Source organism: Dendropsophus ebraccatus, chromosome 2, assembly GCF_027789765.1.
Source record: "Dendropsophus ebraccatus isolate aDenEbr1 chromosome 2, aDenEbr1.pat, whole genome shotgun sequence".
Taxonomy (NCBI): Eukaryota; Metazoa; Chordata; class Amphibia; order Anura; family Hylidae; genus Dendropsophus; species Dendropsophus ebraccatus.
In genome coordinates, this window is record NC_091455.1 from 147,250,486 (window position 1) to 147,301,828 (window position 51,343).

Here is a 51,343-nt window from a genome sequence, read left to right on the forward strand (position 1 = left end):
TTCCCCCAGTGTCCACCCGATAAACACCTGCTTTGCAGATATTGAAAAATGAGGCTCTTAGCAAACTATTTGATCAGAGTGTACCATGTCACCACATTAAGGCGTCCTCAGAGACATGGTCCCTACTCTAGCATTTTCACACTGGCAATGGCCTCTCCTAGGCTGAACAAGTGGGCTGCAACTTTAACATTTTTTTCTTTTTTTTCAGGTGGTTATTAGTTATGCCATTGATGATGTCAACAGATCGCCAATGTCATCAGTGATGTCATCGATTAGGTCATCATTGATTTAATTGATGTTGACTTAAAGGAGTGCTCCAGCATGGGGGCCTGGGGAGGAGGTGGCTGAAATAAAAGACGTCCACTCACCTCCCTGGTTCCAGTGGTGGGTCACTCATCGCGGCGCTCTGGTCCCCGGCCGCTTCCTGGTGTCTGACGCCGCCCGAGACGCTACGTCTCAGGTCCGCTCAGCCACTCAGTGAAGGAGGCAGGATCCGAGCGGACTTCAAACGGATTCCGCCTCCTTTACTGAGTGGCTGAGCGGCCCTGAGACGTAGCGTCTCGGGCGGCGTCAGTCACCAGGAAGCGGCCGGGAAAAGGAGCGCCGCAATGAGTGACCCGCCGCTGGAACCGGGGAGGTGAGTGGACGTCTTTTATTTCAGTCAAAGGAAAAAAGGATGAAAACGGATGCACACAAATACACCCGTATTTTGCAATCCGTTTTTTGCGAAAAACGGATTGCAAAAACGCAGTGTGAACCGAGCCTTAGTTTTTTATCCACAAGATTTTTTTTTTTTCATATTTTAGCCATTTTCTTACAGAAAATGTTCACTAATTATAACTTCCCCTTTAAAGGGGTTACAAAAACATGGCCACTTTCTTCCAAAGACAGCAGCACTCTTGTCTCCAGCTTGCTGCTCAGTTCCATTGAAGTGAATGGAGCTTAATTGCAAACCGCACCTGAACTGGGGACAAGAGTCGTGTTGTCTCTGAAAGAAAGTGGCCTTGTTTTTGTAGCACTGGATAACCCCTTTAATACAGTGCCCTAAGGGGAATGCAGCTGCACAGGCCAAACATCCCCAGTGGTTGGCATAAAATCTTCAGTGGTTGGCATAAAAATGGACATCAAAATAATTTGTTTTCAAATGACAATTTTTTGTTCCCACTTTGATGCCCACTTTTTTGGCTTTTGTAGCTGCATTCCCCTTAGGGCACTTTATTAAAGTATTCTGTAAGAAAAAGCTAAGGCTAAAAGAATAAAAAAAAATATCTGTAAAGAAACTAGCTTTAGCTTAACATATCACAGTACAGCCCCAGCCCCTGCAGAACATCACATTACAGCCCTTATCCCTGCAGAACATCACATTACAGCAGTCACAGCCCCTATCCCAGCAGAACATCACATTACAGCAGCCACAGCCCCTATCCCTGCAGAACATCACATTACAGCAGCCACAGCCCCTATCCCTGCAGAACATCACATTACAGCAGCCACAGCCCCTATCCCTGCAGAACATCACATTACAGCAGCCACAGCCCCTATCCCTGCAGAACATCACATTACAGCAGTCACAGCCCCTATCCGTGCAGAACATCACATTACAGCAGTCACAGCCCTTATCCCTGCAGAACATCACATTACAGCAGTCACAGCCCCTATCCGTGCAGAACATCACATTACAGCAGTCACAGCCCCTATCCCTGCAGAACATCACATTACAGAAGCCACAGCCCCTATCCCTGCAGAACATCACATTACAGCAGTCACAGCCCCTATCCCAGCAGAACATCACATTACAGCAGTCACAGCCCCTATCCCTGCAGAACATCACATTACAGCAGCCACAGCCCCTATCCCTGCAGAACATCACATTACAGCAGTCACAGCCCCTATCCCAGCAGAACATCACATTACAGCAGTCACAGCCCCTATCCCTGCAGAACATCACATTACAGCAGCCACAGCCCCTATCCCTCACCCCTATCACATTACAGCAGTCGCATCGCTCCTCTATGCTGCTAGGAAAGCCCGGGCACACAATTGAGCATAGCTCCCCCCCACAGGCTGGTCACATGAGCATGACGTCTTCACACAGGTCCTTCCGGTGCATGGAATTTAGCCGTTACCAATTGATTAGCCGAGTCTCCTCTGCGTTCTGCGCCTGCGCCCCTCAGTAGCTCGGCGCTTGATTATACAAACTGTTGTGAACGCGGACAATTACGAAAACACGAGTGTCTGAGCGTGGAGAAGAGCGCCAGCTAAGATGGCGGCTAATGTCACCACCAACCCCTCACAGCTCCTTCCGCTTGGTATGTGTGAAAGATCACCTGTTGGCGGATTATGCTGGGGGTTGTAGTTCGTCAATAGACGCCTAATACATTGATTTCTGATCATTGTTTGTGTTTTCACAGAGCTGGTGGATAAGTGTATAGGATCCCGTATACACATAGTCATGAAGAGCGATAAGGAGATAGTGGGCACCCTGCTGGGCTTCGATGACTTTGTCAGTATCCTTCATAGTGAGGCCAGACTGTGCATGCCGGGGATGATGAGCTGTAGGGGCTGTATGATAATGAGGAGTGGCTATTACTAGGAGGTGGGGGATGATGAGCTGTAGGGGCTGTATGTTGGTGAGGAGTGGCTATTACTAGGAGGTGGGGGATGATGAGCTGTAGGGGCTGTATGATAATGAGGAGAGGCCATTACTAGGAGGTGGGGGATGATGAGCTGTAGGGGCTGTATGTTGGTGAGGAGTGGCTATTACTAGGAGGTGGGGGATGATGAGCTGTAGGGGCTGTATGATAATAAGGAGAGGCTATTACTAGGAGGTGGGGGATGATGAGCTGTAGGGGCTGTATGATAATAAGGAGAGGCTATTACTAGGAGGTGGGGGATGATGAGCTGTATGATAATAAGGAGAGGCCATTACTAGGAGGTGGGGGATGATGAGCTGTATGATGAGGAGGGGCCATTACTAGGAGGTGGGGGATGATGAGCTGTAGGGGCTGTATGATAATGAGGAGAGGCCATTACTAGGAGGTGGGGGATGATGAGCTGTAGGGGCTGTATGATAATAAGGAGAGGCTATTACTAGGAGGTGGGGGATGATGAGCTGTAGGGGCTGTATGATAATAAGGAGAGGCTATTACTAGGAGGTGGGGGATGATGAGCTGTAGGGGCTGTATGATAAGGAGGGGCCATTACTAGGATGCCGGGGATGATGAGCTGTAGGGGCTGTATGATGATAAGGAGAGGCTATTACTAGGAGGTGGGGGATGATAATAAGGAGAGGCTATTACTAGGAGGTGGGGGATGATAATAAGGAGAGGCTATTACTAGGAGGTGGGGGATGATAATAAGGAGAGGCTATTACTAGGAGGTGGGGGATGTTGAGCTGTAGGGGCTGTATAATAATAAGGAGAGGCTATTACTAGAAGGTGGGGGATGATGGGCTGTATGATAATAAGGAGAGGCTATTACTAGGAGGTGGGGGATGATGAGCTGCAGGGGCTGTATGATAATGAGGAGAGGCCATTACTAGGAGGTGGGGGATGATGAGCTTTAGGGACTGTATGTTGGTGAGCAGAGGCAATTACTAGGATGTGTCTGTCAGCAGGAGAATATAGCCTATGAGGGGATGATGAGTCCTAAGGGCTGTCAGTCTGGTGGCCATTAGCTGATGTGTATGTACATGGGGACACCTCTATATACTGATCCCTGTGCAGGGTTTTTCTGTCACCAGTTATGATTCAAGGACACAGATTTTGTTTCCCAAATGCCTGCGACATCTTCTCAGTTTCTTATAAAACAATGGATAGCATTGTTTCTCTTACTAATTAGTGCAGTAAGACAGCCCAAAGTGCAGGGCGGTCACTCGGTTGCCGGGTAACCTGCGGCAGCTCTCAAGCTGCCAATTGGATGCCAGGTGACCGACCAGAGATTAAGAATATATTGCAACAATTGCATGTGGAAAAGAAAACCTGTCGCCTTGAGTCATTACTGTTGACAATGAACAATATAGGGTAAAGCCAACCCTAAAGGACACTACACATAAAGTATATTCATGGCTTTTTTTAAAATTAAATCCTTGTGCAGGGCTGTCAGTGTGGGGCTCATCCCGTCTACACACCACCATATAAGCCACATCTAAAAAAGAAAACCTTGTTTGCACTGCAGCACCTGGTGTCTCCTCGCTGCTTAGAGTGTGTACAGGCCATCTCATTGTATGATTTATACTGCAGCCTTCCAACTATTGCAAAACATACAATTTCCATCATGCCTGTTCAGTCAAAGCTTTAGTTATCCAGCCATAATGGGAATTGTAGTTTTTCAACAAGTGGAGGACCATAGTTTGCCAGCTGTAATTTATAGGGTGTAGGGGGTCCTCCTCCTGTGGACTAGAATGGAAAGCCTCTCTGTAAGGGTAAGTTCTGCCTGCCACATTGACATGTCAATCTTTGGGCAGATTGCACTCGAGATATAACATTGAGTCAATGGGACAGGTGGAACTTTGAGCAGAGTCTGCTGCTTGGCCTGCTCTTGAAATTTCCGCCAGTATTTCGTAGTGTGAGTGTACCCTCAGAGCAGATGTAGCTTTCCATGCATTACATCAGTGTTTCACAACCTGGCTCTTCAGCTATTGCAAAACTACAATTTACAGCATGACCTGACTGGCAAAAGCTGTGGGAGTATGCTTGAAGCTGTAGTTTTGCCACAGGTTTGGGAACACAGTTTACACAGTACTACAATGCAGTAAATCTAGACTTCTCTTAGTAATAGCAGCCGATCCCAGAGGGATACAGAAGCTGTCCCCACAGCTGGTTGTCGTGCCAGCATCTATTTAAAGCGACTCTGTACCCACAATATGACCCCCCAAACCACTTGTTCTTTCGGATAGCTGCTTTTAATCCAAGATCTGTCCTGGGGTCCGTTTGGCAGGTGATGCAGTTATTGTCCTAAAAGGCAACTTTTAAACTTGCAGCATTGTGCCCAACGGGAGTATCTGTGCCCTAACTTTGCACCACCCCTCCGTCCCTCCTCCCCACCCTCTTCATCATTAGGAATGCCACTGGAACATTTTCTCCTGTCTGAACATTGCACAGGTGCCTTAACGATCCAGTCCATGTTCAGTATTCACACAGCTTACAGCTGGTGAATAGGAGAAAATCTGCCTTGAGCATTCCTAATGATGAGGAGGGACAGAGAGGTTGTGCCAGCCTAATACATAGACATTCTAAGCCCTGGCTGTTGGGCATAGGGCTGCCAGTTTAAAAGTTGTTTTTAGGACAATAACTGCATCCCCTGCCGAACGGACCCCAGGACAGATCTTTGATTAACAGCAGCTATCCGAAGGTACAAGTGGTTTGGGGGGGGGCAGATTGTGAGTACAGAGTTGCTTTAAAAATGACAACCCCTTTGAGATGTTCTGTGGTAAAGAGACTCCACATTTCTTATTATAGCTGGGTACATAGTCCCTTCTCAAGGTAACCCACCACCCAGCTTTATGTAGATTAGAGGTAATTTCTGCCTGTCTATCTATTGGGGTCCCACACTGCTGCTGCTCCAGAGACTTTGGTAGAAGTGCTACAGTGATGTCCTATATGTTGTGCACAAGACTTTAGCCAAACTGAATTCAGTTGTCACAGACAGGAAAGAAACAACCTCTGGTATTAAATGCTTTTCTGTATTCACTCTAGTGCTACAACTTTCATTTATAGGGAAAAATCTACAAACAGTGGTGTTGTATATGGGCACAATAAAAGTCAGGTCCTAAAAGGGGGGCCTTCTTTTTCCCCTCTGCCTTTGTGCCTGAGGCATTGGTATTTTTACTCTCTGAAATCTACACCAGATCTGAGTTTGTGCAGATTTTCACCATGATAGTTCTAGAGGCACAGGAGCAGGCAACCTCCTCTGTACACTTGCTGTCGCCCTGCCTGCTCATAAGCCAAATAGGGAATACAGTGACAGAGTTTCAAATTTTGCAACTGTTTGCCAATGTATGCCCCATTTCCTTGCAAAATTTTCATTCATGTATAATTTCTAGCATGAAAGTAAATCCACATGTGACTAAATAGTTCTTAGGTTTTAAAGGGGAACTCCAAGTAGAGGTTAAAAAAATGAACCTTCTGCAGAAGCATATAGCATTACTTACCTGTCTATCCCAGTTTTTAAACTACCAAAAATCCATTTGTTGGGGGGGTTGTTCTGTATTGTGTTTCTGTACTTCCTGGTTGAGAAGGTGCCAGAATGCAGTACTGGTTCTAGTATGCACTGCTTTCCCCTCAGCTGTTCATTAGTCTACAGTCTGGCCGGTTAGAGATGGTGAATCACTCAGGGGATTGGGGGAGCCTCCTGTAACATCACGCCCTGCCCCCTGTCTGCATCATCAGCAAACACACACAATGTGAGAGAGAGGCATGGAAGATTTGTCTCCTAAGGGGGTAGAGCAGGAGACAATGTGAATTGGCACAGAGACCATTTTTTTCCCTTCCTGGATTTCTATTAGCTACCAGTGTGGCAGAACCATACAGATACAGTAATACATTGTATAGACACATCTATATAACTTTTAATGTACTTTGTATAGAAATCAAATTTTCCTTATGTTGAGTTCCCCTTTAAGTACTGCTCCTTATTTTGTCTCTGTTTTCATGTTTCCTTGACCTTACTGTTCAGATATGGTGCTAGAAGATGTCACAGAATTGTAAGTACAATTGTTTTACTCATTTAGTCTGGTGAACTAGCACATAAATTGCTGCACCATTGAATGAATCTAGGACGTACCCTGCCGCAGCCTATGCCCGATCCTACCCTATCTCCTCTCTCCTAGTTCCGGTGATGTCATATCACCGCAGGAACTGCCCACTCAATCAATGACAGAGGTAGGAAACTAGTGCAGCCTATGACTAGCTGAGAGGACAGCTCTTTTGACACTGACACTGTAGGATAGCTGTTAGGTCAATGAGATACATGGTACCTTTCATATATCCAGCAGCTTCCAGGATGTAGAGAAGTGTTTTAATTATTCTGGTACAAGAAGACAAAGAGTCTTTTTCAAGCTCCTGAATAGCTGCAGACTGCAATGTCTCCTATATCCCTCCTCCCTGCTTGATTGACACCTGGGAGCTGAGTCCCAAGCAGGCTCAGGTATAGGAGGGGGGAGTAAGGCTGCATTACGTCCGTAAATTTTGCAGAGCTTACAGATGGTGAAGGCTAATATGGACTGTTTCACTGCCCGGCATAAAGAAGTATCAATATCATGCCGGCAGCAGGGAAACTGTTTGAATCTCCCCGGCACTGTAGTGACAGAGCTGCAGAGATTCAAACAGTTTCCCCGCTATCGGCATGATAACAATCCAGGACAGGCATTAACTGTCTGTAAGCGTTGTAAAATTGTGGATGTGTAAATGCAGCCTTTGATGTAACTGCTTGCTGCGCCTCAGGAGCTAAGAAAAGCCTGTTTGATTCGTCTTACTATACAATAAAAGCTTTTTTTACATTCTGGAATCACAGCTGTGTATATGAAAGGTACCAGGTGTTTCCCTAATCTAACAGCTATCTAACATTGTGGGCAGTTTAAGGGTACAAACACACACAGCAGATACGCAGCAGATTTGATACTGTGTTCAGTTATTTAGATCTAATCTGCTGCGTATCTGCTGCGTATCGCAGCAGTAAATACGCAGCGTATATGCCGTGTGTGTTTGTACCCTAAACGTGAATTACAGCTGATAGATCCCCTTTCAGATTCTGTTTAGCTTAGTGTATCATTATCTTCTGGAAAATTACAACTACAATAGCTTTTTGGTGTTATGTTTATCATTGTAAGTATGGTAATATTATTTTATTTATTTTAACCCCACATTCATATGTGCACAGCACTGCTTCATTCACACACACACACTACCTGATCATTGGAGGGGTTTCAGACATCACATTTTGTGGCAATTTTTTATTTAGTTTTTTGAGTGAAAGCCAGAAGTGGATTTAAAAGAAATTGTCTGTCACTGCCAGTCCCCCATGACATACAGAATAGCCAGTAGACGTCTTTGAGATCCGTGTTGGATTTCACATACGTGATGCCTGTGAAAAAACACGGATCATCAATGGGCAATCTAGTCGTGATTTTATTTTTTTTGCTAGTTCAACTTTATTAACAAGCACTCTACAATTTTAGTTAATGCAAATACACTACGGATGCAATTATGGACCATTTTTTACAGATCACAGCTCTAAATCACTGAACTTGTAAATGAGCCCTTATAGTCAGAAAAATTAAGTACCGTATGTTTTGAATTGTACTGGTTTATGTAGTAATCTTTTTCGTTTTTTTTATTTTTCATAACTTAAGTGAGATTACTCCTGAAGGAAGGCGTATTACAAAGCTAGATCAAATTCTGTTAAATGGAAACAATATAACAATGGTAAGTGACCAAACTTATTATTTTCATATTTGTAGGTTACTTTCACACACCACTGTTAGAATCTGTATTTGTAGATCAGAGCAAGGATTGGAACCTACACAGAAATAATATAATGGAAATATACTATCCATGTTTTGGATAACCACAGGAATCCAGCTCACCTAAATGTTTGGCTGAGTATACACCGAGGTGCAGAAGAGCACTGAAGCTCAGCAGAACAATGATGGAATCCAGTATGAGGGTGCCTTCACACGTACCGTATCGCAGCGGATTTCCCCCCAAAATCTGCATGGTACAAATTAACGCAGATAATACGCTGCTGCGGAAATACATTGCCATTAAGTTACATAGTAATCCTTATCGCAGCGGATTTCATTGCAATAAACTCGCAGCGTGAAATCCGCTGCGATACGGTATGTGTGAGGGCACCGTAACAGTAAATACTCATCTTCAAACACAAAATAGAAGCCACAAAATAACTGTTGGGATGGTATGGGTGATATTGTATCATGTGTTAGAACAGCCCTGTCAAACTCTGGCACGCGGGCCAAATCTGGCCCGTGGTGCCATTATTTTTGTCCCGCTATGCTTTTCCATTGCTGTGTTAAATTTGGCCCACCTGACGTTGCAGCAGATTATAATATGGGTGGTCCATAGAGCTGCTTGGACCACCAATATTATAATCTCCTAGACCGCTGGCAGTTTTTAGCCCGTGGCCTAGAAGTATCTCAGTAGTGCCCCAACGCTGGCAATGTGGTGAAGTCATCGCGCGCATCCTCGACGGGCGGCTCCAGAGGCGAGTCCAAGCTAAGGGGGCAGTCATGAACAACTACAGTAGGGGCTGGCTTCTATTTTATAGACTATTCTTAAGAACTGGCTTCTACATAAGAGACTGTTGGGGAGGGCTAGCTACTATATAATACACTATTGGGAGGGCTGGCTACTATATAAGACACTATTGGGGGCTGGTTACTCTATAGGAAGCTATCGGGAGGGCTGGCTACTAATGGTAGGCCTGGCTAGTATGTAGGGCACTATTTGGGGGGGGGGGCTACTTCATGGGGCACAATTATAGGATTACCTACTGCTTGAGGGATATAATGGGTAACTTTCATGTCGGGAAAATTACTTTAGGATAGACAGTGCCAGGAACACTGCACGCTGCTCTGACAGTGCCAGAAACGCTGCATGCAATCTTCATTATAAATATCATGGTTGGCCCGTGACTTTGTCCAATTTTTTAATTTTGGCCCAGTGTGTATTTGAATTTGACACCCCTGTGTTAGAAGATGAATTTCAACCCCTTTACAACTATTTTTGTTTGCTCTCAGTTTTTCCTCCCAGGCTTTCTAAGCATCAGTCAGAGGCCATACAGATGCAGCACCCAGCATCTAACTGCCTCCAGCACTTACCAGGCATGGACTGGGTGAAACTGGGATGTGGTGAATTGGATACCCATTTTTTTATAATGGGTATAGGTTGTTGTTAAATTTTATCACTCAAAACATGATAAAAAAAATGGTGATGGCAAGTGCCTGCTTCAAATCTAACCGGTCAGTTATGTAGCTGTCTAAGCTTCTAAGCCTGCTATATACTTCCTAAATGCTATACATTTACATCATGTTAATGTTTGATAAAGTTTTTTTTTTTAAATCAAGTGAGAGGGTTTGTTACTTTATAAATTTTGCACTTATAGTGGTACCTTGGATCTCGAACTTAATTGGTTCCGGAAGGCAGTTTGAGAACCGAGCAGTGTCTTCCCATAGGAAATAATGTAAATGTGTTTAATTGGTTCCAGCAGCCACCAATAATTACGTACAGTACCCATATGTTACATTGTATAGTGCCCAGTATAATCACTGCCGTACAGAACAGCACTATACTGTACAGGACATTACAGAACAGCACTATACTGTACAGGACACTATAGACAAGAAACATTCAACAAAACCAGCAATTTTAGTACTGTAGTCACTAACTTCTCACTCATCTTTTACTGTATAGAGCCCCCCCCAATCCCAGCACTGTACAGGATGGAAGATGGTGCACTGACTGTATTACAACTGTACTGTAAATGCACTCCAGCAATCTTGTACAGTACTGTACAGGATGGGAGATGGTGGTGCTCTGACTGTACTACTACTGTGCTGTTTACACTCCAGCAGTCTTATACAGTACTGTACTGTATGAGAAACCTCTCCAGTGCTAAACTCACCAGGTACAACCCAACATCCACGCTCGCAAAAACGTTCAGATACCAAGTACTTCAAGACTGGGTGCCTGAAAAGTGTTTACAAACCAAGCAAGAGTTTGAGAACCAAAGCAAACTTTCCTTGAAAATACAGTTTGAGTTCCAAGCAGTTGGAGAACCGAGGTACCACTGTACTTTAAATAAAACTGCCCCTTACTTTTTTATTGCAAGGGGTGTTCTCATGTTGCTGAAACAGTGGCTAGAGGTATCTAGGAAGCCGAAAATAGTGGGAACAACATGACTGAGAGTTGTGTAAACAGCATAGCCCTGTAAGCTGCACTATTTGCGTAACTTCCATAGTTACATAGATGTTTGCCATGTAATTTATACGAACAGTAAAAATTTGTCTACTTTACACAATGTAGACATATTATTATTCCGTTATTTATATAGAGCTAACATTAATTTTACAATGCTTTACACCCAAACCAGTGCTTGTCCACATTACAAATTCACATATCTGTATGATTTGGGTGTGGGGTGTTCTTAGGAAACCCACGCAAACACAGGTAGAATATACGAACTCCTTGTAGATGTTATAGTAGAATGTGCTTGAATTTTATATTCTTGTGTTCCTTGTTTGTTCTTCGCAGCTTGTACCTGGAGGAGAAGGTCCTGAAGTATAAATGGGTTGTGATGCAGAACAACCAGCTACATCAGCTTTATGTACCTTATTTTGTTAGCCTCCTCATCTGGAAAAAGTTGAAGGCTGAAGTGGAGAAGTTTTTCCATACCTTCCTGATGGTCTTCTTGAAGGAGTTTATGGATTCTTTATTTTGATACAATGGTTGTATTCAGTAACTTGTTTGTAAATTAAAGGTTTATGTTTTGGTATGAAATATATTTCCTTCCATTTATGTAACAGAAAATAACTGTAAAAATATTTATAGATTTACAGAACCTTTTAATTGGGACTTGTCCTCTGATGGACTAAGCTCTTCACGGTACCTGGTGGTTGCTGTGTTTATAGTGATGCCACACTTTAGAAAAATTCAAATGTAATCAGCGGTCCCACCACTCTTTAGGTTGGTGAAACAGCAGCATCATGCAATCATACCGCCAGTGCCCTCTTTCTGCTCACCTAGGCATCAATAACACCCCCAGTGCTTGCTATGTAAGAAGGGCACAGGCATGCATGTCTACCTATGGATTGGTGGGAGTCTCACCCATGTGACTTTAATCAGTCTGGAAAATGGTGGTCGTGAATGAACATACACCCCAAGAACCCCCAGGGGTCCTTGTTAAATTAATGGGATGTCTTCCTCTGAGGGCACAAGCTGGGCACAGCATATGGCATATGTGTGGAAATATTGCCGTTTTCACTTTGCACTCTCTGATGTGCATTAATCTCTGGAAAACTCTTGTGGGTGTGGAGACAAAATGCACACTAAACCCTTTAACCCTTTGAGGACCAGGCCCAAAATGACCCAGTGGACCGCGCAAATTTTGATCTTAGTGTTTCCGTTTTTCCCTCCTCCCCTTCTAAGAGCTCTAGCACTTTCAGTTTTTTATCTACAAGGCCATGTAAGGGCTTATTTGTTACAGGAATAGTTGTACTTTGTAATGGCGTCATTCATTTTACCATAACATGTATGATGGAATTCCAAATATATTATTTATGAAGATATAAATTGGTGAAATCGCAAAAAAGAATGCAATATGGTAACGTTTGGGGGGTTCCTGTGTCTACGTAATGCACTATATGGTAAAAGCGACATGACACTATTATTCTATAGGTCAGTCCGAACACAACCATATGCAGGTTTACACAGATTCTCTAATGTTATATATTTTTTTTAAATGAAATCCTTTTTTTTGGCAATTAATTATAAATAAAATGGGACTATTGTGACGCTTCTAACGGTTTTATTTTTTCACCTACGGGGCTGTATGGGGTGTCATTTTTTCCGCCATGATCTCTAGTTTTTATTAATACCATATTTGTGAAGATCGGACGTTTTGATCACTTTTTATTAATTTTTTTTTATATATAATGTAACATAAAATCGGTAATCCGCGCACTTTTTTCCCTCTTTTCGTGTACGCCGTTTACCGTTCGCAATGATGCTTGTTATATTTTAATAGATCGGACAATTACGCACGCTACGGTATATTATATGTTTATTTGTTTATTTTTATATGTTTTATTTATATAATGGGAAAGGGGGGTGATTTAGACTTTTATTGGGGGAGGGGTTTTGGGGTTGTGTGTTAGTGTTTTTAACTTTTTTTTTTTTACACATTTGAAGTCCCTTTGGGGGACTTATACATACATTAGTTTGATTTCTACACTGATGAATGCTATGCCATAGGCATAGCATTGATCAGTGTTATCGGCGATCTGCTCATTGAGCCTGCCTGTGCAGGCTCAGTGTAGCAGATCGCCGATCGGACCGCACGGAGGCAGGTGAGAGACCTCCGGCAGTCCGTTTCAACGATCGGGACCCCCGCAGTCACACTGCGGGGGTCCCGATCGGTAAGTGACAGGGGACTCCCCCTGTCACTCACACTTAAACGCCGCGGTCGCGCCGCGATCGCGGTGTTTAAGGAGTTAATGACACGCGGCAGCGCGATCGCTGCCGCGTGTCATTACCGGTGAGGTCCCGGCTGCTGATTGCAGCCGCCCCCACCTGCTATGAAGCGCGCTCCGCTCCGGAGCACGCTTCATAGCGGGAGAAACACCCAGGGCGTACAGTTACGCCCTAGGTCGTCTGGGGACAGACTTCCATGGCGTAACTATACGCCCTGGGTCGTCTAAGGGTTAATGAATTCCATTAAAGGGTTTTGTTTACAAAATAGTTTGACTCGTCTGGGGTCCTATTGTGAATGTGCTATAATTCATGAGACTCACTAGTTCATGGCCTGCAAGACCAATCTGTTTGCAAGAGAACAACACACAATAAAGGCGTGAACCACTAATGTACCAACGTCAACATAGAATGTTCTGATGAATGCAAATGTCACACAAAACACCCGCTTGTAATTGTTTAGAATTATGGAATTTAATGGGGATGAAGAAGCAAAACATATAGGGCAGTTTGTCAGTCTGGGCCTGATGAAGGTATAAGGGGAGGAGAAGCTTTATAATCTTAGGTACAGGGTCATCTCTGGCATACCATTGTTCTGTGGGGAAAAAAACTGTATTCCCTCTTATCTAACCTAATCTACTCACAGATATGGGTATGATGCTTGCCTGTGTTCTACTATGCAATACAACAAGTGTTTTCTGGATTTCCCTTAAAAAAAATTAAAGACTGGGTTAAAGCTGAATTACAGTAGGTAACCACCAGAGGGAGTATAGTGATAACTGACAGTATACAGTGCATGCTGTGGATACATCTTGAGAGGATGTACAGCGGATTATATTAAGGAGGATTATATTAAGCAAACATTTATGCAGTTTTTGTATGAAAATATTTACTATTTTTTTCCACTCTTTGTACCTATGCACTGACCTCACTGAATTCTGCATAACAGAACCTTAATCTAATTAGTTTTTCTGCTTAACCCAGTACCCCTGGTGCTTATTTTTCTGCAATATTACTTTAGTTAGAATTTTGAAACTCCAGGTATTCCTCAAGTATGAAGTTGTTGGTAATTTCCAGTTCGTATAATTTTATGTGATATGCTTTTTTTGGAAGTACAGCATATTTAAATAACCTGGGCCTTTTATGTTTATCAAATACTCATTAGTTTATGTGTCACAAGTTACTGTGTTATTGTAAGCAGGGTTGCTGGGGTGTGGGTTGGATCATGCTTGTGTGTAGAAAGTGGGAGGGAGACCGACTCCTCCTTCCCAACATCACACAGCCATCACATCATCATCATCATCATCACCACATGCTGATTGCTGAAGGACCTGCGAGGATGCCAGGTGATGTTGGGAAGAAAGAGTCAGCCTCTTTCTTTCTAGAAGAATCTGGGAAAGTGTATGGCTATGTTCTCACACAGTATTTCTGTAGTCTTTTGGTCAGTCTTTTTTCAACCAAAACCAGGAGTGGGTTGAACAAAAATTCAAATCTTTACATTATAGTTTTGCCCTGTTAAGTTTTGGTTGAAAAAGACCAACTATGTGTGAATATAGCCTGCTTTGTGAGCAACAAAACTCCAGAGTATTGTACGTCACCTAAAGGCTATGTTCACACAACATCATCTTTTTTTTAAATGCAAAATAACAGCCTGTCAAAAGTCATAATCTTTGTTTTGAAAGAGTCTTCTCACTCTGCAGTTGTTTTACCGAACTTTCATTTTCTGCAGAAAGAATTACAATTGATCTCCGGAAGTACACATCTCTACAAACATTGTATTACACATACAATTTACAAACTCCCCATCTGTATTGCTCTACACATTGATTTGTCTACTTTGTGCTCTAATGTAGGAGCTAGGCCCATCTGTGCCCTCATATAGTCGAAAGGCGCCATCTGTGTCCTCATATAGTATCTAAGCCCGCCTCTGTGGCTCCATATAGTAATAAGGCCTCTGTCTCCTACAGGACCCTTCTGTGCCCCATATGGTAGTTAGGTGTTGCTATGCCCCTATATAGTATTATGCCCCTCTGCAGGTAGAGCTTTCAGCAGCTGTGTGTAGAAAATACCCCCAGTAGATTGCACACACCCCCAGCAATCTAGCTTTGATGGACCAGTCTGAACCTAGGTAGGAGGGTGGCAATGTTAGTTATTGTGCATTTCCTTCTGAAGTACAGGGGAAAATAGGTTGTTGATTAAACAAGTGATTAGAAACTGAGAAACAGAAAAGTGCAGCAAAGTATAGGCTGCTCAGCCAAAATGGCAAAAGTTTAGCCAATAATCACTTCTAGAAAGGTGAAAAAAAGTTACTTGTTAGTACTGCAACTATCAGATGAAAATTAAGTGAAGCCATGCTACTAGCAAGAAGTCTTAAAGGAAGACCCTTTTTAGGTCTGTTGACCTTCAGACACTGTTACATAACCCCCAAGCACTGATTTCATACCACAGTACACTGTGAAGACAGTACAGCATGGTGGAGCAAAAATATTTATGGATTAGTTTAAGTATATTGAAATATTTGGGATCATCATGGATGTTTCAACACAACTATGACCCAAAACTCACCAGTAAGTTAATGATAGACAACTTTGAGTAAATGGAGTGGCCAGCCCGATCCCCCAACACCAGAGAACTTGAGGGGTGACAAAAATGCAGAACTATGGAATATAGTCCAATTATCCTGGAGTTGAATACCTGTTCAGAGGTTCCAGACTGTGATTGACCCCATGTAACACAGATCTCCGGTATTTAGAAACAACTAGAAAATGTACCTGGCGCTGCCCGGGTATAAAGTGTCAATGTGTTAATTAGATTTGTTCCAAGGATGCCCAGGAGGCCAATCTATGCCCTTGTGTTTTTTTTTTGTTTAATCTATGGTCTATGTTTTTTGGGGGAAATCGCCAGAAGCACTATATGTACTATATACCCCGACAGTTCTGCACTGTTTATGTAAATTGTAGCTTATGCACATTAGAAATAAACTAAAAAAGTTTAAAGGGGTTGTCCAGCGAAAATCTTTTTATTTCAAATCAACTGGTGTCAGAAAGTTATATAGATTTGTAATTTACTTCTATTAAAAAATGTCAAGTCTTTCCATACTTATTAGCTACTATTTGTCATGCAGGACACAGTGCTCTCTGCTGACATCTCTGGCCGAGACAGGAACTGTCCAGAGCAGGAGAGGTTTTCTATGGGGATTCATAGAAAACCAAGACAGAGTTTCTGTCTTGGCCAGAGATGTCAGCAGAGAGCACGGTGTCAGACTGAAAATAAAACAACATTTCCTGCATGACATTTAGTCGCTAATAAGTATGGAAAGACTTGAGATTTTTTAATAAAAGTAAATTACAAATCTATATAACTTTCTGATAGTTGATTTGAAAGAAAAAGATTTTTGCTGGACAACCCCTTTTAACATCCTAAATACCCAAAAGCTAAACTGAGATGTCATGTGATCAGACTGTATACAGAGCCTGGTTATAAACAACATTGGTAGTGTTATATACAGCCTGGTTATATACAACATTGGCACTATTATATACAGAACCTAGTTATATACAGCATTGGCAGTGTTATATAGAACCTAGTTATATACAACATTGGTAGTGTTATTGTCAGGTGCATAGACATAAAGATTTTTACCTGATGGAACTCAACCTACAATTGTCCATGCAGCAACCTACAATTGTCCATGTGAAAAACGTGCAGAATACAGATTTATGCCGCCACCTGTAGTGATCGGCCTTGGGCCTTGGTTATTCCCAGTGCAAAGGATACTTAACAGAAAACTGCAATTGTCTAAAAGATATTGTTTCTTCTAAGTTAATCAGTAGAATTTGTGTATACATGTAGTGTATATTTGGAAGAGTTCTGTATACCTAAAGGCTTTAGTCAAGGCCGGTGTTGGGGGAAGGGGGGGGGGGGAACAGGGCAATTGCCCAGGGCCCCCATCCCCTGGGGGCCCCCTACCGCAGTGGCAGTACGTGTCACAGGCAGGAGCTCTCAGACAGCGTCCTGCAGCATCTGGCAGTGATCCCTGGCTACAGCTGATGGCTGCTATCAGGGGTCACACAGAGGCTGCAGGGCGCTGGTCTCCCAGTGTGCGCTGGACCCCCTCCCTCCTGCACCATGTGACCTCCTGTCGTCCTCCTGCTTTGACTGGTGTCGGGACGATGGGGGAGAAGTCTGCAGGCTGCTGTGTGAGAATCCTAGCCTGCTGCTGCTGCTGCAAGGAACATATGCACCACTACACCCAACATGCTGCTGATGTTACTAAGTATACTTTATATGTAGTGTGTGTGTGTGTGTGTATAATGTAGTATGTGTATAGTGTATGGGCTGGATGTTTTGGATTTGTATAATGTGTTTTTATAGATGTCTTAGTATGTGTATAAGTGTGTGGGGGTGGGGGTGCAATATATAGCCACTGCTGATTCAGCAGTGGCAGAAGTTTTCAGATGAAGTCACCATACACTGTGCATTGGAGCTGCAGCCATTTTCTGCCCTCATCAGTCATATATATGCTGCACATGAATACTGAGGTCGGTGATTGGCTGTAGCTCCTATGAATAGCGTATAGGCAATACAGTGTTTTATTCCAGAAAAATGAGGTGGTATTCAGTCTTTATGCGTTGGTCACACTATGGCGGTAATATTGGTCTGTATGTAATGTGTATATAGAGTAATTGTATGGTGGTCACACTATGGCAGTAAAATTGGTCTGTATAAGACTTACCGTACAGGTAGAGCGACCAATGGCTGATGATTGTGTCTATAAAATATTAAAGCTGTTACTTATCTGATCATGTTCCTGATCTCCCCAGGCCTTGTCTGTGGGATTCTTCAGTCAGCGCAGCTGCAGCTCTAACTTCTGGTCCCATCTCTGAAGTAACAGATCCTCAGCCCATCACTGGCCTGGTGGTGTCCTGTCTAGGCCCATCACTGGCCCGGTGGTCTCCTGTCTCGGCCCATCACTGGCCTGGTGGTGTCCTGTCTCGGCTCATCACTGGGCTGTTGGTGTCCTGTCTCGGCCCATCACTGGCCTGATGGTATCCTGTCTTGGCCAGTGACTGGCCTGTTACTTCAGAGAGGGGACCACAAGTGAGAGCTGCAGCTGCGGTGACCAGAGTGTCGCACAGACAAGGCCTGAGGACACTGAGGAACGTGATGAGGTAAGTAATAGCTTTATTATTTGCTATATGAAACAAGGGATGCACAGACATAATCGAACTGTCTAATAGGTTCTGTAAGTAAGATCAGCTAGATTGGCACCAACTTATCCAGAATATCTGGAAGTGTAATACCCGAACCCGCCACAAGCAGGGCATACCGCTGACAAAAGTGTATGTATTGTTTGCTGTACACCTGTAGTGTATTGTTTGGGGGTCCAGTATACATGTAGTGTAGAGTTGGGAGGTCCTGTATACCTGTACTGTATAGTTTGGGGGGGTCCTGTATACCTGTTGTATATAGTTGATGGAGGCCCTGTATACATGTAGTTTATAGTTCAGGGGTCCTGTATACCTGTACTGTATAGTTATGGTGTCCTGTATACCTGTAGTGTAGAGTTTGGGGGTCCTATATACCTGGAGTGTATAGTTGGGGTGGAGGGGGGGTGTCTACCATTTATTTCTGTGGATCGGTTTTATAGGCAGCTGGCCCTAGCAATAGATTCCAGCTCCCTTTGAAAATGAAAGTAGTAATCCTGTTGGTTGCTAAGGCCTCCAACTGCCATTACTGCTGGAGAGCTGCAGCGCTAATTATGTCTCCTGTGTGTGCAGTGTGGAAATTCTCCCAGTCATCTCTATGGGGCACTCTTCCCCATCCCCCTCCCCTCCTGTACATCTGGCAAGGACGGGGCCTTCACTCTTACCTTCCTGGGCACCCAATGTATCTGTGTGCCAAGTTTGGGGTCAAACGGTTCAGGCATTTGGAAGTCTATAAAGGACAAACAGACAGACTTTCATTTTTATGATATAGATAGTTATGCTGCTATGACAGTAGGTCAAAGTAAAATTTGAAACATTTTTTTAAGTTTATACATTACAGTGGCCTCAGGTTACAGTATTTTCAACATACGATGTTCCTTTCTGGACCATTGTAACTTGAGACCAGACTCAACATACAAAGCTACAGTCAGGATGCGGCACATGTAAATAACTAGATTAGGAATGGTCCGAATCTGCCGAGGTTCGGGTTCGTATGAACCCGAACGCTTGGCATCAGATTCCCGCTGTCTGCCCGCTCCATGCAGCGGGTGGATACAGCGGAAGTACCGCCTGGAAAACTGGGATACAGCCTATGGTTATGGCTGTATCCCAGTTTTCCAGGCGGTCCTCCCGCTGTATCCACCCTCTCCATGGAGCGGGCAGACAGCAAAATCATTTCCGAGGGTTCAGGTTCGTACAAACCCGAACCGAACCAGGTTCGGACCATCCCTAAACTAGATGATCAACCAATAAGAGTGGGTATTTTACTGGTAATTTCCCAGTATTGGTGAAGTACATGCACTGACTGGGTGTCTTTAATGCCTGTGTGATACCACATGTTCTGTGCTGCTCTCTAACTTTGCCAGGATGAGTTGCTCCTTTGGGCAAAATTGAAGGCTAGAATAACGTTTTAGTGTAAAAAATTAAATTTTTCCTTTTTCACGCCACATTGTTCTTAAAATCTGTGAAGCACCTGTGGGGTCCAAATGCTCACCGCACCACTTTTTACATTCTTCGAGGGGTGTAGTTTTCTAAATGGTGTCCCTTTAGGGGTGTTTTTTAGGTTTTGGCACCCCAGAGCCTCTGCCAACTTGAAAATGACCAGATGACTCAATGACTCAAAAATGACCAGATATAACGGAGGTGTTGAAATTCACTAGGTGCTCTTTTATATCTGAGGCTTGTCAAATAGCGCAATAGGGCCACATATGGAGTATTTCTATAAACTGCAGAAACGGGGCAATCAATATTGGGGTGCATTTCTTTGGTAATACATTTATGATTATGAAAGATATTGGATTACAATAAAATCTCTGCACAGAAAATTAAAAGTTTCAATTTTCTTACCCACTTAACTTTTATTTCTGACTCCCCTAAAGAGTTAAAACAATTTCTGGATGTGCTTTTGTACAGTTTGGGGGGTGCAGTTTCTGAAATGGGGTGCTTTGTGGGGCTTTCTAACATACAGTCCCCTCTAATACACTTTAAGGCCAGGTTCAGACTATGTAAGTGTGCGGCTGTATTTGCAGCTGTAATTGTGCAGCGGTATTTTTGGTGGTTCATGCGTACGCTGGAAAGTATAGGATATACGGCTGCACAGTGCACACTATGTATGAATCTACGGCCCGATCGTAAACGGACCCGTAAAAAATGAACAAGACCATTGTTTGCGGCTGGAAACGCGGCCGTGGATTGACAGGCGGTCCGTACGGAGTACTGCAAAAATAGCCGGCAATGATGCCGAATGCCGATGCCTCTAATAGTTAATATATTAAATTAATAAAACACATTTTCTTTGTAATAAAGTCCCTTTCGTTGGTCAATAATTTAATTCTAACGAATCCATCATTGTGCAATTAAATATACTGTCAAAATAAATATATATATATAAATAAATGTATATTTATATATATATATATATTTATTTTTTGACAGTATATTTAATTGCACAATGATGGATTCGTTAGAATTAAATTATTGAACAACGAAACTGAATTTATTTAATCGAAAATGTGTTTTATTAATTAAATATTGATTAGTACAGGAAGCTCCATAAGCCGTTAATTCATATTGCCGGCAAAAGAGCATTCTGTACTAATCATCACTTTACTTTAATGAAAACATCAAATGTTTCTTCTAATTATGTTATCACAATAGCATTATTAGAAGAAACATTTAGAATTATATGTGCGCTCAGCTGATTGGCTGAGCGCAAATATAATTAGCGGGTCCGCAGCACAGTGACTTCATTGTGCTGCGGACCAGCAAAGAGGACACATCGGGGTGAGTATAGAGCTCTCCCCACCCCCTCCCCAGCACTGCACCCCTCCCAGCAAGGAAGAGGGGTCACTTAACCCCTTCCTTGCTGGGATGGGTGCAGTCTGACATCAGTCTGGCCCCCAAGGGGTTAAGGGGGATGCAATACATCCTCCCTTAACCCCTTGGGGGCCAGACTGTAAGGAGCGATCTGTAAAGATGCTGCATACTGTAAGGAGCACAACACCGCTCACAATGATGGGTGTTGTGCTCCTGTTTGTGTGTTTTTTGTGTGTTTCTCCCTTTTTGTTTTTCAGATATCGGTATCCTGGGGATTACGTCGGATTCCGTGGACTACGTCGATGACCAGCGTTTTTTTGTTTTGTTTTTTTTTTAATAAAATGGTCAATGAGGGGTGTGGGGGTGTTTTTATTTGAATAAAATTTTTTTTTAACTTGTGTCTTGTCTTTATTTCTTTACTTTATAGACTTAGTAGTGGAAGCCGTCTAATAGACGGAATCCATTACTAAGTTGGGGCCTAGTGTTAGCCGGTATAAAATGGCTAACACTAACCCCCTATTATTACCCCAGTACCCAATGCCACCAGGGGTACTGGGAAGAGCCGGGTGCCAGTGGTCCCGGAGCGTCAAAATTGGCGCTCCTGGACCGGGCGGCAGCAGGCTGGTAAGATTTAGGCTGGGGAGGGCCTAAACCAATGGCTCTTCCCACCCTGGTGTTACCAGGCTGCTGTCGTTTGGTTTTTAACCCGGCTGGTTATGAAAATAGGGGGGACCCTATGCGTTTAAAAAAAAAAATAAATAAAATAATAAAAAAAACCCACATAGGGTCCCCCCTATTTTTACTGGGGTAATAATAGGGGGTTAGTGTTAGCCATTTTATACCGGCTAACACTAGGCCCCAACTTAGTAATGGATTCCGTCTATTAGACGGCTTCCACTACTAAGTCTATAAAGTAAAGAAATAAAGACAAGACACAAGTTAAAAAAAAAAATTATTCAAATAAAAACACCCCCACACCTCTCATTGACCATTTTATAAAAAAAAAAAACAAAAAAAAAAAACGCTGGTCATCGACGTAGTCCACGGAATCCGACGTAATCCCCAGGATACCGATATCTAAAAAAACAAAAAGGGAGAAACACACAAAAAACACACAAACAGGAGCACAACACCCATCATTGTGAGCGGTGTTGTGCTCCTTACAGTATGCAGCATCTTTACAGATCGCTGCTTACAGTCTGGCCCCCAAGGGGTTAAGGGAGGATGTATTGCATCCCCCTTAACCCCTTGGGGGCCAGACTGATGTCAGACTGCACCCATCCCAGCAAGGAAGGGGTTAAGTGACCCCTCTTCCTTGCTGGGAGGGGTGCAGTGCTGGGGAGGGGGTGGGGAGAGCTCTATACTCACCCCGATGTGTCCTCTTCGCTGGTCCGCAGCACAATGAAGTCACTGTGCTGCGGACCCGCTAATTATATTTGCGCTCAGCCAATCAGCTGAGCGCACATATAATTCTAAATGTTTCTTCTAATAATGCTATTGTGATAACATAATTAGAAGAAACATTTGATGTTTTCATTAAAGTAAAGTGATGATTAGTACAGAATACTCTTTTGCCGGCAATATGAATTAACGGCTTATGGAGCTTCCTGTACTAATTAATATTTAATTAATAAAACACATTTTCGTTGAAATAAAATCAGTTTCGTTGTTCAATAATTTAATTCTAACGAATCCATAATTTTGCAATTAAATACTGTCAAAAAATAAATATATATATAAATATACATTTATTTATATATATATTTATTTTAACAGTATATTTAATTGCAAAATGATGGATTAGTTTAAATTTAATTATTGAACAACGAAAGGGACTTTATTACAACGAAAATGTGTTTTATTATTTTAATAGATTAACCATGAGAGACATCGGCATTAGTGCAGAGGATCGCAAACCCCGGTAATAGCAATTCATGTAAACTGTGTTCCCTGCTTTCCCAGATGCATCCAGAGGTGTTTGCATCACTTTCTTAAGATTTTATTTGTTATTTTTAGTTGAACCAGATTTCCAAGTAAATGACCGTATGTTTTGAGCCGCATGTCTATTTTTTCCCACGGCCGTAGTTTCATCCGCACATTTACAGCCGCATTAAAAAATACAGCCGCACAGTTACATAGTGTGAACCTAGCCCCCATCTGATCAGGTCCCTAAAAAAATCTGGAAAATTGCTGCTAATGTATATATATATAATGTTATATAATGTATAACGATAGCAAGGGTCTGCTCCTATTGCATGGAACGGCGGCAATAGATTTTCGCTCTCTTGAATAAGCCGCCCAGGCGGTCTTAAGATCTCTTGAATGGGCCCCCGCTCGATGTCTGTGTTTGTAATAGCAAAGACAGTGAGCTGGGAACAAAAAGGAAGCGAGCGCTGACTTGACAGTTCAGTGCTTGCTTCCTCCTCAATATCCCAGTCCTTAGGCCTTATTCACACACCCTGTGAAATTGTCCATGGTCGCGGACCACGGTCAATTTTAGGGCCCATTGAACTGAATGTGGCCATTCACATGATCCGTGCCGCGACCTGCACCGCGAACAAATAGGGCATGTAGTGCAGATCGCGGCACCGATCAGCCCCCCCCCCCTGCGCGCCGCCCGGCTGCAGGGATGACAGGAGAACATATAGATCGCGGCACGGATTGTGTGAATGAGCCCTTAGTCTTTTGATGGCCTTCAGGAGATTTAGGATTAGGATTTCTGGTAAGTAAAAATTAATAAAAATATTGAATATAAATTGCAAACTTGCTTTATTTGACATCTACTGTTGATTTAGATTTTGGAAATTAGAATGACAGTGGCACTTTAAGTTACAATATTAATTGGTTCCAGGATGACAATTGTATGTTTAAAATATAGATGTTTTAACCGAAGCTGAAGAGATCACAAAGTTTTTTTTTCACTTATTGTGTACCGACCTTGGAGTCCTAAGAAGTCTTTTCGTGCTATTGAGGAAAACACCACCAAACTCCAACAACGGGGATCCAGGCGCAGGTCCAACTAATGGTGCTAACACCATTAGTCGGACCTGCGCCTGGATCCCCGTTGTTGGAGTTTGGTGGTGTTTTCCTCATTATTCCCTTGGTGGAGTTCGGGAGTGGCTGAGGTTCGCAGGTTTACGCTTTCCATGCTATTCCGAGAGTTGTGCCTCCTGGTCAGCACAACTCTATCAGGTGAGGGTTACCATATTCTATCCCTTCACCCCTTTTAGTCCAGCTGATCCGCTTCATGAAGCGCTGTCCCTTGTTTTTCTTCGTGCTATTGACAGTTGATATATAGTGAGACTGAAAGTATAAGAAACAAAGGAGTGCTGACAATTTACCAGGGACCATATTTCCTTAAAAATATTGTGTCTTCAGACGAAAATTCAATGGAAAACTGGTTATTTTTTTCTAAAGCCCCCGAAAATTCATCCCAAAATGAGAGAAAACTAAGTTTTAAAGAAAAATAAGCAGATAATTAACATGGATAAAGCAAGTCCTTACATACAGCAGTCAGAAAGAGCTACTGGAAACTGTAGATTACTTTCTATGCAGAGGACCAGAGCATTTTCATGGTTCTTCAAAGGGTAGGAGCGCAAATTGGTGTTTGGAAGCTGGATTTCACTGGAATGGATTTTAAGGACCTTGTCGCTTTTACAAAGCCCCTATATAGTTGAGACAGTGGAAACCCCTCACAAGTGACCCCATTCTGGAAACTACACCCCTCAAGGAATCTAATAAGGGGTGCAGTGAGCATATGGACCCCACTGGTGACAAGCACAAATGTGGAACAATGTCCGTGAAAGTGATAAATTTTAATCCATATCCTCACTGCACCCCTTGTTAGATTCCTTGAGGGGTGTAAATTCCAGAATGTGGTCACTTGTGGGGGGTTTCCAGTGTTTTGGCAGCACGAGGACTCTGTAAATGCGACATGGCGTTCATTATCCATTCTAGCCAAATCCAGCCTCCAAAATCCAAATGGCGCTCCTTCCCTTTGGAGGCTTGCCCTGCACCCACATGTCGCTTTATGTGCTTATGGATTCAGGAGAAATTGAAAAATTTAAGGCTAGACTAACATTATAGTGTAAAAAATTTTATATTTTATTTTCACGCCACATTGTTCCACATTTGTGTCTGTCACCAGTGGGGTCCATATGCTCACTACACCCCTTGTTCCTTAAAACCCTCTGGTGATGGGCACGTATGTAGAACATGTGCTGTGAAAATAAAAAATATGGGAATGGGGGCCATACTTAATTAGTTGGTGAAAAGGGACAATTTTTACTTATTTGTGGGTATTAGGCCAATTATTAGTTCATAAGGTTGAAAAGGACAGGAGTCCATCAAATTCAACCTGTGTTGATCCAGAGGAAGGCAAAGAAAAACCCTCGTGATGCAGACGACAGTAGCCTCATCACTGGGAAAAAGTTCCTTCCCGACTCCATAATGGCAATCAGAATAATCCCTGGATCAACGTGACCCCTGAAATAGGAATAAGGGAAAGAATTTAGAAAATTTAGAACTCCGATGATGTATGGTACGCCTTGAAGCAATCCTTTATGCAAAAGCCGGGTTGATCAGGACAGGTGTCACACTGGAAAATGGTGTCCGTCCTAATCCTCCTATTACGGCACACTCTGCACTTCTGGGATCTCTTGTTTTCCAGTGTGGGGGACGTCACCTGGAAAATGTTGCCCTGGTACAATACGGAGTCCTTCATATCCAAAAGCGCTGGGTCCGCTCCATGGCTGCTAAATATTAGGGCTCTAATTACTGCTTCTGATATTTTCGGATCGTGCCACAAGCTACAGTAGCTCAGGCAGCAAGGGGCCGAAAGAGGGGGATGCTGGTATAAAAGTTATCCCCGTACAGGTGATAACCTTTATCCAGCAGTGGGAAATTCAGTTCCCAAACGACCTTCCCACTAACTCTGAGGATGTGGGTGCATTCTGGGGGTTGAATTTCGGTTTCCCTTTCAGTCTAAATCTTCCTAAGTGTACCCTGAGGCCCATGTGCAGCAGGAGCCCCCAAAATTTTTTCATTTCCGCTGCATCAACAGGGGTCTACGCCATGTGGAGGGGTTGTTGGCTATAAATTGGTGCGCGTACAAGTTTTTTTGCGCCACCATCAAATTTAAAAAGTCATCAGAGAAATAGAGTTTGAAAAAGTCTATTTCTCTGATACCTGTGGGGTTAATTTGGATTCCTGCTCGTGTTACAAAGTCAGGAATCTGGGGCTCATAATTTTGAGGGGGCTGGGGCCCAGATGGGGTCACCTGTCTGGGGGGCGGCATGGGGTCACCTGTCTGGGGGGCCAGATGGGATGATGTGTCTGGGGGTTGGGGGGCAAGATGGGATGACGTGTCTGGGGGGCAGCCCGAGGCGTCCTCCTTGGATGCCTACTTGGATATTCATCATCACTGGATGATGATGATGATGATGATGAATGGAGGAAAGAAGGATCCTCCATTAATCCTCACTGACTGATTCGGTGTCGGAGGCAATAACACCCTGTGGGCCATTGCCGCTTGATCAGCACTCAGCAGCGGTAGGGCGCATAAAAAAACAAAACTCTTCCTTTCCCCAAGGCTACTGATCATTTTATAATATACACTGATCAGCTGCTAGGGGGCAGTAGAGCAAAGATGCCGAGGATAGACGACGGGGAGCCAATGGGAGCCGAAGATAGATGACAGGGAGACGTGGGACCACCGGATCTGCGCTCTGGATGCCTGGATCAGGTGAGTATGGTGCACCTACACCATACACACCTCTTATGCAGCCCTCAGCTACCTAGCTGAGGGGTGCAGAAACAGGTAAAACTTTAATTTAACACTTTTACCACCGTGATCGGCCGGCCGGCAATCGTGGGGGTGGCACCTTCGCCATCTTTTAAAAGTACATCAATAGTGACTGGTGCTGTCTCGGACAGTACCAATCACCATTAATTTCTGGGTCACTAGGTCACCAATGACCCGGAAAGCTGTATTTTGCTAGTCTGATATGACCAGCAAATTACGGCAATCGTCAGCATGGGGTGTCTACATGTTGACAAGCTTAGATGGTCTGTTATGCATTACACCAGCCATCATTACCGGATCGCTGTTAACAGGTAAACTGTGGGCGTAAATGTACGCCCGTTTGCGTTAAGGCACGGGCTGCGGGGGGTACATTTACGCCCACGGTCGTTAAGGGGTTAAAGACTATGATCAGCAGGCATTGTGCATGTCAGCGGATCGTTGCCTATTAACATGACCTATTACACCAAACAATTATTGCCAGAACAGCTGGTAATTAGTCGAGTATGTCTGATAAAGGTGTAATAGGGCCCTAAAAATCTGACTTCAGGAGACTGGACCTGGATTTCTGGTAAGTTTGTGCATAAGGAAGATACGCTTCAGCGGCACTCACCATAAATTTCACCTTTATTGGAATACAATCATGCTTTACAGGAAAACGAGAGGACGCTCACTCCCCACCTACAAACGTTTCACGCCTATCTGGCACTTTCTCAAGGCATTATGGGAGAGAGGCGTTCCTCCACTATATACACGTCACAATACAAAGTTTACATAAAACCAATTAAAAAGTACATCGCAATAAACCTTAGAGAAAACTACTGTAGTCATTCCTGTCATTCAGACCAAGGCGTCCGACCTCATCTGTTGCAATAAGATAACGTGCTTCTATCTGCAATAATTTTCTATTCATGTCCATACTCTTTTCCATTTTAACCCTTTGGAGTCCTGCAAATGTTAAAAGGTTCTTATCAGCATCATGGACTTCTCTCATGTGTGCAATCAATCTGGGACAACCCTTCCCAGTGGTTAGGGAGCGTATATGTTCTTTTATCCTTACTTGCATTTTGCGTATTGTTTTGCCAATGTAAAAGAATCCACATGGGCAAAACATTACATATACTACATTCTTAGTTGTGACATGTAATAAAGTCTCGGATCATAAACTCTTTACTTCCTAGCTTCAGATAAGCAGTATGCAGCATCTGATGGCAGATCAAACAGTTTCTACACTTGCGGTTACCTTGCGGTACCACGCCATCTAGCCATGTCCTGATCTGATCTTCTTCAAATACTCCTTTTACCAATCCATCCCTTAAATTTCTGCTCCTTCGGAAATAAATCAGCAGGGGTAATTTAGTCCTATCCTTCAGGTGTTCATCTTCACGTAATAGGGCCCAGTTCTGACATATAACTGTTCTAATATGCTGGGTCATAGGGCTATATTCAAAAGAAAATGTAAATGTACTTTCTCTTTTCTTCTCTTTCTTTTTATAGATGAGCTGGTTCCTATCTATTCTAACCACTTTTTCAAAGGCTTGTGCAATCACCTGTTCGGGATAATTCCTCTCTCTTGAATGTACGATCAGTTCATCTGATTGCCGCAGGAACGAACAGTAATCACTATTGATCCTGCGCAAGCGGATGAACTGACCGTATGAGACCGATGTCTTCACATGTTGTGTATGAAAGCATTTGTAATGGAGAAGAGAATTAGTAGCAATATTCTTTCTATATCCCCTAGTTAAGACCTTATTCTCTCTAATAAATGCTGTAACATCCAAAAAGTTGATGGACTCTCCCCCAAATTCTGCGGTAAACTGCATGTTTAAAGTGTTATGATTCAGATACTCAGAGAATGCTAGAAATTCATCACGTGTCCTTTCCCACACTATTAGCGTATCATCTTAATATCTTGCCCAATATTTAATATTTTCAATATATGGGTTCTTAGTAGTGTATATGTAATCTTCTTTCCATAGGGCCAATGTGGGGGCTACAGGAGTCCCCATTGCGACTCCTGTACATTGGACATACCACTGATTGTTAAAGGTAAAGCTATTATTTTTTTTAAAATAAAATCTAATGCTTGGCAGATTAATTCTATGCACTCTCTATCTTTAGGGGTACGGGCTAATATCCTCATGATTGCTACTATTGCCTATAGACTATCATGTCTTATCCTGGAATATAGATTCACTACATAAATCGATGCCAAGGATACATTTTCACCTATATGTACCGTATCCAACTCTTGTAACATTTTTGTATCCCTCAAATTTGAGGGGATATTGGTTAGTAGGGGACGCAGAAACCAATCTATATATTGAGAGAGGTATTCTGAGACTGAGCCCCGGCCTGCCACGATTGGGCGGCTCGGAGGATCCACCAAGGTCTTATGGACCTTGGGGAGAAAATACCAGTATGGGGTACTCGGTTTTCCAGGGAAGAGCTTCTCAGCATCTTTCTCACTCAGAATACCTCTCTCAACTGCACTTCTCAACAGAGATCTTAGTTTGTCCTTATAGTGTTCCATAGGGTTTGATTTTAAAGGTTTATATGTAGAAAGGTCCTCTAACTGTCGCATAGACTCTTTAAGATAGATTGGACATAAGTACAATATTCCCTCCCTTGTTGGCAGGCTTAACTAATTAATTTCTGGTAAGTTCAGCTTGGTTTTACAGCATGATAACAACAAAAATAATAATGAATGTAAATTGCAAACTTGATTGATTTTGAAAATGCTGACACTGCTATTCCTTTTTTGTTTACGAAATAATTGTTAATATTAGGGTTTTTTGCTTTAATTGCTAATTTAGATTTTTCTACAAGATTAATAATAAATACCCTTTCTGGCTTAAAGCGTAACTGTCGTTTCAGGGTCATTTTTTTGAAAACAACAAATATCAACATTACAAGCTATTTTAAGAAACTCTGCAATAGGTTTTACTTAGCAAAAGAGTTTCCTTCTGTACTAAAAAAGCTGTTTTTCTAGCCCTGAGAGGAGTGAGTGAGCACTAAGGAGTCCTGCACAGCACAACACCCTGCAATCTTCTCTCAGCAAGTTCCTAGATAAGCTCTGACCTCTGAATCCAGTGTTTTAGGTGCCCAGACAGTCTACAAACAGTCTACAAGCATCCATGTGTGCCCGCATCCCAAATTACCACTGCACACAATGGAGTGTGCGACCGTGAATTGATAGGTCTGTGCGGCCGCTATTTAATGAAGCATTATGTTAGCAGCATTGGCTCCGGCCACCTCAGCACTGGCCCCACCCACCCAGTCTCTGTACTAACTTGAAATGTTTGGCGACGGTTATGTATATAGTGTGGACCCAACATACCCGAGTCTGACACTATATCTTTTTAAATGATACTTTTTCACTCATTAACACATAGAATTTTTTATGCATTTTTTAGGTTTGAGTTTTTTCATTGCACCCTGAAATTCTTCTTCTTGGTCTGATATTTTGTTTTACATAACAAAAACCTGGCATTTTAACAGAGGTGTGAGGACTTTTTATATCGTACTGTATATACAGTATACTGCCCATCCTAATAGATCAAATAATGAAACTACATGTTTTACGAAACAAACGGTATGTGTTTTGTGGTAGAGTAAACATGAGAAGTGTGCAGAATATGTAGATATTTTCCTTCCTTTTGTGAGCAGGTGAATCATTCCTAACCTGGGTCCCACATGATTCACAGCCTGGTTAATTTTTCCACTTGCCAGAATGCAGTTGTTAGGCAGGTGTAAGTTCATCTATCTCTTTATTAGAGGCAGTCAAGGCTACTCTGGAATAAAAGCCACATGTGACCTTACTTAAGATGTACTTGTTAGGTTTTTCCAGTGGAAAAAACCAAGAACAGCCCTCACTAAAAGAATAGTTGACTAACGTTTATACAGTAAGGCCACCATTATACACATACATTCATTGGATAGCTAAAAATATATATGCTTGTTAGAGCTCATTCAAACAGATGTTGGCAAAGGGGTGTTTCATGCAAATCTAATACTTTGGAGCAGGGACGATTTTAGGCCAAGTGTGTCCCTGGGCAAAATTTAAAAGTGGGGCCCCTAGTGTTCAGCTAGGGTCCTAAAAAGATTAGGATCACACACCACCTACAGTACATGAAATACTTGTATGCATTGGTACCAAACATCACTGCTTTAAATGGATTGTCCAGCATAAAGTACAAATTTATACTGCTGCCAGGCTGTGGGGGACAAAACAATACAGTATACTTACTGTACCTGTCCCGCTCCACCACAGCTGCTAGTCCCGGCACCCAGTTGTCCACCAGTGTTGGGGTGCCTTTACAAAGAGAGATTTATTTGGCAGATTTTTGCTGCCATTTCCATTAATCACTGTGCTGCATTCTGGGCGCCATTGTCTCCTTACTCACTCTGCTGTACAGACTGCTATCACAGTGTATCATCTGACTGCATGCAGCCATTTCGAGTAGTCACTGTGCTGCTTTCTGGACGCCATTGTCTCCTCACTCTTTTTTCTGTACAGACAGCTATCTCACAGATAGGCAGTGAGATTAGAGAGATTAATGGGGTGTTCATCAAGGTTACACTAGCATACACTTGCAACAAGCATTTTCCTGTACATAGACACAGCAATATGTATCTTTGGGATTGCAGGTTGCATATTAGTTTGCCAATTCATACATAGTGCCCAGAAGTGTATTTTGGTCTGCTCACATCTGTTATACATTACTTAAACGTACATCTCATTTGTGTATGTGCATTTGTTTTGTGATTACAGCTGTATTCCTATAAGCTGAAAAACGTCCTCTATCCGTCAGGAAAAATACAAAATAGTATACCTCTGTTATACAGTTATTAAAGGGGTTATCCAGCGCAACAAAAACATGGGCACTTTCACCCTACTGTTGTCTCTAGTTTAGGTGGGGTTTTGAAACTCAGTTCCATTGAAGTAAATGCAGCCTAATTGCAAACCACACCTGAACTGGAGACAACAGTAGGGGGAAAAGTGGCCATGTTTTTGTAGCGCTGGATAACCCCTTTAACCCCTTAAGGACAGAGCCTGAAATGGCCTTAATGACAGAGACAAATTTTATGAAAATGACCTGTGTCACTTTAGTCATTAATAACTTCGGGATGCTTTTAACTATCCGGCTGATTCTGAGACTGTTTTCTCGTGACATATTGTACTTTACATTTCTGGTAAATTGGAGTCGATATTTATAATGAATATTTATGAAAAAACCCCAAATAACGTGAAAAATTGTGAAAAAATGCATTTTTCCAACTTTGAAACTTTTTTGCTTATACAGAAAGTGGTTATACCACATAAATTATATATTAAATAGCATTAGCAACATGTCTACTTTATGTTGGCGGCATTTATTAAACAATCTTTCATTTTTTTTAGACAATAGAAAGCTTAAAACATAAGCAGCAAATTTCCAAATTTTCAGTAAAATTTCAAAATCAGATATTTTTAGGGACCTGTTAAAGTGTATTTGAGGGGCCTGTATGTTAGAAAGCCCCACAAAGCACCCCATTTCAGAAACGGCACCCCCCAAACTCTGCAAAAGCACATCCAGAAAGTGTTTTAACCCTTTAGGAGAGTCACAGAAAAAAAAGCATGACACACGCTGTAAAAAAAAATAAAAAAAACAGTACCAAAATAGCTGTATTTTATCAATCCACTTTAGAAAATACGTCATAAAAGAGATCAAAAAGTCATATACATATAAAACTTGGTATCAATAGAAACTACAGATCTTCCCGCAAAAAATAAGCCCAAAACCAGCTCTGTCACGCAAAAGATGAGAACGCCATAGATCTTGCAATGCGGCAACAGTTTTTGTGGGTTTTTGCTAGGAAGATAGTTTCTATTGCGCCAAAGCGGTAATAGTTAAAAAAAACTATACAAATGTGGTATCGCCGTAACTGTAGCGACCCAGAGAATACATGTATTATGTTATTAGTGACCGCCGATACGGATTTTTACGGCGATCACTAATGGGCTCTATTCTGCTGCCATCAGCTCTTTATGGCGATGGTGCAGAATAGTGCAGTGGCGCCGGTAATGCCCGCAGCCCCCTCCTCTCAGCTATCGGAGGTTGCTGAGGGGTTGGGTCAGAGTGTGGGGTCAGTCCCGGCAAGTCCCCTCACCGGCGATAGCCGTTATTGTCAGTATAACGGCGGCCACCGGTAACAGACATTGCCAGTGCAGCTGAACGCTTTCATCTCTTCTCACCGTGAATCCACAGTGAGAGGAGATGAGAACATGTCCCCCCCTGTCCCCACAATTAACCCTAGTGACCTGGCCACTGACCCTCCCCTCCCTGGGCGGCCATCTGATCCAAGATGGCCACCGCCATCACTGAGAACAGACTCTGTTCACAGTGATGGATTCCTAAAAATGATCAAAGCTTCATTCTCTCCACGGCCGGAGATGGCGGAGAGCATGGGGCAATGATCGGTGATCACCCGGTGTGGCCCCAGTAAAGTGATCAGCGGTATATACTATATACCACTGATCGCTTGTTCCAAATGGTGCCGGCACTTTTTTACGTGTGGGGTCAAAATGGTTACCAAACCCCAAGATGAATTCATTGAGGGGTGCACTTTCCAAAATGGGGTGACTTTTGGGGGGGTTCTATTCTGACACTACAGGGGCTCTGCAAACGCACCTGGCGCTCAGAAACTTCTTCAGAAAAATCTGAACTGGAAATGCTAATTGGCGCTCCTTCCCTTCTGAGCCCCGCTGTGTGCCCATGCAGTGGTTTATGCCCACATATGGGATATCGTTCTACTCAGGAGTACCTGCGTTACATATATTGGGGTAAGTTTTCTCCCCTGTTCCTCGTAAAATTGAGAAATTTCAAACTAAACAAACATATTAATGGAAAAATTCTATTTTTTCATTTTTACTGTCTTCTTTTGAATACTTTCCTCTAATACCTGTGGGGTCAAAATGGTCACCACACCCTAAGATGTATTGTTTGAGGGGTGTACTTTCCAAAATGGGGTGACTTTTGGGAGGGTTCTATTCTCCTAACACTACAGGGGCTCTGCAAACGCACCTGGCGCTCAGAAACTTCTTCAGCAAAATCTGAACTGGAAATGCTAATAGGCGCTCCTTTCCTTCTGAGCCCGGCTGTGTGCCCATACAGTGGTTTATGCCCACATATGGGGTACCATTGTACTCAGGAGAACCTGCGTTATAAAATTTGGTGTGCATTTTCTCTCATGTTTATTATGAAAATGAGATACTTTAATCTTAACAAATATATTATTGGAAAATTTCTATTTTCCATTTTTTTCCGGCCTAATTGTGAATACTTTCCTCCAGCCCCTGTAGGGTTAAAATGCTCATTATATCCCTAGATTAATTGTTTAAGGTGTCTAGTTTCCAAAATGGGGTCACTTATGGTTTTTTTTTTAGTATACAAGCCTCCTAAATCAACTTAAAAAAAGAACTGGTCCCTAAAAAAATCAGTTTTGGAAATTTCATGAAAATGTGATAATTTGCTGATACATTTCTAAGCCCCGTAACACCCTAAAAAAGTGAAATATGTTTACGAAATGAAGCCAGAATAAAGACATATTGATAATATGACTTACTAACCAATTTTTGTCATGTGCCTTATTTTTTTTTAGAAGCAAAGAATTTCAAAGTTCATAACGTGCAAAATTTTCAAATTTTTCATTATATTTTGATGTTTTTCACAAAAAACCCAGACAGTGACCAAATTTTGCCACTAACATAAAGTACCATATGTTACGAATAAACAATCTCAGAATCGCTAGCATACGCATCACTGAGCTATAAGTGCATAAAGTGAGACAGGTCAGATTTTGAAAAATGAGCCTGGTCATTAAGGCCCAAATAGGCTTGGTCCCTAAGGGGTTAATAGAGCAGTGAAAGCGGCAACAAATGAAAGATGCAGCTTCCATTTCTCTTCTGCCCAATCTGACATTGGAGGGAAATTGCTACACACCCGCTGGGAGATTCATGGGGCCAAACGCCTGATACTCGGCAGGTATTGTATACATGTCCTATTTTATTTATAGGGATAGTTCCGATAACACAATTTTTAAAAGTTACTGGGGAGGATGATGAAAATTAAAAAAATACCTACCTCAAAGCTCCCCCTGCGATGTCTTGTGGTTCCTCTCTGAATGCTCTGACTGCTACTTCCAAGACAGACTGGTATCAGCAGTGACAGCCTGCTCTGGGCTTGCTTCTGGGGCTCCCAGCATCTGGCTGACCAAGACATCCAATTCTACAGAGGAGAGTATGTGATCGCCAAAGATGGAGTTTGTATGATGATTGTGTCCCCACTTATGTTTGTCAAACATGAAAAATTATTATAGAGAATTCATAAGTGGTAGACTTGACACTAGATGGTGTGATGCAGTACAAAAGTTTTTATTGGATAAACAAAAAGTGCTCCATATATACAGTGAATAGCATCCATGTAGGTAACAGGTAAGTTGATACACAATTAGTGGGTAGGTGTGTGTCCACGATATAGGTGGCTAATACACCCTGCCTCACACTAAGGGACCGCTGGGACTAAAGCAACCTCAGTCCCCAGCGGGAATTATCCCTATATCTTGATAAATGAGATGGTCTATTTAGAAGTGATAATGTCGTCACTTCTAGTCATTTGGTAATAGTCATGCGTCTGTGTGGTACATAGCAATACAGGGCTGTGCAGTAAATGTTCAAACAAACATAGGTTATGATAGAAACTGAGATCTAAGGCGGCAGCTAAAATAATCCACAGGTCATCCGACGCGTTTCCCCCTTTTTTGTGTTGGTAAAAATAATAGGGTTCATCAGGGATGTATAATGCGTGGATTGTCAGCCATGTAACAGATCTGGTGAAGATAAGTACAGACAGTGTATCAGTACCATGATGTATTTTATAGAATGAATGCCCAGAAAAATTATGATGAAAATGACAATACCTCTCAAGCCTGTCAGCGTAATATGGTACGTTGCACAGTGAACCGTTAATATTGATTTTGATGATGCTAATACAGTCGTCAGCCACTATTTGTCAATGTTGATATAAGGTGGTGCAATATGGTCCAGACCTGCCCAGGTGGAGATGCCTATAAACAATAGATGTCGTCCTTATAAGTAACAATGGAAAGTATCAGTGTATGTACATAGGTGTAGGAGTAGGCGTACCTGTGATAAAGATATGTCACAATCCCTCTGTGATGAGTGAAGGATGTATGGCCCAGGTCCAGAAAAAAGCCCCCCTGCACATGAGAACATTAGTATGATGGTCAGTGATGTTTTAGAAAATAGTTGTGGGTAAGTATCCATTCCAGGATCAGGATGATGAAATTGTTGTGGTTGGTTAGATGGACACTTCTGGTTTGAAGAAAGTGTTCTACTGCCTGTAGACCTTTGGAGTGTGGGATGGAACTATATAGAGCTTCAACGTCGATACTCCCAAGATACCACTCCTTTTCAGTTGTGATGTCTGCCAGTTTCGCCAGGAGGTCCATCGTGTCACGAATATATGATGGAATACTAGTGACTAAGGGTCTTAAGATTTCGTCCACATAGATCCCAAGGTTTTGGGTGAGATTGTCAATGTCCGCTACGATTGGTCGACATTTTAGCGGGTGTATGCCCTTGTGGGCTTTAGGTAGCCCGTAGAACGTTGCAACTCGTGGGGCTGTGGGTAGGAGGAACGCATGCTCCTTCCTGTCGATGATGCCAGTTGTCAAGGCGTCGTCCAGAATGGTCTTGAGTTGTTTTCTGAATTGGTCGGTAGGGTCTGAGTCCAGGAGTTTGTATCCGCTCCTATCTCTCAGGACCATCAGGCACATGTCCCTGTACATGTTGTGGTCCATAACGACCAAATTACCGCCTTTGTCGGCTGCTTTAATTACGATAGTGCGATCGTCCTGTAATTTCTTCAGTGCCAATTGTTCTTCCTTGTTAAGGTTTGATTTCTGTGACCATGGATTCTGCGCTAGTTGTTCGAGTTCCTGTGTCACCACTTTGATAAAGATATCTATGCTGTCTTGGTCGCTCACGGGGGGCATCCTCCTGGACTTCAGCTGGCAGGTGGAGAAGGGTCCCAGTCCTCGTTCTCTATCATTCTCTTCGAGAAGATCTGTTAATGTGGTTACCCCAGGTAGGTCTTCTGGTAGTATTCCCAGCTCAAGGCATTTTCTAGCCTCGTTCAGTGTAAAAAACTTCTTCCATTTGAGTTTCCGTGCAAAGAGGTGTATGTCCTTCACCCAATCAAACACTTTGAAGTTGTTGGTGGGCACAAAAGATAGACCTTTCATGAGTAAGGATTCCTCAGCATTAGTTAGTGTGTGGTGTGATAAGTTGATAATTTGGTTTGAGGAATGAGCTGATTCCTTAGGAGATACGGATGTGTTGGTTGGTCCTAGAGAGTGCCTGCTACGGGCACCCCCCTCGCTAAAATGCCTTGAGCTGGGAATACTACCAGAAGACCTACCTGGGGTAACCACATTAACAGATCTTCTCGAAGAGAATGATAGAGAACGAGGACTGGGACCCTTCTCCACCTGCCAGCTGAAGTCCAGGAGGATGCCCCCCGTGAGCGACCAAGACAGCATAGATATCTTTATCAAAGTGGTGACACAGGAACTCGAACAACTAGCACAGAATCCATGGTCACAGAAATCAAACCTTAACAAGGAAGAACAATTGGCACTGAAGAAATTACAGGACGATCGCACTATCGTAATTAAAGCAGCCGACAAAGGCGGTAATTTGGTCGTTATGGACCACAACATGTACAGGGACATGTGCCTGATGGTCCTGAGAGATAGGAGCGGATACAAACTCCTGGACTCAGACCCTACCGACCAATTCAGAAAACAACTCAAGACCATTCTGGACGACGCCTTGACAACTGGCATCATCGACAGGAAGGAGCATGCGTTCCTCCTACCCACAGCCCCACGAGTTGCAACGTTCTACGGGCTACCTAAAGTCCACAAGGGCATACACCCGCTAAAATGTCGACCAATCGTAGCGGGCATTGACAATCTCACCCAAAACCTTGGGATCTATGTGGACGAAATCTTAAGACCCTTAGTCACTAGTATTCCATCATATATTCGTGACACGATGGACCTCCTGGCGAAACTGGCAGACATCACAACTGAAAAGGAGTGGTATCTTGGGAGTATCGACGTTGAAGCTCTATATAGTTCCATCCCACACTCCAAAGGTCTACAGGCAGTAGAACACTTTCTTCAAACCAGAAGTGTCCATCTAACCAACCACAACAATTTCATCATCCGGATCCTGGAATGGATACTTACCCACAACTATTTTCTATTTAACAACGGGGTGTACCACCAGCTCAGGGGCACAGCAATGGGGAGCCCCATGGCCCCCTCATATGCTAATCTTTTTCCTGGGCTGGTGGGAGGACACGGTAGTCTTCAGCGACAAACATGATCAGTACCACCACTATATCGAGTTTTGGGGGCGGTACATCGATGATGTACTGATTCTGTGGTCCGGTACGCCAGCTGACTTCAATATGTTCATCCAGGACCTCAACCAGAATGAGATCGGACTTCATTTTACATCTGAGATAAATAAAGAACAAATCTGCTTCTTGGACACCATAATCAGAATACAGGACACCACCATCTGCACGGAAGTCTATCGTAAGCCCACAGCGGGGAACAGCTTGTTGAAGTGGGAGAGTCACCATCCCCTCAACTTAAAGACTGGGATCCCAAAGGGGCAATACCTCCGTATCAGACGCAATTGCAGTACGACACAATCGTTTGAGAAAGAGGCCAAATTACTCCAAGAAAGATTCAAGCAGAGTGGCTATCCGAACCGCGTTCTGTCACAAGCTTATCAGACAGCAAAACATAGTGACCGCCGGGATCTCCTGTCACCTAAACAGAAGGACACCACAAAGATAACTGGAGATCTAAGGATCATAGGAACATATGACAGCGCGGCACCACAAGTCAGATCAATCCTGGAACGAGCCTGGCCGATCCTCAGAACGGATCCTCATATTACCTCCATCATCCCGGCTCGCCCCCAAGTTACTTACAGAAGGGGACGAAACCTTGGTGACCTGATTACCAACAGTCACTACGTCCCTCCGTTGTCCAGACCCACCACTTGGTTGGACACTCGCATATGCGGCACATACAAGTGCGGCGACTGCAAGGCATGTCGCTATATATCAGTATCTAAGACTTTTTGCTCGGGCACCAATCCCACAGTTTATAAGAACAGGTCCTTCATCAACTGCAAAACGCAATGTGTCATCTACTTGGCCACCTGTGAATGCTCCAAGTCCTATGTGGGGAAAACCAAGAGAGAATTTAGACGTCGGATCCTGGAACACATAGGCGACATCGAACACGCACGACCAAAACCAGTGTCAACTCACATGCGGAAAGTGCACCCTAAAACTCCGTTTAACATCACCTTCAAGGCTATTGAAACAATTAAACCCGACATCCGTAGAGGTGATTATGATAACAAACTCTTGAAGAGAGAGACGGAATGGATATACCGCCTAAAAACCTTGGAACCGGGCGGCCTAAATGACCAGATCTTGTTCACACACTTTATCTAAAGATCATACACCCCATTTTATCACACTCGGGGGGATATCTACTGCCAAACGTTCCCCAGCCATCCACCCTGACTCAATTTCTACCTTTAGAAACAACCCCCACCTTTTCGCCCTTGCCTGATTATTATAAGACATAAAGAACCCTAACATAAACATGTACTCGCCCTACCACTACCACTATCTATTCTATACATAAGATACATTATCATGCCCCTACACAGCTAGTGCTCATCGATATTAGCTGTGCATCCCAGCAGCTCCTATCCTTCCTTCCTTCTGCCCTTTTCCCTTCCCCTTCCCTTGCTCCCAACATCTCTCTCCCATCATCCTGCCACGTTTACACATGGACCGGCATGATGCCACCACGATCATCGTCCATATATATTTTTTAGCCACTTTATTTGTCCCCCAACAGAATTGCTAACTGCTTTTGTTTTGAAAGCTTCTGCATCCTCCAGGAACAATACAGTAAGGGCACTCTACAACTATGGGTAGGAGGCTTCAATTACCGCACCGCGCATGCGCAGACTGAGTGACAACGACGCGGTGACGCCATCACGTCCCTGCGTCATTACGTCCCCGCTACTCCCATACCACGCCAGGAGTCCCCAGTTACCGCACGGCGCATGCGCAGGTTTGGCGGCATCAACGCGGTGACGTCATCACGTCCCCGCGTCATTACGTCCCCGCCACTCCTACACCATCATAGAGGGGTTTAAAAAGACGCGCCGATATACGGTGCCGTCAGACACACATCGGTTGTCAGGATCATCACATCGGGATTGCCCCGCACTACTAAACGTAAGTGTCATCTGCATTTGCCGTGTCCCTAACTGTAATTCTGTTTGTCCGTCCCTGTAAACATCACTGACCATCATACTAATGTTCTCATGTGCAGGGGGGCTTTTTTCTGGACCTGGGCCATACATCCTTCACTCATCACAGAGGGATTGTGACATATCTTTATCACAGGTACGCCTACTCCTACACCTATGTACATACACTGATACTTTCCATTGTTACTTATAAGGACGACATCTATTGTTTATAGGCATCTCCACCTGGGCAGGTCTGGACCATATTGCACCACCTTATATCAACATTGACAAATAGTGGCTGACGACTGTATTAGCATCATCAAAATCAATATTAACGGTTCACTGTGCAACGTACCATATTACGCTGACAGGCTTGAGAGGTATTGTCATTTTCATCATAATTTTTCTGGGCATTCATTCTATAAAATACATCATGGTACTGATACACTGTCTGTACTTATCTTCACCAGATCTGTTACATGGCTGACAATCCACGCATTATACATCCCTGATGAACCCTATTATTTTTACCAACACAAAAAAGGGGGAAACGCGTCGGTTGACCTGTGGATTATTTTAGCTGCCGCCTTAGATCTCAGTTTCTATCATAACCTATGTTTGTTTGAACATTTACTGCACAGCCCTGTATTGCTATGTACCACACAGACGCATGACTATTACCAAATGACTAGAAGTGACGACATTATCACTTCTAAATAGACCATCTCATTTATCAAGATATAGGGATAATTCCCGCTGGGGACTGAGGTTGCTTTAGTCCCAGCGGTCCCTTAGTGTGAGGCAGGGTGTATTAGCCACCTATATCGTGGACACACACCTACCCACTAATTGTGTATCAACTTACCTGTTACCTACATGGATGCTATTCACTGTATATATGGAGCACTTTTTGTTTATCCAATAAAAACTTTTGTACTGCATCACACCATCTAGTGTCAAGTCTACCACTTATGAATTCTCTATAATAATTTTTCATGACCAAGACATCCAACCAGAAACCCCCTAAGCAAGCCGGAGCGTAGAGCAGGTAATGTATGCTCCAGCTGGCAGGGGGTTAAGGGGCTGTTACTTACACATCCCACTGTGAGTATGTATTCTCATAGAAACTAACAGGCAAGGCATCCGCACTGGATTTCATTGCAAATTCGCAGCGAGAGATCTGCTTCAGATCCGGTACGTGTGTTTGTACTCTTAGTTGAATTCTGATGCTTAGATACCTCTGGCAGGCACTTTTGCCAGCTTGATCATGCATGGCCACTGGTCTTTGGTCGTGCAGCAGATACTAAGCACTGTGTGTTCTGACACCTTTCTATCATAGGTAGCATTAACTTTTTCACTTTTTACATTTATATTTCGGTAGGAAAAATTTAATTTTCATAACTATTATTTTCATCTGCATTATTATTTTTTTTCTTTATGTGCCTATTACACTAGAAAAAGAATATAAAAAGGTAAAACTTTATAAAAAGATGTTTATCTTCATTAATGTAATTTTTTTACATTTACAAACTATCATTATCTCTTTAATGATACATCCTGGTATTCTCCACCCTGTCATGATTCCTGTGAGGGTTTTATGGCACAGCAAGAACTGAAGCAAAATACAGTTCATTTAAATCCAAATAATTGCAGTGTTCTTTGTCAGACGAGTGTCTAAAAAAAGCTTTTCACTATGGCGATGAACCCAGGGGACTGTAGAGGGATGAGCCTTCCAACTCATTGGAATGAGTCAAGTATACTCACCTACTCTTCTATGAGTTATAAATGACACTAGATGCATTGGGGCTTGGACAATAAACTAAAATAGCAATATTCCGCAAATAGTGTTGCAAAAAGATATTGACAAATAAATTAAGTTAGACAAAGGAGAGTTCCAGAGAAATATTTCTATTTTGTAACTGCTTAGGGTGTCAGGAAAACAAACAAACAAAAATAACCAAAAAAAAAAAAAAACATGTACACGCCTTTAGCCAATCCCCCTCTGGCAGCGTTCTAATGGGGCCAGGCCCCACTGTCAGCATTTTCTGTTCTTCATCACAACATTGAATGCCCTAGTCCACGGAACGATTATCGGCCATATTTGTTTGCTGAGGAGCAAACGAGCGCTAATAACTAGGGATGGCCCGAACCGAGTTCAGTTCAGGTTTGTACAAACCCGAACCCTCGGTAATGATTTCCGCTGTCTGCCTGCTCCGTGCAGCAGGTGGATCCAGCGGGAGAGCTGCCTGGAAAACTGGGATACAGCCATAACCATAGGCTGTATCCCAGTTTTCCAGGCATTCCTCCTGCTGTATCCGCCCGCTCCACGGAGCGGGCAGACAGCGGGAATCTGATGCCGAGCGTTTGGGTTCATATGAGCCCGAACCTCGGCAGGTTTGGACCATCCCTACTAATAACGCTTGTTTGCTTCTCATAGTCGCCCGTTGAATAGGGGCTTTAGGATGTGCCCGCTCAGCCAATCATTGGCAGAAGCATCTCACTGCAGCAGCCCTTGATTAGCTGGCAGGTAAAGGAAAGACCACAATTTTTATTTTCGAGCAGTGTCAAAAGTAAAATGTTTCTCCAGAATATTCCTTAAATGTTCATCATTACAATGCCATGCTACTTAATGGCCCTAAGTCAAAAAAATTATAATATACATATTCTGTATATAATTTAGAGTTTTGCTATCAAATGTATCACTTATTGTAGTAGATCATCACATTTTAGAGGAGCGAATCAATGGTAAAACAAGGGTTAGCTTTTAAAGAGGAAGTCCCACAATACTTGACAGGCAGGCAGGGGGGTGCAGGAACATAATAAAGGAAGTATTCTTACCCATTTCCATGTCTCTGAATCGCTCCTCTCCAGTCCCTTCAACAGCTGCCCAATGCCATTTTGAGATGGCATCTGGGAATATTGAAAGCTCCAGCTGCTGAAATGTCACAGCTTCACTAATGGATTGCCTGTTCAGCCACTCAGTGACTGCAGTCGTGTCCTGCCGATGTGACGTTTCAGCAGCAGGAGCTGTAGGAGACTGGTGGCAGTAAAAAATTACAGGGGTTATCCAACGCTACAAAAACATGGCCTCTTTCTTCATAGACAGCACCACTCTTGTCTCCAGTTTGGGTGGGGTTTTGTAACTTAGGGTACTATTACATGGAGCGATAATCGCCCGAATTGGCCCGATTTGGCCGTTTATCGCTCTGTGTAATAAATACAACAATCAGCCGTTAGCAGCAATCATCGGCTGATCGTTGATATAGGTTTGAACCTATAATTGTCTGGTGCCGACCGTGCATCGATACGTGTAACAGCGGTGCGCGCCCGGCGGCTGACGATATACATTACCTATCCAGGCTGCAGGGCTCCTCTTGCGATCTTCTTCTCCCCGGGTCCCGTGCGCTTCAGCTTGAGAGCGGCCTGTATGAGCTGTCATCTGAGACAGGCTGCTCTGAAGCTGGAGTGCGCAGGACCCGGGGAGAAGAAGACCGCAAGAGGAGCCCTGCAGCCTGGACAGGTAATGTATAAAGTTAAGCAAGGGCTGCAAGGACATCGGTAATGATGTCCCTGCAGCCCTCGTTAAACGATAATCGGGCTGTTTAATAGGCCCAGTAGACGAGTGCCCATCTAGCAGATCGGCGCTCGTTTACAGTTAATATCGGGCCTTCATCAGCCTGTGTGATAACACCCTTAGTTTCATTCACGTGTTTGGAGCTTAATTGCAAACCTCACCTGAACTGGAGACGAGTGGTGCTGTCTCTGGAAGAAAGTGGTCATGTTTTTGTAGCACTGGATAACCTCTTTAGGCTGCTATGGGGTGAGAGAGCAGGGGTGCTTACAAGTATAAATGATTAAAATCCAACAAACTAGGAGGGCGTGGCGAACCGCCGATGGAGACGGCAGCCTGAGTGAGGAGCTCCGGGCATACACAGCTACATAAGCGGCCATACACCCGCTCTGCGGCAGCTGTCCGGCTCCTATACATGGAGCAGAGGCACCGGGGGACCCCGAGACCACCCTTCACCCACGCCAGACCTGCTACCCGCCTGCACCCGTCCGCCCCGTACCTTACTCGCGGCACGGCCGCATCAGAGTCCCGGCGGCCTGACACGAGGCGGACGTCCCTCCAGCTCCCCTGCAGCCCGCAGTGTGACCCGACTGGATCCTGGGACCGGATCTCTCCTGGCCCGTCGCAGAGTCCAGCGGAGGTGAGGAGGGGGGACCCGATCAGCCCAGCAGGCGAGACGGAGGGTGAGCTCCCACGTGGAGCGCGGCCATCTTGTTTGCCAGCCGGCAGAGTGCAGCCTGCAGCTGGGCCTCCTCATTTCTCCCCTGCTACCCCTAGCAACGAGCAGGGAGCTCTGGGCACAGGCATGGGACCTATAGGAGGCGATAGCCATCGCCAGACCTCTCTATCCCCCATACAACAGACCCTGCAGCGTGCTGACCCCATCACCTTAAAGGGGCAGCAGCGAATATCGCAATATATGATGGCCACCATACAGAAAACGCAGCGGGGGGATAAGAATAAGAAGGGGGGTCAGACCCAGACCACTAAGAATAATGTTGCCCCATCCTGCTCTGATACCTCGCCTAGATCAGATTGGCGTGCAGCGGACTCGGACTCTGAAACTTCTATTATAGGCAATATGTCCCAGCAAGGGGTCCAGGACTTACTGTCTCAGCTCCCTACCAAACAGGACTTTAAGTCCCTGATTAATGAGGTGAAAGAGACTTTTAGAGCAGAGCTTGCAGAGGTAAGGAAGGACCTACATCATATTTCTCAGCGTGTTGACTCACTGGAAGACGACCATGATTCTACCAGGGATTATATTGACAAATTGAGATCCACTGTTTGCACCCAGGCCCATACTCTGGATGATATGCAACGCCACATTGAAGACCTAGATAATAGAGGGAGGCGCAATAATATACGAATAAGAGGCCTACCCGAAGCGACACATGATGATGACCTCGTCAGTACACTAGGACTCTTTAATTCTATACTAGGTGAACCACACACCAACAAGATTAAGTTCGACAGGGCGCACAGAGCTTTCAGGCCCAAACCGACATCAGGTGCGCCCCGAGATGTTATCTGCTGCCTGCATGACCATACGGTTAAAGAGGCCATCATGACTAAAGCTCTCTCTCTCCGTGACCTAGATTTCTACGGTGCATCCCTTCAACTCTTTCCTGATTTATCCTGGATAACTCTGCAGAAACGCCGCTTCTTGCGCCCTTTGCTTGCAATGTTGCGGGATTACAACGCCTCATACAGATGGAACTTTCCCTTTGCACTCTGCTCGCAGGAATGGGCGCTCCGCTGTCCTGCGAACCCTGTCAGACCTCCCCAAGTTCTGCGACACCCTGGACATCCCGATTCCCAAAATAACAGAATGGTCTATCGCTCCCCCTCCTCCGTCACCGCCGCCAGTGTGGCAAACCCAGCGGCAGAAGAGAAGGCGCCCACAATCCACTGAATCGACCCCCACCCCCCGTGCAGGACATGGATCCCCCTCACGAGTAGAGACGTGGCTGTGAGCCTCGTGTCCTCTCTGCCTCTCAACATTTTTTTTTGTATGTTCTTTGCTTGGTCTGCTGTTGACCCAGTTGGTGCTTCCTACTTCCCCCCCGATAGGGGCATAATGCTTCAACCTTTGGGTTGTTTATTTTTGTATGTTATAGTCTACTGGTTAATCTATTTGCCCCTTTGTCCTGATCTGATGCGTCAGGACGGTGAGCCATGGGCTCCTACAACTGTCTATCTTTGGTGTCTTTGTCTTGTTTGTCTGCGTTCTCTTTCCCCTCCCTTCCTTTCCCCTTTTCTCCCTATCTCCAGGGGTCCTTCGGCTGCTATACTATGTCCACATATCGGTGAAGAGGGCCCGTCCCTGTCCACGAGCTGTCTGATCTGGGTGAGTTGTTATTTTGCTGGTCCGTGTTCTATACTCCCTCCCAATGGCTAGGATAGTGACTCTAAACGTAAAGGGCCTTAACTCCAATGTCAAACGCCGTTTGGCCTTAAGGGAATTACGTAATCTAAAGGCAGATGTGGCTTTCCTACAGGAAACGCATTTTGATGACACCGCGACCTTCTCATTTTCCCACCATTCCTATCCCATAGCTATCTCTGCCTCCAGGGGCTCTAAAACTGCAGGGGTAGCTATCCTTTTCTCTCGCTCCTTTCCCTTTCAGGTTTCTTCTTCATTCTCAGACCCGGGCGGGCGGTATGTTATAGTGGAGGGCACGCTACACGGTAAACCTCTAATTTTTTGTAATGTCTATGCCCCAAATAGGACCCAGATTCCCTTCCTCCGTAGGGTTTTCAATAGGTTGGCAAAATACCCCCCGGCCCCCAGAGTTGTAGGAGGAGACTTTAATTTAACCTTTTCAGACCTGCTAGACAGGCACTCTGTAGATAACCGAGCTGTCCCTGCAGACCAAACCAGACTTTCCACTGAATTCCACAAGCTTATCCGAAAACATAACCTATATGACCTCTGGAGGCTGGACCACCCTACGGAGAGAGAATATACGTTTTACTCCCACCCACATCGCTTACATTCTAGGATTGACTATTTCTTTGGCAATATTCCCACTGTCAGACTCTTGCTAAAGGCACATATAGACCCTATCTCCTGGTCGGATCATGGGCCAGTGGTGATCTGTCTAAAAAGCTTAATGACCCCAATACGCCATTGTCATTGGCGCTTAAATGAAAACCTACTGAAGTACCCGCTGTCCCGTGATTCGATCAAGGCCAGTATTACCTCTTATTTCCTGGAAAATGGGGGCTCTGTGGACTCTGAAGCCATCCTGTGGGAAACCCATAAAGCAGTGGTCAGAGGGCATTGTATCGCTCTGAGCTCTCGTCATAAACGAGACTCCCAGATGGCCTTTCTGGCAGCCAAGCGAGAAATTCAGACTTTGGAGCACTCCCTAGCTGACCGTCCATCTCTGGTGAAGCTGCGGCGACTGGTGGCTGCGAGATCACGTTTGAAAGAGCTATCATTAATGAAAGTCGAGAAGCTGCTTCTCTATTCCAAGCAGCGCTTTTATGAAAAAGGTAATAAGGCCCATACTCTTCTGGCTCGCAAGCTGAATGACCAAGCAGCCTCCCAGTCCCCCCAGGTCCTCAGGGATTCTTCGGGCGCTTTGCGATATCATCCTGCTGATATCTCTTCCCTATTCCTCCAATTCTACTCTAAGCTGTACTCACTACCATCTACCCTTCCCTCCGATCCTGAGGCCCGTTCCTGCCGGATTAACAAATTTTTATCAGAGTGTCAGCTCCCCTCTTTACCAATCAATGCTATAGATGAGTTAAACGCACCTATTAGCATGGAGGAGCTGTCAGAAACACTTAAATCTCTTCCGTCGGGCCGGGCACCAGGACCGGATGGTTTTACTTATCTTTACTATAAAACTTTCTCTGCAGACCTGTCCCCCAGATTGCTATCACTTTTTAATTCTTTTCTCCAAGGGGAAGCTATACCTTCCTCCTTGTCCCACTCATTTGTAACTCTCATCCCTAAGCCAGGTAAGGACCACACGGATTGTGCCAACTACAGGCCGATCTCCCTTTTGAACTCCGACTTTAAAATTTTCACCAAAATATTGGCCACTAGACTCGGTTATTGGCTACCCTCCCTCGTGAATGCAGATAAGGTTGGGTTTGTGCCCGGCAGACAGGGTGGAGATAATACCAGACGGGCTATTGATATTATCGATGCAGTCAACCAGCAGTCAGAGAGGGCAGTGCTTCTTAGTCTAGATGCAGAAAAGGCCTTTGATCGCCTTGGCTGGCCATTTATGTTTGAGACCCTAAAATTCTTTGGTCTTAGGGGACCCTTTCTGACTGCAATTGAGGCATTGTATTCGACCCCTACTGCAGCTATTAAATTCCCCCATATGTTGTCTGGGACCCTTCCAATTCTGAACGGCACCCGCCAGGGCTGCCCGCTGTCGCCCTTATTATTTGTTCTATGCATCGAGCCCCTGGCGGCAGCGGTTTGCAATTGCCCCGATATACGTGGGGTGTCGGTTAGAGGCAAAGAATTCAAAATCATGCTTTTTGCCGATGATATCCTCCTCACCCTGTCTGACCCCGTCACGACCCTCCCTGTCTTGCGCGACCTTCTCACTAGATTCGGAGTCCTATCAGGCTATAAAGTCAACACCACTAAATCGGAGGTCATGCCCTTGAATCTTCCCAACCACCAGGTCACACATCTGCGCTCGGTATTTAAATTTAAATGGACTACATCTTCCCTTAAATATTTAGGCATTCGATTGACACCCTCGTACACTACCCTGTACTCAGCTAACTTCCCCGCTCTATTTAGGGACATTAGAACTCTCCTCTCTAAATGGACCTCTCACTTTATATCTCTCCTGGGTAGGGTCGCCTCGGTGAAAATGACCATATTGCCCAAATTGCTTTACTACTCTGAAACCCTTCCTGTGAGAGTACCTCTCTCAGAACTCAAGGCCCTCCAGAGGGATATTTTTTAATTTATCTGGTCATCAAAACGACACCGCATACCTAAGTCGGTGATAATGAGTAGTAAGACTCAAGGCGGGCTGGCGGTCCCGAACATACTTCATTATTACTGGGCGGCCCACCTGCGACAGATTCTTGCCTGGTCGAAGTACTTGGCCTACAAGAGGTGGGTGGAAATTGAGAAGATCTGGCTGGCCCCGTTTCACCTCAACTCTTTTTTGTGGCACCCCTCCCCCCCCTTCCTCCGCACATCTCAGCCTATTGGGGCCCATTCGCTTTACCCTGCATATCTGGTCTTCCTGCTATTCTAAATTCGGGCTCATATCTAAAGCCTCCCCTCTACACTCCTTTCTTCTTTTCCCTAACTTTCAGCCGGGTTTACAGTCCCATCCTGTTAAGTTGTGGGGTTCGAAAAAACTTTTCCAATTCGCTGACATCGTGGACCCACTCACTCGCACTCTCCTTCCATTTGACAGACTCATGGACAGGGCGGATCTACCGTCTTCAGAGGGGTTCACTTATTTGCAGATACAACACTTTATGATGTCCCGCCTGGGAACCCTCACGGTGACCAAACCCTCGGCTTTTGAGCAACTGGTGAGGTGTAATACCTCCACTGCTGGAATAATTTCGGATATTTATAGTATCCTCAATTCCCCTGTGGGCGATTCCCAGGTTGGTCATGCATATATGTCCCGTTGGGAGACGTGGTTGGGTAGGCAGCTTCCACCAGAATGTTGGAATGTGATTTGGGAACGGGCAGCAAAATCTTCTATATGTACCACTTATAAAGAATCGCAATATAAATTGATGATGTTCTGGTACCATACACCAGAACTGCTCAATAGGCTGAATGCTTCTATCTCCCCGAAATGCTGGAGATGCCTTGGTGCAATTGGGTCACTTTTCCATATCTTCTGGGAATGTCCTCTTATTGAGCAGTTCTGGAGGGATGTCTGCAGTATGGCCACTACAATCTTCCACACAGAGATCCCCAGAGACCCTGCTATGTGTTTGCTCAATCTCTTCCCCAAAACTTTACGGAAGAAACAATCCAAATTATTACTAACTATTTTGACTGCTGCGAAATCTCTGGTTGCGAGGGGATGGAAACAGGTCACCCCCCCCCCCCCCTCTATGAACTGTCTTATTGCTAGAATGCAGGAACTGCGATCCCTGGAAAAACTGACTGCTTCTCTAAATAATAAGATAGAAATGTTTGACTCGGTGTGGGCCCTGTGGGACTCTCACTTCACCTCTCTTACGAATGCCGATGGACAACCCTAATAGTCTACTTCACCCCTTATCCCCTCCCTCATGTGTATCCCCTGTCTTGTGTTTTGTTGTTGTGTATTGTCAATGTACCTTATTTTGGAGCGGATTACCATGTTGGACCCGCCCGTTGTTGGCTAATACTGATTTGTGATCTTCCAGCCGTGTTTCGCTCCCTGGTATTTCTACGATGTTTGCAGAAACTGCATATCTTCCAATTGTCACAGTCTATTGTTGCAACTGCTCTGTGCCTGCACTACCTTTCCGGGCTGAGGTAAAAGCCTTACCATGTGTGTGCTTCTGTGTTTTATGGTAAAATGTCAAAATCTTTAATAAAAATTACAGTTATAAAAAAAAAAATCCAACAAACTAAACCACAAAAGCCATAATCTAAGTTAAGATATTTGAAAAGTCAGTTAATTGAAAAGAACTATACTGGAGAATTTCTTTCGTCACAGTGGACTCATGCGTAATTACTTAACATTGAAGAGTAGAGGAACTGGGGGCACCATTAAAAACCCTCTTAATAAAAACTTTTATTTTTTGTACAAGTCTTAGGCCCTTAGAGCCCACTTTCCAGCTCTAGGTCATTAATATATGTTAAGATACTGGCAAAAAATATGCTGATATATACTACAACATGCTGCGATTGACCTTTTTTTTAATATAATGTAACCTACTAGTGACTATATATGCCAAACGTATTCACTATTTTTATTTTGTAGGGCTCAAAACTCATGGTCTACTGCACTATAGGGGACAATATCTTTTAGAGCAAATGGTTCATCTACATGTATTTCACATTATACATCAGCATACATTTTTGCTAGTATACTTTTTCCTAATCCATACTGTAGAGCCTGAATGCAGTTTGAACACAGCCTTACACACTTGATATGCCAAAGATGTTATGTATTTAATTACCTTAATTGTCTACATAAATAATGCATTCTATTTCAAAGTGAATCTGTAAACCCCAAACTGTTCTACAGCCTTACTTGATTTATGTTCTAGGCTCCACCTCTTTGACCCAGTGCCACCGGAATAAAGGATGCATTTTCCCAAATAACAGCACCAGAAGACAAACTGATCCTGGGACTAGCC

The 51,343-nt window shown here is 43.9% G+C and overlaps 1 protein-coding gene across 1 annotated transcript; it reads left to right on the forward strand.

Moving 5' to 3' along the window:
- The first annotated feature begins 2,076 nt into the window (after positions 1-2,076).
- LSM5 (LSM5 homolog, U6 small nuclear RNA and mRNA degradation associated) lies at positions 2,077-11,513 on the forward strand. Its single transcript, XM_069960359.1, has 5 exons — positions 2,077-2,309; positions 2,412-2,507; positions 6,676-6,703; positions 8,351-8,423; positions 11,268-11,513. Exons 1-5 carry the CDS (start codon positions 2,264-2,266, stop codon positions 11,298-11,300), a joined length of 276 nt encoding a protein of 91 aa, XP_069816460.1. The 5' UTR covers positions 2,077-2,263; the 3' UTR covers positions 11,301-11,513.
- The last annotated feature ends 39,830 nt before the right edge of the window (positions 11,514-51,343 follow it).

Bases quoted from the DNA above. Each gene is read 5' to 3' on its own strand.
- LSM5 (XM_069960359.1), top strand. From the start codon at position 2,264: ATGGCGGCTAATGTCACCACCAACCCCTCACAGCTCCTTCCGCTTG. The intron at 2,508-6,675 runs GTATCCTTCATA...CTTACTGTTCAG, and splicing joins GGGCTTCGATGACTTTGTCA to ATATGGTGCTAGAAGATGTC. The intron at 6,704-8,350 runs GTAAGTACAATT...TCATAACTTAAG, and splicing joins CTAGAAGATGTCACAGAATT to TGAGATTACTCCTGAAGGAA.